Source organism: Chlamydotis macqueenii, chromosome 1 (assembly GCF_036417535.1).
Source record: "Chlamydotis macqueenii isolate bChlMac1 chromosome 1, bChlMac1.mat, whole genome shotgun sequence".
NCBI lineage: Eukaryota > Metazoa > Chordata > Aves > Otidiformes > Otididae > Chlamydotis > Chlamydotis macqueenii.
The window spans coordinates 83473215-83545303 of record NC_141556.1 but is presented as its reverse complement, the minus strand read 5'-3'; the positions used below and the strand labels follow the sequence as shown (position 1 = coordinate 83545303).

The 72089-nt window shown below is 41.6% G+C and overlaps 3 protein-coding genes across 3 annotated transcripts in view; 2 read left to right on the top strand and 1 right to left on the bottom strand.

Annotated features, from left to right (window-relative positions):
• Window positions 1-35342: 35342 nt before the first annotated feature.
• Window positions 35343-42277, top strand: LOC104486120 (killer cell lectin-like receptor subfamily F member 1). Its single transcript, XM_010128700.2, has 6 exons — window positions 35343-35406; window positions 38324-38422; window positions 39788-39919; window positions 40504-40655; window positions 41531-41646; window positions 42106-42277. Exons 1-6 carry the CDS (start codon window positions 35343-35345, stop codon window positions 42248-42250), a joined length of 708 nt encoding a protein of 235 aa, XP_010127002.2. The 3' UTR covers window positions 42251-42277.
• A 2615-nt stretch (window positions 42278-44892) lies between these two features.
• LOC147602180 (killer cell lectin-like receptor subfamily F member 1) lies at window positions 44893-64850 on the top strand. The gene is made up of 8 exons (XM_086763524.1): window positions 44893-44989; window positions 52765-52965; window positions 58942-59019; window positions 61044-61142; window positions 61910-62050; window positions 63073-63221; window positions 63935-64047; window positions 64718-64850. Exons 2-8 carry the CDS (start codon window positions 52884-52886, stop codon window positions 64848-64850), a joined length of 795 nt encoding a protein of 264 aa, XP_086619650.1. The 5' UTR covers window positions 44893-44989; window positions 52765-52883.
• A 3883-nt stretch (window positions 64851-68733) lies between these two features.
• The window catches only part of LOC104475793 (C-type lectin domain family 2 member B-like), a 7444-nt gene continuing 4088 nt past the window's right edge, over window positions 68734-72089 (bottom strand). Inside the window, exon 5 of the mRNA XM_086758542.1 lies at window positions 68734-70847. Coding sequence (XP_086614668.1) covers window positions 70733-70847 — 115 coding nt within the window. The 3' untranslated portion in view covers window positions 68734-70732. The remainder of the gene's footprint in view (window positions 70848-72089) is intronic.

Here is a 72089-nt window from a genome sequence, read left to right as displayed (position 1 = left end):
AATCCACTGGTTTAGGTTAAAAGAAAATTATTTTTTTCCCCTGAAATAGATAATAGTGGGTGGTTGTTCCTGCACTGTGGCAGAGTAGGGACCAGAGAACCTGTGGAAATCCTTTCTCAACCTTTTCTTTTTGTGATTCTTTAAATTATTTTTCCCCATGGTTTTGAACTCTTCACTATAGAAAATAAATTAATATTTTTTATATCGTTACATATATAAATCTCCATAGATATAAGCAACTGTATCTCTTTAAGTCTTCTACTTTTGAGCATAAGCTGATGAGCTGACTAGAGCTGAATAAGCGAAATAACAAACACTGAGAATAATTTAAAATAGTCACATTTTTTTAAGCAATCTCTGTGAGGTGGCAGATGCAAACTTAGTATGCCTCGGAAATAAATCTTGTGTTTTCAGGAGCGTGGAGGCCCTACCATCGTTTCCTTTAAGAAAGATATATTTTCCTAAAAGTGAAATAGGGAAATACTTTTATTATTGCTTCTGACCGATATATCTCTTAAGAATGCATTCAAAAGTACCAGAAAGTTTTTATTATTATTATTATTATTTATTAGATTGTCTACAACTTATTTCTTGTATCACACATGTACTTAGTGAAATGACTAAGACCAAGTATGATACTATACTGCAACACGTTCAGGTAAAATTCATTCTTTTCTTAGTAATCAGAGGCAAGAGAAGTGTTAATGCATGGACTTTTTTCTGTTTAGTTCTCTACTAGCTCCTGTTGATTTTTATTAAGAGCAACAACAGCCTGGATGCCGAGAGTATGTTTTGAACAGATTCCCAGTCTGCTTGGGACACGAGAAGCACAATACTGTTTCCTTCTGTAGTTATCAGAAGAAATCTTCAGGCAATACTGCCTGTGACAAATTATTTCAAACATTGTAAGATCTTCCTGAGTCTGAGTAGAGCTGTCTGCTTGTATTGCACAGCGTATATCATAAAAACGTACCAATGTCAAGGACATGAGACTGAGTTGAAATTAATAATCATCTGCCTTCCACCAAAAAGTAATGCAGTATTTTATACACAACTTATTAAAAAGCCTTGATTTTAAAGGTTTTATGATGCATTAAAAACCTCAGAACTGTTGTGAAATCCTACTAGAAGCAGTGGTACTTCAGACAAAGTTCCTAGGAAAATTCATTAATGAAATTTTGAATAGACAAACTGAAAGGTGTCTATTCAAATACAAACGCATCTACTGATGTGTCATTCTTCAGGAAACATCACAGCAGTTTATTCTTATTGTTGTTCTTATTCTTACTCTTATTCCATGCTGTCTTAGTTTGGATGTGGAAAGGCAAACTATTGAATTCTGATCCGTCCCTTGCTCAGCTCAGCTAAACTATCATTTGCAAGCTTGGATACCTTCTTTTTGATTGTATAATTTTGAACAAGTATGATTTGCATATTAAGGAATTAAAAGATATTAAAATTGTAATTCTACAATGAATAAAGCCCCTATTGTTTCAGGGGTTGCTGTCCTTGTGTTTCAATCAATTAAAGCCTGAATGGCTCCAATAGCTTAGAAGAAAGCACTTAGATAAGGATAAGTATTCTATAAATGCCAGGAAACATCAAAAGTGAACCTGTTGAGAAAGACAGGTGCTGCTACCTTACTCTGTAATTTCCTTCATTTGTTAATGCTGACCTAAACAGATATTTTCCTGTGGTATCCAGAAAACCTGCACAAAAGAGTTAAAAGACAATGAACCAACTGAGTGTCCTGCTTCTGGCTAGGATGGCATTAACATTCACCCAAGCTGGGAAAACTGGAGCTGGTGGCCTCCATGGCTGGGGCACACAGCTGGGATAGTTTACTAATTAGTCAACAGCTGGGGTAAGTTTACCTAAATTAGCCAAGGGGCTGTTCCACACCATGTGACATCACGCTCAGTATATAAGTGAGGAGGGTGGCAAGGGGAGACTCCTGCTACTTGGGAGGAAAGTGGGCATTGGGATTTTCTGTGAGCTATTGTACTGTATTGACTTTCCATCTCTGTTTTGTTTTCTTCTGTTATTTCTCTTAAATTTATTTTTTTTTTCTTCATCTCAACCCACTAGTTTTGCTGCTTTTTCTTTACCAATTCTCCTCCCTGTCCCACTGGAGGGTGGGGGGAGTGAGATACTGTGTAGCTTGGTCCTGAACGGGGCTAAACTGCAATACTGAGCAACCACTTTCTGTCCTTTGCTCTGAAGCCTGCCCTGAATATGACATCCTTGGTCTGAACAAGTCCTTTTGGGAGCCCAAGTCATGGGGCGGGGTGGGGGGGGGGTGGGGCGGTAAACTTTATCTGGCTGAATTGCACATTCATTCTGCTTTAGCTTTAAAAGACAGACAAAGCAAATTTGCCTTTCTGTGTTAGATAGCTTGGTACAACATTTTGTCTCCTGGGGAGCACGTGCTTTGTGAACCATAGCTACTGATCAGCATCCAGTTTTCAGCCAGGTAAATGCACACTGTGTGCAACCTTGTTCAGCTGTGCAGGGGCACCTGAACTGTACAAAGCCATTGTTGGGATCCATATATATTGCTTCATGGCCAGGGCAGGCAAGTACAAAGAAAGGAGAGGGAATATGCTCCCCATACCAATCTCCCCAAAAGCAGCTGGAGTGGCAGAGCTTCTCTTCTCCAAGTGTTCTCCCACAGATTGATTGGTGAATACTTAGGGAGTTTCAATCTGACTATGGTTTTCCACTGTGGACAGAATATCCACCAATTCACAGTATCTCCAGCTGTGAATTGGCCAACACTGGGCTGAGCAGCCATAGGCAGCTGGGGGGACCAGCAAGGGTCTCTGGTTTCTGATCATAATGGTTACTTTCTTTTTTATAGTGAATGGTGAGGATACATGGGATGCTATCTTGGCAGCTATGTCACAAGTGCAGCCCAGACTTCTTAGTGGTCACTTTGCACATCCAATATACCTGAAGTAACCCTTCTGCATCTTAACTGGAAGCAGCAAGTCCTTTATTGAGCCTTTCATGGTACCCCTTCCTGTAATCCTTCCCTGTCAGACTCTGAAGATCTGTTAGGTTCCTCTCACCTCCTCCTTGCTACTGGTGCTTAAGTCTCTTTTCTCTCCCTGCAGCCTGGCGGTCTGAAAAAGGAAGCAGAAGTGACTGGAAGCAGTTGCTAAAGGGGTTAGTGTGGAAATGGCTGTGCAGAAGCAGGGACCAGCCTGTCTGAGAGGAGAAGTGGACTCCAGTCAGCCTAACTCAGGGAATGACCATGAGGAGTATGCATCCCCCCTGCCTAAAGGCAGCTGCGTCACTGATGTCTCCTGCCTTGTGGAGATAATGTAGAGCATCCAAAGGTTAAAGAGCTGTCCTGGACCAACAGGCATCCAACCCAGCAGCTCTGCAGGTGGTACAGGCATGGCTGAAGCCAGGAGTGATTTTGTGGGGTAAAGGTCCATATTGCACATCTGTCTTGTGCACCCTGCTCTCTCCCTGCTTCTTTCTCCCTGGTAGGGGCTAAGGAGAAGCAGCAGCAAGGGAGAGAGATGCATTTTTTTTTGGGTAGTGTTTTGGCAGACTTCACACACAATGAGGTTGTGCATGTCCAAGCCGTGGTACCTCTCTGCTGGGTTAGACTTCCTGCAGCAAGCATGAAGCCAGTGGAAACACTTGTGTGTGCAGTTTGCAACTTGAGAGGTGCAGAAGCAGGTACTCATGCCTTGCCTGAGACAAAGTTATTCTAGGCATGGGGAAATACAACAGCATCTATGCCAGTGCAGACCTGGCCTTAACACGTGAAATCATAGGATAATGGTTTTTGCAGGAGCAAAAGATAAAACTTGGGAGGGGATGATGACATACCTTCAAATTTATGAAACTTGCGACCTAGTCCAGCTGAAATGGGGACTGACTTTATTTTAAGCTTGCTGTTGGAAGAGGCCACAGATTTGCAGGTCAGGAAATTTAGTTCCCACAAAAGTCTGCTCTTTCCCTGGAGTTCAGCATTGTGCAAAACTTCCAACGGCTGATTATTTCTCACCAGCTGGGTTTATTTGCCTGTACCAATCAATTATTTTGAATGAAAATAATAATTTTTCCATCAGAATTAGGGATAGCATTAATCCATTGGGAATTGACAGTGTTCACAGCATTTCCAAGAGTGGTAGGGAAGAACAGGGAAATCACAAGGGAATTTCATACTTTGGGATGTTCTGTTGAATTGGGAATCTACTTTTGAAAACACACGTAATTTGTTATAACAAATCTAATTACTACTGTATTAATTGATCACAGACAAGTATGTTGGATTCTGTGCAGATCACGCAGTGAAAAGTAATCTGCCTGCCGAAGAGCTTACTACACAAGAACTTTATAACCTAGAAGAGCAAGAAATAAAGTATGCATCCAGCCCCTTTCAGTTTTAACCAGAGTGGTTAAATAATCCAGGAAATGTACATAGCAATTCTATTTATCCAACTATTATTTTCAACTTCTGGTTTTGTGGGTTGCTACTCTGATTGAAAGCTTAAAAGGAAACTCCAGTCAGCAATTCATGTGTTGGAATGCATTACAAAATCACTTCTTGTATGACTCTTGCTATGTTCCTTGCCTAACTTCTCTTGGGAAACTCACAAGACTGGTGCAAGTTTTCCTTGCCAAAAAATAGCTTAAACAAAGGGGAAGTTCACATGGGTTTTCTTAAAGCTATTTCAATTAGGTATTGGTAATTAGCTCTAATTTAGCTGCCATGTGAGACTTTTAATGTGAACAGGGAAGGTGCAGTCAGTAGCCTGGCTCAGCCAAGTGTCCAGGTCAAGTCAGAAAATCAATGGATCCAGATTAACATGGGCACAGTCAGGCACCAGGGTGGATGGAGACAAGTGCATCCACAGCATAGCTCAGGCAGGGACTGACAGCCCAGGGTTGAGCCAAAGTGGGGTCTTGAGCCTATGGGCTGGGGCATGGGAGGAGGTCCCAGGTGAGTCTGGTCAGGGCTGTTAAGGCCAATTAATGCCCTCAGGGCCCTGGCAGCCATGCTATTCTGACCTTCTATTGAAGATGCTTCAATGGAAGAAGATGTAGCAGCGGCTGGAGCAAAGATCATGTCTTTGTTTCTGAATACTTGAGGGGTGACCCTTCAGAGTCAGGCTCAAGATGAATTCACAGATTGTGTCATGGTCCTACACAGAGTTTCTGAATTTCGCTGTCAAAAAACGTTCTGTGCCCACCTACCAACAGCAACTGAACATGCGTAAGGAAGCAGGTATCATAAGCTAAACAAAGCCATCTTGGACAAAACTAAAGCAGAGGAGCAAGCTCAACCGAAAACAGAGACCCAAAGCATCTGGGATGTATTTATTGGCATATTTAGAAGGCAATTTACAGAGACAGCAAAATGGACTTCTCACCCTGTCTGACACTTCATGTTGACTCTTTGAACTAGACTTTTGACATGTGGTGGGAAATAGGTCCCTACCCCAGCAATCTGAACCCTGTCTATGGTTCCTTACAAAGTGCTTCCCCATCTGTTCTTGTGCTTTCATGGGGAAGGAAGATATATGGAATACTGTGTTCCAGTTTTTCATCTCACCTATTTCTTTCCCTCCAAAGGAGTACATCTTCTGGATAAATACCAAGTGCACTTAAAGCAATTTGCAATTTTTTTCTTCCCATTTCTTTGAAGATCACTATGCCAGACTCTTTGTCTTCCCTGTGAGCTTCTCTGAGCTTAATGTGGCATTCTCTTTCCAGACTAGAACATTTTCCTAGCTTAGAAGGCATTTCTTCTGGTTCACATTTTTTAAGACAGTAACCACCCTTTGTAAGTCATGTATCTTGGGAAGTAGTAACTGTACAGGTATTTGCTGAACCTGAGAGGGACCAGACAGGAACCAACCACAGATTTTCCCGGTAAGCCTCCCATGTCCCACTGCCCATTTTCAGGGCATCATACCAAGAACTTAAAAAGGTTAATCCAAAGTGCTATGCTATTTAGCTCTACTGCATCTATCCCATGGACTATTAAACTATTCTTGCCCACAGAAGTCACTTGAGAAAATAGCTGTGCTGGAGACAATAAAAGCTTTTTATTCCCCTGCACAAGCAAACAGATAAACACCACAGTACCTCACTTTAAGCTGCCATAGAACCCTTTCCATGCTAGATATACATCTCTCCCCTTCTAAATCCAGTTGACTTTGTCAGCCCTCCCAAGACAACAGTTTTGTGTGATTCAGTCTGGGAGCTTTCCTGTTGCTGCCACATATTCAGGGAAGTTTTGGGTAGTAGCAGTTGTGTTTCCAGATCAGTTCAGAGAGACAGAGAAGAATGTTTGCCATCTGTCCCACTCTATATGCCCCTATATGCTACTGTCTTGTAGCAGTGCCATTTGCTACAAGACTTAGTCATTGTCTGCCGTCCTAGTTTATAAAGCTCCCATATATATCCTTGGACATTACATACAAATTGCATTTGAAAACCCCATGGAAAAAGAAGAAGAGGGAAGTCAAAACACCTTATGAAAATCTCACCCACTTACCACAAAGACAAACTGAAAGTTCTTAGACAAAGAATTACTGAGTTCCACAGAAAGCCGGAAGAAAACACATCATTTGGTTCACTATGAATTGCATTTTCAGTAAGAACTTCGTGTCCATCTAACAATGGTTTTAGTTGCCCTAAAAAATTATGTTATGTGATTGTGAAGAGTTCTCAGGGAAAGTATCCATTGCCATGTCCTTCAGCAGTTTCAACAATGAAACTGTATTTCCAAGAAGCAACTTCTGTTCTTTGCAACAGCTGTTGTATCATCGTTTCCTCTTGGTACTGCCACTTCTTAACCAATTACTTCTTTCTCATGGAGTCACTATAACTCCCTGTATTGCTTCTCCTGGAGAAGTCTGGATATGATCCTCGCCACAGCACCTCTTGCCCCTGTGGACTTCCTCAGCTGTTCCTCCTCCTATGAGAGCTTGTTTTGGGATTAAACTGACCAATGGTGCAAAGCCAATTCTTGCGTGAGGAGCATTTTCTGGTAGAGATGTAGGTTGAATCTATATGGACACAGTCTCCATCATTTGTTATATTGACATGAAATCTAAAAAGCCAAGAGAAAGAAAAAAAAATAGAGAAGAATTAATTTAGGTCTAAAAATTAGAAAACCTATTTCTTATTCTTTGTAAAAGTGGGTCTTAAAGACTGCAGAGAAGAAACTAGAGAATGATTTAAGAAGAGCCCTGCTCCTCATTGGGAGGATCAGAATTCACGTGCATGTGAAACACATGGTCACCATAGAGATGTACCATGTGTACTTGTACTTCACAGTCTACAATGTGTTGTGAGCATAAAAGGCACAATTTTCCAGAGCAGGAGAGAGAAGATCCCAGCAGGACCCATGGCAGCAGTACTGGAGAGTACAGAGTGGGGCCCAGCCACCTCTTCCCATCGATTTTGCTGAATCTCTGCAGAATACACAGGATATGGCTGCAAAGAAAGCCAGTCTCTGGGATACAAAATGGGCAAAAGCGATGCCTTCTGAGGCACAACCCCTCAGCTCAGTGACCTTACATTGCAGTCCTGAGCACCTCAGCTGGTCTCAGGAGGCCCCGTCTATCCTCGATGATTGTTGAACCCTGCTAGACAAACAGGGCAAGCTAATTCAAACAATTTATAATCTCCAACACTGATAATTCTTCCTAGTAAGGCAAATATTATCTATCTTATGTAGTGAGATTGCACAGAAACAAGTTACTGTAGGCATAACCTAACAGCCGCTATGCAACCACATGAAAAAGCAGACAACGATACCCCTTCCTCACTTCTCTGGGGACATCACTAGTTTTATTAGCATAGTATCAGCATTTTTACAGCCATATGACAGCCCTCATTTGATAAGATACATCAGTTTATTTACAATGGAGTAAGTAACACAGAATAACTTTTCTACTTGGACAAAAAAGATACTGACTCTCCTCCCATATAGTGTATTTGAAAGAAAACTCACAAGTTTGTGTCAAATTGTGTCTCCATTCACCCAGAATAATTTCTTTCCTTTCCTGCGCAGCCCAATCCAGAAGTCTGTTATGCGTATTCAATACATTATAAAGTTCTAGATAAAACATAAAATAAAATGACATACAGCTATTAGATTTTTTTATTGTTTATGATTATATAGCTTTCTGTATTAATACTGCACAGATATAAACTGCATCATAGAATATACAATGGTGGACTTTTTTTTTTTCCCACAGGTCACTGATGTTTTACTGCTATATTTAATTAGATGAAATAAAAAAGGAAGTCCTAGATCCATTACTAATAGTCAGTGAGGTCCCAGCTATTTAGTTGGGAGTCACATAGAGTGTTACTGACCATTCACCTATACCCTATCCCATCCCGTCATTAAAAACATCCACATGTCATTATACAGACCGTATCACATTACACACTAGTACAATAATTTCACTGTTATGACCAGAAGAATGATGTTTCAGTACAAGGACATGTATTTAGTGGGGACACAGTGCCTGACTCAGCACAGGTTGCCTTGACTCTTATGTCACCATAACTCCTTGAATGTCCATTATCTTGCATCTCTATCAAATTCAAGTCACACATTTAAAATGCCCCAACTTCCCAATTTTCACACGTTTATTCTTGACACTAATTGTATCATAAGTGTGTGACTTCGTTCTGTTTTTCTGCTCCTTATATTCCTGACTGTGAGTCAGTTGGGACTACCTAAACCCAAACTCCGGGACATTCAATGGCACACATGTAGTTTACCATCTGCAGTATGAATAAAATAAAGACTTTCTTGATTCTTTCTTTATCATCCTATAGTCGTCTCTGAAAACACAATTGCTATAGTGCTATTTTCTTTTTCTTTTGTTTTTGTCTGCTATACAGAACACCCTGAATTGGCACAACACTACAGAAGATTTAAAGAACCTAGTAAAAAGAAAAATGTTTTGAAAACAACAAAAACCACAGGCAGAACCTACTGCACGACCCAGGTATTTTCAATACCATGGGTCCCAGCATCGTATAACCACAGCCAGTCTTCGCCTTTTGTGGAAACATTGAAATTTGCAATTTTGCACAGAATTAACAACACATTTCTGTTCTTCAGTTGGTCACTAAACCATTTGCTATGCTAAAGAAAGCACCCTTTAGAAGAACTGTGTCCTGAAAGAGAATCAAGGAGATAAAACACACAGATGTGCATCAGTGGTCTGTAAACTCAAAATTAGTTTAGAGGTTATATTTGGTGTGGGGATTGCTGTTGACTGTACTTTTGGGTACCCAGGAGAGGAAATGAAAGTCAAGAGGGTGTGAGGGGAGAGGGAAAGCTAAACTGACTAGCTTAAAATGCACACATAAATTGTCAGTTTAAAAAAAACAACCACACCTTCTTTATTAATAATTAAGAGTCACAACTCCATATTTGCATTCTTTCAGGCTTTACTTTTAATTTATACATAGTTTGCTTTTAAATTTCTGAAATATCCTCTAAGGTAATAAGACAATTTCTACAGCAGATTTTAGTGAACAGACCAGGTTGTACTGAAAAAGTCTATAGGTTGTATTGACTCACAGCAAACACACAGTATGCTGGGTTTCAAGCTACACAAGGGAACAAGTGATGGAGTTACAGAAACTGTGATGGCAGCAGACATAACACTGAATTCAAGGCGCTGGACACCTTACCAGCTCTTCGTGACTGTCAATCACTGCAAGGCAAGCTCCATAGTCAGAGCAGGACTCCTGACTGAAATTCCAATCTGCCACGTCTCCTGAATGATAGTAACACTTCTTCTTGTAGTACAGCCAGTCATCAGGGCACGGCTCCGGCTGTGGTAATTTAGGTGGATCTTCTGTTCAAATGAAGACATGAAGAGAATATCACTCACTCATCATTACGTATTTGAAATACAACTGCCTACACATTTATATGTTCTGGACCTGCTTCCTCCAGCTTAAAAATAGCTGCAACTTGCACTGAATTAACAAGGAGATGAGTGAATATAATACAACTGAAGGATTGTGCTCAGTCTTGTTTTTTTCCATTTACACAGCTACGGTGTGTTCAGAAATCCCTGATTACATGCACACATGCTGGGCATGTGCCAGCAAACAGACTCCGGCACATGCCAGTGCAAAGCTCCAGCTACACCGGAGACACCACAGGCGAGAATGTCAGGACAGGTGGCCTTCTTTGACAAAGAGCGCAAACATAGACATGAGTTATCTACTGTGAAGTAGCTAAAATTTGACCCTCAACAGATTCTGGTTCAATGTACTCAGCTGTAAAAGTAAGTCTCCAGGCCAGAGCCAAGTCAAGTTAAGAAATCAGTACTGTCTCCCTAACTCTGCTTATGGCTTTATCGTTCCTCAGCATTTTCCCATGCTGCAGTATAATGAAATCCTGCAGAATTTTTTTTTTTTTAAAGGCAGTTGAATGCTACCACAAACAACTAAGGACAACTCAACACAATTTACTTTCATTTTCCTTTTCTGGATTCTAATCTCTCCGTAACAGTAGCCATGACAGTGTGTGTGGGAGAGTTGAAAACCGGTGGAGATACCTCTTACCCCTCAGCAATGAAGAGACAGCATATGAAAGAGAGACGTACTGAACTTCTCTTTTCACAGATAGATTTTTCAAATAAATGCACTCACTTGAGGTAATCCACATTAAGAGTAAAATCACGGCAACAGCAGCAATGACAGTTCCCGCAATTGTCTTCTGGAAAGAGAGATGTAAACACGTATCTGAGGAGAGAAAGAAATATTAATGCACGTCAGGGAATAAAGCACATGTAAGGAACTGAAGACTCAGGTAAAAAAAGAAAAAAAAAAAACCCACGGAGAGATAACATTAACTTAATTAAGGTTTCCCAGACACTTGCAACTACCCCTGAAACGACTGGGTACTGCAGAGCTGCAGTATTTTTAAAACTCGAAGGGATTTTCAAGGATATTAAATGGCCGAATCCCACAGCACTACTCGCACAGTACAGTCCCCCGAGTGCTCCGTGCCCACCTATTGCCCGGGGCGGGGGGAGCGACACGGGCGGTCCCTCGGTCCGGCCCAACCCACCCCACCCCATCGCACCCCACTCCTCGCTGGCACGGCCGCGGCCTCGTCGCAGCCCCCGTCCCCATCCCGTCCTGTCCCAACCGGCTCACCCGGCCACACTTCGCACCTCGGAGGAGCTGCCGCCCCTCCGAGCAGCCGCTCGCTCTTCGGCACCGGGCCCCTCGGCACCACCAGCCGGTGGGCCCGGGGGGGGCGGTCCCTGGGCAGCAGCAGGGCCAGCAGCGGGTCGGAGGAGAACCGCCGCCGCAGCCGCCGCAGCCGCCGCAGCTCATCCCGGCGCCAGGACGAGGAGAACAGGACCCCGCCGCCGCCTGCCTCCTCCGTCGCGGAAGCCAGCCGCTCCCTTTCGCTTTCGAGGTTCCGGGGGCCGAGGACAGCGCGGCGCGGAAGAGGGCCCTGGCGCCGGGACGGCGCCGGTGAGGGGCGAGTGGGGACCCCGCCATCCAGAGACCCGTCCCGTAGCGCCGGGAGAAGGTAGGTGGCTCTGGCCTCCGGCCCCTGTGCACCCCTCGCCAGAGCCAAAGCCGAGGGGCAGCTGGGACTGAAGGGGAGGAAGATGAGGACCGAAGGGGAGGAAGATGTGTGCTTATTTGAAGATTGGGGGGAGGGGGGCGGCCTGGATCTCCGTGCTTTACCTGTAGTTGTCTTGTGGTCTAGAACAGACAGAGTGTTTCCTCCAAAGGGAAAAAGTTCGTCGCAAAAAGTGAAATGTGGCTCAATGAAAAATTGCTGACCTTTAGGCTGCATGTTTTTCTTCAGTCTTTCAAACGTTCGTTGAAGTGCTTTTGCCAGCACCTGCCTGCAAGTGATGCCTTGTGTTACAGGGAGGGGTAGCTCCCTGGTACCCGCACTGTTCTGTCCCAGAAGCGACGGGTGCGAAATAGGCTTTTTCCCTAATATGGATGAAAAGGTTCATGAGAAACAACTCTGTGGCTGGAGGGCTTTTTCAGTACCCTAACAAAGTGTAGTGTGCTCGCTGGAGACAAGAGGCCCAGCTCGCGAGCAAATGTTCAAGGCCAGGTTGGATGAGGCTCTGAGCAACCTGATCTCGTTGAAGATGTCCCTGCTCCTTGCAGAGGGGGTTGGACTAGATGACCTTTGAAGGTCCCTTCCAACCCTAACCATTCTATGATTCTATACATTCATGTACCAAACAATGAATATCCAGGCACTAAAATGGACAAAGTGTTTTGGGGATGTGATCAGGGCAATGAAAAGAGTCTTTGAGGAAAGAGCACCTTATTGGAGAACGTAATTCCAAGCCTTAATGTCTTTCTGCTTTTGTAGAATGGACCAAGCGCAAGTGGAGTCTAATTCTTAGAAATATTTAAGCACCTAATTACTGTTTGGAATTTGTAGAGTTGAGGAGGCCTCTTAGGCATGTGCCAGTTAACATAAATAATAACAACAGTTGTGGAAGTAAAGATGTTGAAGCCATTTCTAAAGAGGAGTGCATTTTTTTTCCCTATTATGACCTCATTAAGATAAATGGATGTTTCTGCACTGACACAATAATGTTTATAGCTGCATATTCTTCTCTGGGTGACTTTAAATGTATGTAATTGAAAGTGGAATTTAAGAAAAACTGTGAGGAAAACATCACTCATTGGGTACAGGGTACAGTGAACTTTCCTCTACAGACCAGGTTCAGCCTCACCTGGGAAACTGCCCGAACTTTTTGCATGCAGACAAAACTTCTTTAAGCTACATAGTGGTGAAGTGGAAAGCTCTGATTTTTGTGGCCTTCCCCTCCTGCCTTGGTATGCCCCATCCCTTCCCTATTCACATTTTTCCTATCTGCACTGTCCTTCCCTTTCCCTTCATTACAGTCCTCATTGCCCATTGCCCCCCTCCCTGGGAAGGAGGATATGTGGGCCTCAGGTATGTTGTACAAGCTCCTGATTTTCTGTTTGTTTCCTCACATCTCTGTCCACTCTGCCCTCATCCCCTCAGGTTACAGACAATAGCTAAGGCAGCTTTGGGATTTCTACTATTTCCACTCAGAATCATAGAATAGTTTGGGATGGAAGGGACCTTTAAAGGCCATTTAGTCCACCCCCCCTGCAAGAAGCAGGGACATCTTCAACTAGATCAGGTTGCTCAGAGCCCCGGCCAACCTGGCCCTGAATTTTTCCAGGGATGGGGCATCAACCACCTCTCTGGGCACTGAGAGTGTTCCAGTGTTCCACCACCCTCAGTGTAAAAAATTTCTTCCTTATATCCGGTCTGAATCTGCTTCCTTCTATTTTAAAACCATTACCCCTCATTCTATCACAACAGGCCCTGCTAAAGAGTTTATCCTCATCTTTCTTATAAGCCCCCTTGAGGTACTGGAAGACCGCTATCAGGTCTCCCCAGAGCCTCCTCTTCTCCAGGCTGAACAGCCCCAACTCTCTCAGCCTTTCTTCATAGGAGAGGTGCTCCAGCCCTCCAATCATCTTTGTGGCCCTCCTCTGGACCCTCTCCAACTGGTCCATGTCCATCTTATGCTGGGGGCTCCAGAGCTGGACACAGTACTCCAGGTGGTGTCTCACCAGAGCAGAGTAGAGGGGGAGAATCATCTCCCTCGACCTGCTGGCCACGCTTCTTTTGATGCAGCCCAGGATGCGATTGGCTTTCTGGGCTACAAGCACACATTGTTGACTCATGTTGAGCTTCTTGTCCACCATCACTCCCAAGTCCTTCTCCTCAGGGCTGCCATTCTCTGCCCAGCCTGTATTTGTGCCTGGGATTGCCCTGACCCATGTGCAGGACCTTGCACTTGGCCTGGTTGAACTTCATGAGGTTTGCACAGGCCCACCTCTCCAACCTGTCAAGGTTCCTCTGGATGACATCCCTTCCCTCTAGCATGTGGACCACACTGCATAGCTTGGTGTCACTGGCAAACTTGCTGAGGGTGCACTCTATCCCACTGTCCATGTTGCCAACAAAGATGTTAAACAGGACTGGTTGCAGTACCAACCTCTGAGGAATGCCCATTTATAGATAGTAGGGGAAGCACTCATTAAACATAGCTTCTTTCTTTGTTTCCCAGCTGTAGATGGAGTCTGAAGATGAATGGGAGGCTGAGACCGTCCGGATGGCACAAGCAGTTGTTGGGAACCTAGACTCCACTAATGCTGAACAAGATGCCAGACAAGAAGTGGCAGCTAGTTCGTGGGTGCGGAGGATGGGGAGACACTGTAAAGAGTCATTCTTGCAGTCAAAATGTAAGATTCTTTTCCTTTGGTGTTATGTAAGACACGTTCCTGCAGGAAGTCTGGAGTCTATCTCTAAATCTAGGTCCCCTGGCTTGGACAAGACAAAACCTGGGAGTTTACTTCTAGGCAAAGTTGTAGTCACAAACATGAAGATAACTATTGTGTTTGATACAAGTGTGAACTGTTTACGTTTGGTCCTTTTGTGTGACAATGGGCACTTTTCCATGTGTTAGTTTGCCTGTATTAAATACCCTTGGATAAGATGTAGGAGGTGAAGTCAAACCTCATCAGAGAAAATAGTCTGTGTCTTTGCAACAGATGAGCTTGCACATCTGCACTGAAATTTGTGTGTAAATGACAGCTTGTGACAAAGAGAAACTACATTTGGTTCAAGACTGCAGCCAAACTCTGAAGTTCGACCTTTAATGTTTGAATTGCATGAGAACATTCTCCTGTTTTCCAGACATCGCTGTAGCTTGATTGGAGTTAGTGATGACGTATGAGTTCTCGTCCTCCAGAGGTTATTGCTAAGGGGTTTGCAAAACACAGAGGAGATGATAAACCTGGGACTGGAAGGCTTAAATTTGCTACAAAGGGCTCTGCACATCTGTGGAAAACTTTAGGGTGTATACAGATTTTTAAAAATGCAAATTAGGTGATAGTTGGCCATTTTATTGAACTGTCCAGTTACATCAATGTCAATTCAGGGTGCCGCGTTTGGCTTCAGTAGTGCTTTGTATTTACATACTTGGAGCTTAAATGAAAGGCTATCCTGCTACTGTCTTAGTGCTGAAATACAATCTGAGCCGAAGTGCTCATATATACAAAACTATTAATGGTCTTCTTTTTCACAGTCTGTTATCTATGCATGTCTTTTGGATTTGTGCTGGTGGTCATCATCATATTGGGTAAGCTTTTGGAACATTTTCCATTTGATATATGTTTCCTCTGACTATTGGGCTCCAGGATCACGGCAGTCAAGCGCACCAACATTAGTACTCTGTAGTGCCTGCAGAGGCACAAAACCTGTGTAACTTCCATCACTATTTCAGTTGGTTTGATGTTGATATAAGGTTGAATAACCTCCAGGCAGAACTTAAAAGGAGAGAGAATTCTCCCTACAGATAAAATCCAGATGATTCAGCTGTAAACTTTTTTTTTTTCTTTTTGCTGCATCCTTATTACTCTTAAGAGTGTAGTTTCTTGCTTGGCCGTGCATGTGGTGTATGCATGACTTGTCTGTGCTTGTCCTCAGCAACTTACCTGAATATACCAGCTAGTGCTCTAAGTCAGCATTGCATCTCCAGGCATAGACTCCAAGCTTGTTTTGTGGGCTGCTCATGTATCTGGTCTTGAGGGCTCCTTTATTGTCATACCCGGAAGACAACTATGTAATACAACTAGCTTATCTTATCACAAATACTCTTTGGGGATCATTCTGCCTTTTTGGTTTTAAAAATCTGTTTGTGTTGAGTGATGTGTTTTTAAGAAGAAGTCAGCCCTACCTCCCACTGGCACAGCGGAGGCCAGATGTGCTCCTGCTGTCCTATGCAGAACTCTTCTATAGGAGCAAAGGCTGTGCTGCCTGCAGTATTACCTGACATATCTGAGTCATTGGGTGTATGTGTATCTCAATGGAACCTCTGCAGCCCTGTCTGCACAGGGAGCTCATGAACCTCTGCATTAAATATATCTTCGGTCCACCTCCTGCAGAAGCCTGAGTAGTAAGGTCCTCTGCATATACATGGAAACGAATGGAGGGTGATAGTGAGATCTGTCCCTGTTGATTTTCCTTTGCTTTGTTAGGCTTTTACTTAAATTGAAGCAGTCACGTTTTCTTGCGGTGCGGAGGGGTGAGGGCAGTGCTCACAGGTGACTTCCTAAGGGGTCTCCAATTATATATAGCAAAGAGAGTAGCTGATTAGAAAGGAAAAGAGACCAGGCGTGGCAACAGCAGGCTGCAGAGTCTTGGAGATCAGTTCACTTTCTGCAAGCCCCTCTACTCACATAATGGCCAGTTACTTTCATTTCAGTATTAGCCATCTTCAAGCTTAAGCAGCAGATATATGCACTTTGGATGCAGGAGGTTTGGATTTGATCCCAGCAGGATGACCCAGGAAATACACTTTACACACTGGGTGAGCCTGGGTGTGTTACAAAGGACACCATGCTGCACAGAAAAGGTCACTGTAACCATTCAGTAACAATCAGGACAGATTATTTTTGTTAGGACAATATAAACCAAAGTAAATACAAATTAATTATCTTCATCGCAAGCAATTAAACTTGACACTGAAACGAAATATGCCAGTGAGTCGTATCACCCTCACAGATCTACTGTGACAGAAAGAAGATGAAGAGAGGGCAACAAAATGTGCTGGGGAACGACTCCAATGAATCATTCTCCAAACCATGATCTCCAAATAATAATATTTTTTACCTCTTCATTAACAGACAGATTTCTTTAGCATCATATCAACACCTGATTTACTTACCTTCACAGAGGTTTATCAAACACTTAAAGGTCTGATACAAAATCAGTGACTTGTCTTCCTGAAATATCTCACCAGTTGTAGATATTCAAGCAACTTCATTACTTAAAATGAATTTGTTCAAGAAATTCACAGTATGAGATTTATTACCCTATTACTGGATTTTAAATATGCCAAGTATAAATAATCAATTGTCAATGTCTCTAATTCTCTAAAATTCGGGAGTGTTTTCCAAACCCTTCTTATCTTCTGCTGATTGTAATAATTGGGCTGTAGTCCACAACTCTCACATTTCTCAGTTGAAGACAGTGCCTGAAAGGCAGGGAGGGTCAGGACCCTTGCCCTTCCTTTGGCTTCTCCTATGGCAACTAGTGTGACATTGCCTTTCAATGTCTTAATGCAGATGAATGCTAAGATTTTACCAGGTAGAAATTTTGTTCTCTCTTTTCCTTTGTAGTTGTAAAACCTGAGACATTTCACCACGGAAAATTTCTTCCTGAACAGTGCCCCAGCGGCTGGATAGGTTTCAAAAAGAAATGCTATTTCATCTCAGAGGAGGAAAAAAACTGGACATCTAGTCAGACCTTCTGCATTAAGAATCAATCCCAGCTAGTCGTTTTTGAAAACCAGGAGGAAATGGTAATGGGAAAAATTCCCAGCAACAAAATGGAATACTTCTGTATCTCTCTTTCCTTGTCAAAGCTTGCTCTTCCCCCCCCCCCGCCCCGCACTACTTACCCTTTAAATCTTTACAAAATAAGTAAGTTGTGTGAATTCAGGTGGTGGGAAGTACCTGCTTTGTCACTGTATGTAGCTGACTGGCCAGCTGCAGCAGGTGCACCAGCAGTACCAGCTGCCCCACAGTGCTTTGGTACTTGGATTTGACTTGAATGGCTATGAAAAGCTCTTTGTTGTGAATCAGTTTGCCTTGTTTTACTTTTCTGTCTTGTAGACCTTCATCTTCAAAGTAGGTACAGACAAAGTACAGACAAAGAAAGGGATACTTTGGTTGCTATAAGAAACCAAGCATTTAAAACCATTTGTCAGCATAGTGGAAATTATCCATCTTTATCTGCTTTGCATCTGTTTTTAGATATACCTTAGTGCCTCTTACAGATGAATGCTTATACCAGTGGTGGGAATATACCCCCACTGAAGCTGGTTTGGACATTTTCTCATGCTAAGAAGTTTGTTAAAACACTTTGATTTGCCTGTATTACGGCCCAGTTGCACTGAGCTGGTGAACACTAGTGACACCTTACTACTGCATGCTACTAAAACTGTAATATACTTTTACAGATCTGCTGTCTTTTGAGTATTGTCAGTGAGAAACTAGTTTCATAAAAAAACTCATTTTAGATAGACTGACATCTGAGCTTTCTTGTTACTGTGATCGTTGAATAGAGGACAAAAGGCTGCTTTTCCAGTTGGCTGGTACAATTAGTGGTGTAGCAGATATTGAAATGGAGGAAACCTCGGTGAAATTAAACAGATTAAGTCACATTTGAATTTTACTGGAGCCAATAAATATTTTTACAGCGACAAGAATTTCAACAATGAGAAGGATACAGAGCCTAGTTCTTACTTCATGTATGAGTCCCTTACGGATTGTCGTCTCTCATTTTATCCCATCATTGGACCCATTTCTTTGCCAATAATTCCAACCATACTTGCCAGCTTGTCCGCTCCCCAGAAGCCCCTTCTGCATTGCTGCTCTGTGAGTGATCACCTCTTTCAGATTTGCAGATGCCTCTGTTCCTGATTTGTCTATAATCTTCACTTCTAATTCAGTGCCTGTGATACTCAGCTGGTAATTGCCTAGGCAGAAATTGGTGTTATTTAAACTACTGCTTAAAAACTTTATACCTACAAAGTGTAAACACAACTTATGAAAGAAAAGCACAGAAATGCTGACATTGGCCTACTGGGTCAGATTAGTGCTCTGTGGTGTGCGTTATCTGGTCTCCAGCACTGGATAGCATGAGCCATACCAGAAGATGTCACAGCAAGAACTGTAAAAATGACATTGGGACCATATGGAGACAGTGTCTTCTAAACTGTATTGAATTGAAGTTGCTAGGGGAGAGTGGAGGAGTATAAGGTTCATTCTTTCCATATCCATTACAGTCCATGCTGACAGCTAATTTTTATATGATTTTTACGTTTGCTGAGTCTAAAGATAGCTTGTTGCAGGGAGTTCTGTAATATTATCCGATATAAGTGCTGTTTCTGTTATCTTCCATCATTCTTTGCTGTGTTTGAACACAGGTTGTTGCAAACTTCTGGATCAGTTATCTGTCTTTTTTTTATCTGTACATCCACAGATAAAAAGTTTAAATTTAAATCACTTAAATAATAATTGAGAAGGGGAGGAGTTCCCATATGCCTATCTGAAATGCAGGAAACACCTATATGTACCAGCCTATTTAGAGCAAGCTGCATATGTAGAGATTGATAAGCGTATATAGACAGACACAACCAATAGATGGTGTTTGGGTATTTTTGTGTGTAATGAACAATAATAGTTTTCAAGGGTATAGAATTGAATAACTTCACTGAAGTTTATGATACTATAAGGGTCAATTCAAAGGCAGAATTAGGCTCTCATCTCTCAATGAAATGCTTGTGAAAGTGTTCTAGATGACAGAATGATGAGCTAGTCCTCCTCAAAAGTCACAGGAGGAATTTGCTTCTCATTTTGAAAGCTCATGTTGACAAAAATACTTTTTTTTTTTTTTTTTATCGCATTCTTTAGCTAAGCTTTTGAAAATAGATGACTCCTGGATTGGATTGTGCAAGAAAGGTGAAAGCTTCTACTGGGAGAATGATGTTGCCTTGCAGGTGAACTTGTAAGTTCCTTGTGATTGTCTAACATGTACTTAAGCAATTGTACAATTAGGGTTTACAGCACAATGTTATTTCTATTAGAATTCTTTTTCTTTTCCCGAACTCTTTGCAGTTATTACTGATCTAACTCCAATAGCATCAATGTAGAGAAGTCCCTGATTCAAGAAGGATTTTTTGGTAGCTCAGCACCTGAATATAATATTATTGATTATCCCTGTTTACCTTAGTTTATATATATTTTTCACTACATAGTAGAGACATTTCAGTCTTTTTTCAGATCTTCAGAATTCTTGGTTTTCTATGTGATCCTTTGTGCTCGTCTTCCTGAAATACACAATAGCTAGTAAATGCGCATGCATTTTTTAGGGATGAAAGAGAATGAAATGACAAGTATGAGGGAATAATAATCTTCAGATGGATTAAGCAGCTTGGTAAGAAAAACAATATCTGCTTAGTGAGTTTGTTGCAACCTGCAGACAACCTAGATTTTCCTCCTGTTTATTTTAGAAAATGTGTGAGCTACAACAGCTCTGCATCAGGTCCATGAAACAGGAGTTCCCCTTGTTTTACTCTCCAGAGCATTTATGACCTTAGTAATTCTAGGCAGGCTGTCTTTTGGCTCTCCTGTTACATGATACCTGGTATGGACGATTTGTAGAAATAGAGACTCATGCAACACTGCATGAGCTAAAGAGGCTTCTCTAATATGGTTTATACTGACTTTGCTTTTAGCAGCTGAAACTGCATCATAAGGGGCCAAAGTCAGCTCAAAACTACTTCAGCAGAAGTTTTATTTTACAGCAGGCTAAAATATTTGGCTCAGTAGTAGAAATTATTTACTAATCACTGTTTTCTTCCTGTTTTTTTTTTTCAGGTTCCAGATACGGAATCACTCTGAGTGTGTCTACTTGGATGCCTTCACTATTTCTACATCAGCATGCTCTTTGCCCAGGCGTTGGTTCTGTGTCCGGTCGCCCTAAAGGGATACCTTAGATCTTCATTTGATATTGACAGTTAAGACATATCCGTTGTACAGTCACTTTGGATAGATGGCAGGCGTGCTGTGGCCGTGCTGTTTTGGACCATCTGGAAGCCTAAATCTGAGAGAAGAGGTTTTATCTCAGCTTCCAAGATGTGCTTCTAGGTCTTCTGTCCTAGGACAGAAGAGGAATATGCTTAGTCCAGTTTACAGATCACCTGCAATGGAGTCTAGCAGTGCTGGTTGATCAAGCTGAAGGTTCAGTAAAATTCCTGCTAATCTTTTGATAAATAAATATCTCTTTGGTGTTCACATTCCTCTCAGCATGTGGCCTTAGGGATACACAGCAGCCAGACACACCAGCCAGCCAGCACACCTACTGAAATAGTTAAATCAGGGCTCTTTGGTTTCTCAAAAAAATGCCCTGTGCTCTTTGCTGAATTATTGACTAGTGACTGACTATTTCAGTACATTTCCCTATCTGCCAGTCTTCTGACCTCACCTTGAGCCCCGATTTGTCCCTCTTGCCTCCTTTTATTTCTGCCCTGACCTATTAATCTTCTACTTTTTGATTAAACTTTTGTTCTTTTAAGTAAAGAGATATACTCAGTTTGCACTGTGGCCAGTGTGTGGCCATCACTGTTATCAGCACTTCCTATGACTGGAGAGATGGAAAGTTCAGTACTTCTCAAATTAAGGGGTTCCTGCAATTCACAAAGTCTTTCCTACTCCACCTGATTTTCATGTGGGCTTTCATATTAATGTTTACTGAGTTTGTTCCTGCTAAAATTTGAGCTTGTTCAAAAAAAGCAGAAGGTACCTCCCACCTCAGCACAGCAGGATTATTTGTGGCCAGTTGCATTATTTGCACATCTAGTGCTCAGTAATGTGAGGAAAAGGGCGTGTTTAGGGTTTTTTTGCACCCTCTGTTTTGTCTGTGCAAAAAATCTCCTGCCACTGGAAAGAGACTGTGGCATTTACTGATCACAAAGTGCAGGAAAAAAATGTCCTGAGCAGACAGCTGTGGCAGACAGGGACATGAGAGCTGCAACCGTTTCCTGGTGCCCCTCTGCTGAAGCTTCCCAGGCATCATCAGCACACCCTCTCAGCTGTTCCATTCCTGAGGTGGGTGCGAGGGGTTTACATTAGCTTCTCACAATTCTGCTGTGTTACAGAAATCTCCGGCAGACAGGTAGAGAAGATAGCTGTGGGCAGTAACTTGCCTGAGCAAGATATGTTGGAATTTCTGTTGGAGCCTTCAGCTGTCTGGTTACTGAAAGGACATCAGCAGAGGGCTGTGCATTTCTCTACCACTTGCATCTTACCTGCTAATGATGATAGAGTCATAGAATCATTTAGATTTAAAAAGATCCTTAAGATCATCAGGTCCAACTGTAAATGATGTAGCAGCCTAGTGAGAAATTCCTGTAAAATGACCAATATATACGTGGTGCTAGAGGTGACAGACTGTCACTGAATTACTTTTTGGGATGCTGTCCCACAGATGCCAGCTTCACACCCACGTGCTTCCACAGCCAACTGCATTAAGGTTATCCATGGTGTGAGTAAAGTCAGAACTCATACTCTACATTTCCAAAGCTGTGCAGGTCATTATGACCTATGTAAATAATTTATTTTGATACAAAGAAAATACTAAGAGGAATGTAATGAGTCTCAAGGACTTGCAATGTGGAAAGCTCCCTTACTGAGTTCCTAGGAAGGGACTGTGAGAGGAGGAAGAGGTGTGAGACAATTTGGGGCTCTTAGCTGCTGTAACTTGGACATGTTCTCTGGGATTCTGAAACAAAAAGTTAACCATGAACTGCCTTGAATAAATTACACTTGAGTGCAACTACAGATTTTGTTTGGTGTTTGTCTAGGCTGAACTAAGCCATTTTGTATTGCCAAAGGTCTTCCACATGTTGGCAGTTTTCAGGGATCATTTTTATTGTTAAAGGTTTGACTTGAGCCTTCAGGCAGCACAAGCCACTGGTATGCCAGTCAGTGATACTTGCACACACTCTCCTTCAGTTTGTTCTTCTGAAAGTAATGTTCAGGATCAGGTGCTGACGACACATAATACATGTACACAGAAAGCTGCAAGGGGAGGAAATTACCCAAGAGTGACATGCTCACACAAGCCTACGTTAAACAAACAAACATTGCAATAACTGGTTCAAACATTTTCAAACAGAGATGGGAAGGCCTAAATATCTAGTTTTGCATGATTCCTTGAAGTTCATTTCATTATTCATTACAATTTTTCTTATAGTTCATTGTTAAGTTGCATAAGAACTCATTAAACAGATCCTTCCCTTCTTGCAAATATCCCAGTTTCAGCTATTTTCCAGCCATGCATGATAAACCTAAAAAATAGAAGACCCTTCAGAAAGACATCAGTCTCAAAGCCAGCAGTCATTCAAATTAAGCCTTTAGTCTCCAAATAATTTTGATTCAGAGGTCACTGGACATCAAGATCCTATTCTTTTTGCCCACATTTGAATTTTGCCTCTCCAAAATTATATATCCTCTTCTTTTTGGACACAGGGGAATCTCTCCAAGATGCATGCACTCTGCAGCATCTTTAAGTAGCAGGTACAGTACTATGCTGTCACTAGAAAGAGTAGTACCACAGTGGGAGTATATGAGTCCAGAGTGATTGAAAGAAAAGCCACCTCCAACAGTTACAGATAGATGAAATGAGAGCGTGATCCTCAGAAAAATCATAGAATCATAGAATGGTTAGGGTTGGAAGGGACCTTCAAAGGTCATCTAGTCCAACCCCCCTGCAAGGAGCAGGGACATCTTCAACTAGATCAGGTTGCTCAGAGCCTCATCCAGCCTGGCCTTGAATGTTTCCAGGGATGGGGCCTCCACCACCATTCTGGGCAACCTGTTCCAGTGTTCTATAACTCGCATCGTAAAAAATTTTTTCCTAAGTTCTAATCTAAATCTACCCCCCTCTATTTTAAAACCATTACCTCTCGTCCTATTGCAACAGGCCCTACTAAACAGCCTTTCCCCATCTTTCTTGTAGGCCCCCTTGAGGTACTGGAAGACCGCCATAAGGTCTCCCCGGAGCCTCCTCTTCTCCAGGCTGAACAGCCCCAACTCTCTCAGCCTGTCCTCATAAGAGAGGTGCTCCAGCCCTTTTATCATCTTCGTGGCCCTCCTCTGGACTTTCTCCAACTGGTCCATGTCCTTCTTGTGTTGGGGGCTCCAGAACTGGACACAGTACTCCAGGTGGGGTCTCACCAGGGCAGAGTAGAGGGGGAGAATCACCTCCCTCGACCTGCTGGCCACGTTCCTCTTGATGCAGCCCAGGATGCGGTTGGCCTTCTGGGCCACAAGGGCGCATTGCCTGCTCATGTTAAGCTTCTCATCCACCAGCACTCCCAAGTCCTTCTCCTCAGGACTGCTCTCAATCCATTCCCCGCCCAGCCTGTATTTGTGCCTGGGATTGCCATGACCCAGGTGCAGGACCTTGCACTTGGCCTGGTTGAACTTCATGAGGTTGGCACAGGCCCACCTCTCCAGCCTGTCAAGGTCCTTCTGGATGGCATCCCTCCCTTCCAGTGTGTCGACAGCACCACACAACTTGGTGTCGTTGGCAAACTTGCTGAGGGTGCACTCTATCCCACTGTCCATGTTGCCGACAAAGATGTTGAACAGGGCCGGGCCCAGCACGGACCCCTGAGGGACGCCAGCCGTGACCGGTCTCCACATGGTCATTGAGCCGTTGACCACCACTCTCTGAGTGCGGCCATCCAGCCAACCGGCACTTCCAAGAATACCAATTTTGCAGGTTACAGAGGCTCACTGAATTGAGTTTCTTTCAATCAGATTCAAAGTTGATGTGCTGCTGAAACAGGAAAGAAATGCTTCTGTCCCCAGAACAAGGGCATTTTCACCATGTGAATTATAAATTCTCAGTGTCAAATGAAAGTAAAGCCACTTCCAGAAAAGTATTAATACCTGAACTGGGGAAGAAAACACTGAGAGATGACAACTTAAACATCTAAGGATCCTAAATTGTATTTTGTTCCTATATTCTGAACCCTGTATATCCTATATTCCACCTTAACATTTGTACCCTATCTATATTCTAAATTTCTGTTCCTGAGCTTTCTGTAGTCTGCCTCATCAGAACCTCAGGACCAGCAAGTGTAAATGCAGAAAAGTGAACTGCTTCTGGAAAACAGGAAGTAACTTTTTGTATTTTGGGGATGAGAGGAGAGGTTAGCAATAGGAGTGGTGGGAAGAGGGAATGAAAAGCACTGGTTGATGCAGTCTGGTCCAAACAACTAAAAAGTCAGAACTAGACTGCAGTAGCAGCTACTTTCTCTTTGGAGAAGATAAAGAACCACTGTTAGGTATTTCCTTCCATCACCAGGTAAAAGAAGGGATGGGAACAGGAATAGAGGCCATATGGCTATAGCCTTTACATTCAGATATAGGCTGGTTCAAAGGACTTGCAGGTGGAATACCATTGTTGACTCACCGCAGTTATAAGCTAAAATTAGTAAGGAAAACAGAGCAGATATGAGGAAAAGGTAATGAATGGTGAAGTTTAATTTTATCTGTATGCTGAGAATGGATGGGAAGCTGATAAATACAGTTGTCTCAATTTTCTTCTGTCATTAGATGGGCTTGATTTTATTTTGATTAATAAAAGGACATATCAGTGATTTTCCCATAATCCACTCTCCTGACAAATCCCATTAGGGTCAAGGAGGGTGAAGCCATGAAGATGAATGTCCCGTACAATCCATAGGCATGGAGCTGAGACTGCTGAAAAGAGATTGCCTTAATCAATGAGATTGAAGTGATGTATGCAGGCACCTCCATGAAACCATCAGTGTCATGCTGTGGTTCACTAGGCTCTGAAGTGTGAGGAACAGCAGGGACACCCTGACCAGGAAAAAGGGACAAAGGAGTCAGGAGGAGGCAGAGTTACGGAAAACAGAGGAATGGGAACAGTGTGGGACATACTATGGAGTGTAACAATAGATTTTGCACTGCTAGAGGGTGAGTAGCAGCTGCCCTGCCTAGCCACCTAAATGTTGAGATGCTGCAAGGCAAAACTAATCCCAGGTATTTTAGTGTGACATACTTCAATCCTTAGAGGGTCTGCCTTCGCATTACAGCTGTAGAGGACGCATAGACATAAAAATTAGACTACATGCCTACTTTTCTGGCACTTCTAATGTTGAGATAGAAGTAACTGTTGTGTGATGGACTCCCACTTTCTGAAGAACAGTCCTATCTCCCTGAAATCCTGGTAGCAATCACTACATTTAGTTTATCAGGCAACTGCTTATGTCACATGCAATAATCCTGTTTCTGCTAGCACTAACTGAAAACTTTCTAGGAATCGACTAGACCTAGAGGTTTTAGGGTTCAGAAACTGCAGTACCTGGCAATGCTGCACACAGCTTCTGAGGTTTGAGGTTCTTAAACCTGAACAGGGTGAACATCACAGCCCTCCCGGCAAGGCAGGTCTCCAGGACTCACAGCCCCTGTCGTTCAGAGAGGGGACAATGACATGGTGAAGAAGAAACTGTCTCATGCATGACACCACAGCAGCCAGGCAGCTAAGCTGTCTTGTTGCATTACACATTTATGTGGTGGCTGCTGGGGCAGGGCTGTGACAAATGCAGCTGCAGGAGTTTTTCCCCCTGTATCAGGGCTGAGGACCATTTGCACCCACAGAGACCTTTCTTCCTTCCCTCGTTGACCCTAATACCCCTGCGGGGTCCCTGGAGGAACCTCTGACAGTCCTTTGAGGGGGACATAAGATTTATTGCAGGAGTTTTTCCCCCTGTATCAGGGCTGAGGACCATTTGCACCCACAGAGACCTTTCTTCCTTCCCTCGTTGACCCTAATACCCCTGCGGGGTCCCTGGAGGAACCTCTGACAGTCCTTTGAGGGGGACATAAGATTTTTTGCAGGAGCAAACGCCCGTGTGGGAATTATGCCTGGGGTCTGATTCTCCAACTTCCTATCCCCTTTGTAGGGATTCTTGCTGTAACAAAGAGAGTACCAACTGCAAATAAATTACAGGTTAAAGAACTTGTGCTGACCGTGACATGGTAGGTGCTGCAAATGGAAAGCTTGAGCATAGAGAAGAGTGATTTATCAAGACCGTAGACATTTCTAACCCCAGCTCCCAAGGCTTCACCTCTGACTTTGTACCAATGCATCTGCCAGCGAGCTCTGATACAGCTGGAAGGCAGTGGATGTGACAGGCAGTGCTCATCTCAGCCCTGGCAAGAAGAGAACGGAAACTGCCCATAGGTAGACAGTACCTCTGCTTCCTGCAGCAACCCTTCTCATATTACTCAGAGACTTAAAGGTTGCTGAAACCACAGTGGTATTTGCTGGTAGCTCAAATCAGGTCATCTAAAAGCCTCTGCAGATGCTATTTGCACTGCTTTTCTTAAAAGCATCCACTAGTAAAGAGGAAGGCTACTAAATATGGAACTATTTCCCACGAAGAAACAGCTTTACAAGGATTTTCTTAGGAAACATATCTCATTACTCCAGGCTGCTTTGCAGAAGGCAAAATTAAGATGGAAACTGTAAAAGCAATCCAAAGGCAGAGTTAGGGGCTTTATAGAAAAAGAGAGTGTCAGCCTCCAGCTTCTTCTGACATAATGAGATTTGCTTGTGATCATAGTGCTAGCAGATGAGAATGGTTTTAAACTTGTGAACACAAGGCCACAAAAGCATCTCTAACTTGATAAGAACTGCTCCAGGAACTAGTAATTTGAAACATTTGCAAAATTTGTTTGCTCTTGTTTTTCTTCTGATTATATGAGAGCATATACATTCTATTAAGGAACCTTTACTGTCCTTTGATCTGTATCATAAAATCTCTGGGTAGCTTCCTGCTTCTTTACACAGTGTCAATGCCACTTACAGGAATTTTGATCTTCATTTACATGAAACATGTTTTGAAGTGGAATTTTGAGAAATGTGGTTTTACTACATGTTGCACTGTAACAATGTTCACAACACCATTAAAATATTTACAAATATAAATGTTATTATGTTGCAGGGTTAAATGAGTTAATTTTCCCAACACATCTGAGTGACAGCAAACCACTCAGATCTGCTAAAAACATAGATGTTTTTAGTCATTTAAAGGTATTTCTCAGACATAAAGCCCAAACATTGCAAAAAGTTTCCACCAATTGTGTAATAAGAAAGTCTGAGTTCTTATGGTTCAGGATTTTCGTAGCATTTTTACAGTTTATTTGAGACATCACTGACCTAACAGAATATTATAGCATCTATTATAAAGCCATCTCATGCCTTTATAGCTATAAGAACAAAATAGAAATAGGATATCAAAAGGATTTAGTCAAAGTAACAGCGGAGCTTGTGATCATTAGTTCCCAACTCTTCCCAGCATTGCTGAATACCTACAGTTCCTACTGATCTGAGACAGCTGTAGAAGGCCACCAACGTAAGCACTGTGGCAGAGCTTTCCTCAGTTTCTCTACACTGACTATCTGTGCTGCTTCCTTGCTCAAGCCAAAGACATTGTGGAGCACCCCAGCCACTACAGACGAGAAAATATCAGCTGTGCCTTTTACTTCAGGGCTCAGATGAGTGCCCTGTTCATAGTTGCACCTTTGTGTCTTCCCTGTCTTTCCTATCACATGAAATGTCATCTCAAACACACTTCCCAGAAAGACCCTAAGGTAAAATAATCTGACCCTAAATAATCTGCCACAGAGCAGAACTGGGATATGTAGGCAGCCTGAAGCTAGACCTGCAGCCGGTTTGCTCATATGCTGAGGCTTCTTCTCTCTGCAGGCTGCTGAACTGTTCAAAACACCACATGTGATGTGCAAGGCTGCCTCTCATCAAAAACATCAAGAACAGAGGGACATCTGACTGTGGCCTCAACCCCCAGCATCACATCAGGAATCTCACCTCCCCAGCTGGAAAGAAATACAGAGATTTAACAGTCTGCAGTCAGTGTTTAGGAGAGCGAAGCGCGTAACTTACCAGAAGTCACATCCCATCACTGATATGATGCTCCAGACCTCTACGTAAACATAGGAACAGTGCATCTGCACGTTGTGATAACTGTTGCCAAAACCAGAAGAAACACTTTACTTTTCAAAGAAATCTGCGCTGTAGGATGGTAGGCTCAAAACAACACTACTGAGACTGGTTTTGTCTTACAGGAGGCCTGACACAATGTTGTTTCCACCAAGAGCAATTAAGTGAGGCATAAATTCAGTATAGGCAATATATTTTCAGAGAACTGACAACTTATGCATGCTGCCAGTGGTGCTGTAAAGCAAAAAAAAAAAAAAAAATCTTATTATAAATGTCCTTTTTATTTTCCTTAAGTAAAATTAGTCAGATCTAGATGTACTTATCATCCATCCTCACGTATTTCTTAATATAATAGCTGAATTTCAGACCAGATGTAAACATTATAAGCCCATGAACAAACACACAAATTACATTTATAATGGAAAATGACTGTAAATCTCAGCAAAGGATTTGTGAATTCCTGCGTGAAGAAATGTTATACAAGTTAACCACAGTATCAGCAATGCTGGGGAACTCACTTGTGTTTGTTGTGGTGGTGGTAATACGAAAAGACAACACACTTGTCTGAGACTTCAGCTAACGACTAAAGCTAATTGAATTGGAAGGGGAAAAGGGCAATTTTGGAAGTGTCCACAGAAAGCTCCCTTTCTAAAATATTTAGTTCCCAACCAGCTCTATTAGCCATATTTCTGAATAGTTTTGCATAGGAGCAATCTCTTAGGTCCTAACTCAGTAAGATAATTAAATACAAAGCATTATACAGCAAACTTGTTAAATAGCAAGCCTTGGGCTTGCTGAGAATTTCTGTGCTGGGAAAATTCCTCTTTCAATTAAATGTCAATATGTTGTAGTAACATTTTAGTGTGTGACCAAATATCATTGATTGACCGTAAGCATTTCTATTCTATCATTTGTGATAATTTTAATAATAAATGAATGAGCATTTTAATTGCAGGCTGAGGTCACTGCTACTAGCTGCCTATAGTAGAGGCTGACATGCAGACAGATCAGAGCTGACAGTGCTCCCGGGAAGGATCTCTCATATTTTCATAAAGAAGTTGTATAGAAGGGGAGAGAGCTTGAAAGGTTTGCTTCTCTTACAAAAAAAAAAAAACAACAACCCAAACTATGTAAGTGTACAAAAGCATAATACTAGCCAGAGTTGAGAAATTTGCACCCAGAAGATTAGAAAATTTAGAATTAAGCTTACCCTCAGAGTCTTAATGCTAGAAGTTTCCCCTTTGTCCTGAGCAGTGACTTCAGTTTACCCTCAGAGTCTTTTGGGTGTATTTATACTTTTATGTAATTACACACTGCTTTCTGCACACTGAACAAGTAGTGCAGGAAACATTTCCTTCCTTAATTTTTTTTCTGAAAACTACAATTGGATCTATTAACTTACTACACAGAAATACTCTACTGGTAATTATAAATAGTAAATTCTGAGCTACTATCAACCTAATCATTAAAACCTCATTAATATTTATTTTTTGATAATACAAAAACCTAAACAAATAGTAAGAACCTTACATCTAATCAGCCTAAGTCTATTTACAACATAACAGATACTGCAGTTTAGCCCTGCTCGGGACCAAGCTATGCAGTCTCTCTCTCACTCCCCCCACCCTCCGAGAGAGAATAGGGGGAGATAATATAAGAAAAACGGCTCGAGGTCTCAGATAAGGACAAAGAGAAAATCCTTAAAGTTACCATTATGGGCAAAACAGATTCACCCTGGGGAAAACGATTTGTTTATTATTAAAACCAAAGCAGGATAATGTGGAAGAGAACAAAACAATTTCCTTCCACCCCTCCCTCTTCCTGGGCTTAACTCATTTCAATTATTTCTGTGTCCTTCCCCCTGCCTCCCAGAGGGGCACAGTGGGGAATGGGGGTTACGGTCAGTTCATCACATGTCACTTTACACCGCTCCTTCCTCCTCGGGGGAAAAACTCCTCACATTCCTCCCCTGCTCCAGCGTGGGGTCCCTCTCACGGATTACAGTCCTTGATGAACTGCTCTGGCGGAGGTCATCTCTTCCACAGGGCGCAGTCCCTCCGGAACGGCTGTCCCAGTGCAGGCCCTCCACGGGCCACAGCCTCCTTTGGGCATCCGCCTGCCCCAGTGTGGGGTCCTCCATGGGCTGCAGGTGCATCTCTGCTCCTCCGTGGGCCTCCATGGGCTGCAGGGGGACAGCCTGCCTATACTAGAGGCTGGTCTTCATGGTCATCACCAGCCCATGGTCTTAACCATGGGCTGCAGGGGAATCTCAGCCAGGAGCAGCATTACTCCTCCCCCTCCTTCTTCACTGACCTTGGCATCTGCAGCCGTTCCTCTCACAAGAAAAATTCTTCACAACAGGCAGGCAGACGCCTCTCAGGATCTTTTCACATCTCATTCACATCTCATCTCCTCTCCACTTCTTGCAGCCAGGCTGGGCTGAGTTGGGCCCAGTTGGCCACCTGGCGGGAGGCCAGAGGGTGAGGTCTGCAAGGCCCACTCGGCCCACTCTTCCCCCCTCTGCTCCAGCTCAGCTTCTTCACATATTCTTTTCTTTTCTTTTTTTTTTTTTTTCATTTTTATTTTTCTCCTTTTTAAATATGTTCTTACAGAGGCATTATCAGGGAACATTCTGCTAACAATTGCCTGGGCCCTGGCCAGCAGTGGGTCCACCCTAGGCACAGCCAAGTACACTGTCCAAAGGGGAAACTGCTGGGGTTTTGGGTGGGTTTTCTTCTGGTATAAAGTTCAGATTTATGGACTAGAAGTACTCCAGATCTGCTTTGAGACTCTTAAAAACTAGACTCACCTTCTGACACCAAGAAATTCCTAAGCAAGTTGTATATCACTCTCAGCAGCTTGGCTGTCTGTTTTCTGAGTTCCTTTAGAAGTCTTGGATGAATAGCATCTGACTGCAGCCATTTGGGCCCATTAATTCTGCCAATTTGTTTCAAAACCTCTTGCATTGACCTTCTGAATTAAGATACAGCCTCTCATGTGTCACCCATGAAGAAGATTCTAGTATGGGAACCTCACCAAGTTCCTCCATTGCAAATACACAAGCAAAAAAAGCACTGTTTTTTTTTTTTCCCTGCTACTCTGTGCCATTATCTATAGGACGATTATCTATTATCTTACAGACCTTTTGGCAGGTTCCCTGCTCCTGAAGAAGGGGAGTTTTGTTATTTTTATGTTTCTTGCAAGCTGCTCCTCAATCTCTTTCTTGTTTTCCTACATTGTGTTTTCATATTCAACTTTATAGAACCTATAGTCCTCTCCTTTTGCTTTATTTCAACACCTATCTTTTTGTAGGTTGGCTTCTTGCTGTGCATAGGGGTTTTTTTTTCCTCATTGTTTCGCTCTGCCAGCATCCTCTGGATCTATCATCTCAGTAGAAGGAATATAAATATCCTTCCAAAATAACAAAAAATACCCAAGTATTTTTTACTTGGATCCGCAACACCATGTTGCCATGAAAGGATGCTTGTTTGCCTTTCCCAGAACTCAATTTAAAAGCTCTTGTTTTCAGTTAGAAGCATATATTGGACTTCACAAAAGAAAATGAAATGATATAGCATTTTATATATGTGTGTAAATAAGTGGCTTTGAAGTTTTCTTTCTGCTGAAATAAAATGTGAAGCATGAAGTCCGTTTGAGAAACAAGAAGCAGGATGAAAGAAAGATGAACCCAATTCTCTGAGTCTGCAGAAATAAGAGGAACTAGATTTGTGATCTTATAAAATACTATGCACATCAACTCAAAAATTTTCATGTGGACACTCATGTTTAAATATAAGCATGCCTATGTTTCCCTGGATTACTCCCTCCCCTGGCTTGGTGTTTGTGGCCAAGTGGCATGCTTTATCCTTCTGTTGAGACAGTGATCTACATTTTCTAGGCTTGTGACTAACTCTTATGTTCTTCCCTGGAACATTGGTATCAAGTTCTACTGCCAAACTGCAACAACCTTGAGTTTAACTTATTTAATAAATAGCTCTGTGTTTTTTTTCCTGCAGCCTCTGCCGCAGCTAGAAGACACTGCCTAAAAATATCTTACTGCTTGACTTTCCTCTAGAACTTTCCCAAAGTTGCCCTCCCCTAGTGTGTAACAAAAATCTCGGTAATAGCTTAGCAGATATTGCTTTGAGATCACACCCATCATGCACAGTATTATTGTTTTAGCCTTCTTGTGTCATCTGTGCTCCTGCATTTTCCTTCTGTATCCATCTTTTTGGCATATCTTTTTGTAGCTAATAAGCTTTGACACAGTAAAATCACCATCTTGACATACATTTGTATGGTACTCACTGTTCCAGGACAGCGTTACTGCAGTACACAAAATTAATAATGCCATTCTTGGTAGAATGATATCAAAAACCCAGATCCTTGAAAATACTTTAACAAGAAGAGCTGCTCACAGATTAATGTTTTGCTGCTACATAGGCTTTAATATGCATGCTAATTGGCTGTATAATTTTTTTATATGTGCTGCATATATGCATCAATTGCTTGGTTAGTCTGGGTGAGTGAGTGGGGTGTCACTCCTTTTAGCCTGAAAGACTCTTTTTCCTTCCCTTGAGTGTGTTTTCTGCAATCTTTATGTGTAGATACATGAATATATTTTCACTTCTACTCCAAACTTTTAAAAAATAATTTGAGATTGTAAAGGGGATTTAGTACAAGTGAAACAAAAGACTTCAATATTCAAACAGTTTTTCTATGAGATACATGACTTTTTAAAACTTATTTGTTCCTATGCAGGAGGATAATCCACCTAGGAATCCATTTCTGTCATTATTCCCATGGGTGATCTCTTGCTAATCTTTTTAAGAGCTTCCCGAGACAACCACAGTATCCTTTGATTTACTAGAGCTTTACACAGCTGAGCAAATATACAAGAAAGAGAGAGAGAAAAAAAATATAGACTGATAAGATAATTATGGTGGGTTGAGCTTGGCTGGCTGCCAGATGCCCACCCAGCCACTCTCTCATTCCCACTCCTGAACAGGACGGGGGAGAAAATAAGATGAAAAAGCTTGCGGGTCACGATAAAGGCAGAGGGTTTACCTACCAGTTACCACCATGGGCAAAACAGGCTAAATTTGGGGAAAGTTAATTATTTATCACAAATTAAAATACATTTGGAAAGTGAGAAATGAAGGCAAAACATTAAAACACTTCCCTCTTGCTCTGTCTTCCCAGACAGCGGCTGGTAACACTGCAAGGGTGTGTCTGAGCTGGGTACCGGAAAGTTATTTAGCATTGTAGTGCTGCACCTACTACCACCTTGTAGAAACATAATATATTTGTTGGTCACTCAGCACCTTTTGTTTCATACTGATCTATCAGCCTCAAGTAGTATGTTTGTGTTTGAAAGACTTCTCTGGTGATCACTTTTTTTTTTTTTTTTGCAGTATGTGATTGTACTGCACATAGCTTAACCCTGGCTTTCACGTACTAACCACAATATAAAAGCTGAGGTTTCCAAGCTTAAATGACCATTCCTAATAATCAGAGAGGTTTTGTTTAAGAAATCAGTGAATAATTTCTGTCTTGTCCTCTGGATGCACTTATATTCCTCCAAACTGAGATAAGTGTTTAGATACTAGTATTTAATTGCATACTACAGCTGATGATATGATGGTCTATGTCCCCGGATGTATCTCCCCTAGGCACTATATGGACACATTAAAGGTGAAGCCAGGATGTAGTCCTGACCCAAAGAAAATCTTGGTGAAACCTGGTGAATTTGACAGCAGACAGAAATCATTATAGTAATTTCAGAGAAAAAAAAACTTTCACCTTTCTACTGAGTCCTCAATTTTCAGAAAGAAATATTCCAGACTAGCACTTAAAAGATCATCAAGAACTTGCTAGAACCCCCAACTTCTTTTTTTTTTTTTTTTTTTTTTGGAAAAGACCTTGCATGGCAACTTAAAAGTAAAAACTCTTTGCTGTTACAAAAAGCCCAGGCTTGTTCTTTTGAAGTACAACAGAAACATTGCAAACTATAAGGTTTGAACAGATCTGCTTCAGTAGTTCTATGCCACACAAGTCTCCATTTAAAAGCATTAAGTTGCTCAAATCTGTGAACTCTGTGGCTCAAGTGGAGAGGTACAAAGCAGAACCAAGGATAAATACATGTATTTAAATACCCTTTCCAGCTATTTAATTAGACATATGCACGCAATCTTCTTTTGGTAAAGTGAGAGTGATTCCCAGCATTTGATAAAGAACACAGAAGTTGACACAGCTGATATTAATGTAAGATAAATGAGAAAAGTCCATCAATCCAGTGAAATGGGCTTGATGGGCTCATATCTGTTATCTGATGTGCAGCAGGGTGTGTGCATTGAAAGACTGCATTTGAGAACTGTGATAGTGCACTGGAGGAAATGCAGTGTTAGAAGTATCTGTCAGAAGGGTCTGGAGTTAGAGAAAGACGAAGTGAAAAAGAAGAGAAAAAGAGTTCACTTGTCTGTGTAGTTTATACTGTTATTTTTCATCATCCTGCTACTGCATGGCTTCAGCTAAAAGCACAAATGGTCATCTGCTGTCCCCTTCCTGTTTATCATACTCATTTGAAGCATTTCCCGTAACCTAGTTTGACATTAACAGTCAAACAGTCTTCAATAGGAAGAAGTGATAAAAAGACCTTGAGATGGAGAATGAAGAGGGTTACACAGAACTTCATTTCAAAGCAAGGAAGAAAAGGTCCAGTGCAGGTGAGCATATAAGCATTTATGGTATGCCTTCAGGCTTGATCTGTAAATAACAAATCTCCTATCTGAATTATCATAAAAACCCACAAATCTAATGAAATTTTAGTTGGTGTTACTAAAGTTACTGATGATATATGGCGGTATACAGAGAAATATGATAGTAGATAAAATGCAGTACTCCACGGGGCTTGGAATACTGGTGCTGCCAGTCCCAGTACAAAATGGAGACTAGGAGATACAGGCTTAGGAAGAAAACATGAGGCAGTAGTTGTCGGCAAGTTTGGCACTGATTAATGGCTCATTAGCCATTTAAGTTTTCTACAGGGTTTTGTTTTGTTGTTTGTTTTTTTTTTTTTGTTTTCAGGAATTACATCTAAGAAGAATTTAACAGTAATTTAAATGAAAACTGTAAGACAGTAACTTACTGTCCAGTAAGTTTTTTTGACAACTTCTGAGGATTTTGTCAAAAGCATCAGGAGCAGGAAGGGAGAAAGTACAAAGATATGTGCTGGAAGGCTTTCAAGCTCAGCCTTGCTAACCTTTATTTCTTTTAAGTGTCCTGGGGAAGAACTTCTCAGATCATATATATCAAGTTCTTAGTGCAATTAGACATTCAGTTTCCAAACAGTTAGTTAGCTATGATGATCAGTTCCTGAGAAATCCTGGCTGCACGCTTATGTAAGAACAATTTTTAATAGAAAAAAAGCAAGAGACCACTTCAGTTACTCAGTATGGCAGGATAAATTGTGTGCAATTTTATTGACATAAATGATGCTAGTTTGTCTATTATTACCACAGTTTATCTGACAGCCTGTTATCAACTGCACCATTTCAATGGTCTTTAAAATATTTGTCAAAGTGCATAAAAACATTGCTGTAATGAAGTAGATTGAATGTTTCCATTTAAAAGAAGCGCAAAGCATGTGTGGCACATATACAGAATAGTATGTGACCACAAACACACAGAGAGACAAAGCTTGGTTTAAGGTGCTCTATCTTCATCATTTGCCTGCATGATTGGGTAGCATGACCCAACAGGGCAGCAGAAAGACTTCAGGTAAGTGAGTGAAGAGGACAGTGTTAGACCATCCACTGCAAGATGAGTCTCTACTTGTAGTGAAAGGTCTGTGAGCTAGCTTTAGACCAGACACAGACTAGTCATGGTGGCATGACAGACATACGGAATAGAGAAGTGTATTCACTGGAGTGGTTAGAAGTGGTTGCAATGCCCCATTGGCATGATCTAGTGCAATATCCGTGCCTGTTCATGTAGTACAGAGGGAAGACCACAATGCAGAGCTCCCCTTCCCCCTTGCAGCCCCTGTCTTGAGAAGCTGGGCAAACACTGAGGTGTCAGCCCATGCTGCTTTGTCAGCTCTGCGGTATTGCTGCTACCAGAGCTCATCCTGGGTAGCTGAGCGCTAATCTGAGTGTTTACACAAGTCGCTGTTACTGTTTTGCCTGCAGTCTAGCCATTGTGCAAATCATGGCAGAGTTAAGATTAGACCCCAGCTATCCTAATTGCAGTTTTCATGTAAAAATCACTGCATAGTACCCAAAGGAAGAAGAAAAATGCACGTAGATGCTTAACCACAATCTGTTGCATAGCTAGCGAAAAGTACTGCATTCTGTTTACATATTTGCCATCTAAATAGGGTGGCAGTATGAAAACAGTGGGGATTAGCTGTTTGAATATTAAAGGATGACTAGTCACAGATACAGCATTTCCCAAGTAAAAATCATGGAATGGATAAATGAGGAAAAGAGATGTTTGACTTCTGTGCAAAAGGATTATAGCTAGACATGAGATATAAAGTGAAAGTGTTATTGTTATTCATGTAGCACAAAGTTCAAGTCATTTCATGATTTGAAATACAACTCCATCCATTACATTTTTGAAATAATCGTGTAGAAGCAGAGAACTTTTCAAACAGCTTTTTCACATCTGGTCTGGACAACCAGCATTTAAAATGCAATGGCTTTTAAAGGATACTTTCATGGGATACTTCCTGATCTTATTTACCAGTTAGAGAACAAGTTCTCTGCAAGGTATAGTTGGCACCCTGTATTATCTTCCAAGAATGGCCATTTCCATGAAACACAAAATTATCCTTCTGTCATTCTCTGACTTTATTCCTGAGTCCTAACTCATGGAAGGTTCGCATGTAAAATCTTTCTTCCCATGAAGTTAATTTTGGTCAAAGAGAACAATGTATTATGCCTTGCTCTTTCTAGAACATTCACAAAGTACTTCCTGAAAACACTAGTCTTGTTAGAAAACTAGGAAGAAAAATTAATATATTTTCTGCATAGCTGGGCAACTTCTAACTGTTCTCCTCCCTGCTCCAAGGAATCCTTTGAGGTATCATAGAACATCCTTATAACATAGAACAGCCTCAGTTATTTTAAAGAGCTTTGCTGTATTGCAGCCTACATTAACTATATCACTACCCCTTCGAAGAGCATGCTGACAACCTGCTGGAAAGGGTCCAGCAGAGGGCTCCTGAGATAGTTGAGGGAGCTGGAGAAGTGACACAGGAGGAGAGGCTGAGACAGGTGGCTTTGTGCAGCCTACAGAGAGACAGCCAAAGGGAATCTTACCTTTCTCTTTAATGTTTGTTAAGTGCTTGCTGTGACATCTAACAGTCTTCTTGATATCTGCAACTGACATCCCCCTGCTATGAAGAAGTAGAAACTATTCAGAAGCCACTCAAAATCTCAAATTAACTGTCAAACAGTGGAGACAGCACGAACCACCTGGTATGCAGGAGGCAACCAGAAGGGAAAAAGCAACTGTGATAAAGCACACAGCAAAGTGACAGTGATGGACATTTTGTCTGAAGGTTGTCTAGAGAAACCAAGATTTATGCCCTGAGTAGTAATTCATGCTCTGTTTGTAAAACCCTTTTATTTCTTGCAGAACTTCACTCTGATTCTTCAGGCTTGCGGTATCTTGCTGCTCTCTCAGGATTTCTGAATGTTGTATTTCTGGGAGCTGTGATCACGTTAATTCAGCAATGTAAGTGACCAAGTGAAATGTTTTGCTTTAATTGATAGTATCAATCCTTAACTTAAACAAGTTTTGCAAACAAACTGTATTGACAAGGTGACAAGACCACTTATGCATTCTACTACTGTGTTTCTGATGAAGGTGGGAGGGAGTGACCGGCATTTGGGGGCTGTAGATCTGCAGAAGGTCAGTGGCTTTCAGAGGACTGTTGCATGTTCAGGGTGTATATAGAGGGCTGGAGTTTTTCTCACTTTCCAGTCCCCCAATTGGAGAGTCCCTCTTATTCCTTTCCAAAACTGAACAATCCAGCAAGGTTTCTAGCCAACGAATCCATCCATCAATCCATCAGTTTGGACAAACTCTAGTAAAGAAACAGAACTCACTCCATGTATATAGTACAACTGGAACCCCTGCTGTGTCCTCCTTCCCTCATCCTCACAGCCAGTCTTCAGCTCCTGATGCCCAGCTTTGCTTACCTTAAGTCTCAGCTAGTCCTCCCTGGCATGTACAATCAGAATGTGAGCTGGACTTCAGGGATGGGTGAGATAGGAGGCTGGAAGATGGTATACACAGTTGAAAAAGACCTCTCTAAGCAGAAATAAAAATGTATGCCTCTTTATAAAAGTTTATAAAAGTGGCCTTTGCATTGTCCACAGAATTTGTGCATAAGCACTGAGCCTCTGCCAGCATTGATCGTGTGCATACAGAGCTTACCTAGCCAACACAAATGTGTGCCATTATCCCCAAGCATCTAAACATAGAGATCAGAGAGAAATGCTTGCAGTTGTCCTGGTCAATCAACTCAAACAAGTTTTTAGGTTTCCATCAACAAGCATCTGAATACTGATCAAGTGGTCTAATTTTAATTTCCTCCTTTAGCAAATCTTGGTCTGGTAGTCCCAATATTCAGCCTGCTTCTGGACATAAAAATCATTTTTCACATAAAAATCACTTGAGAACACAGGAGAAATTCAGAAGCACTTCTGGGTATGAGTATCCTGCAGAGTCAGCTGTTCTCCCTTTCTCTGAATACAAGTCCTGCCCTCTCACATCAACCTGAAATAAGCTCAATACAAATTTCAGGAACTGGAAAATCAAAAGCCTAACCCTGTTTTTTGAAAGACAACTGTTGCATACCATGTTGTCAAAAGTGTGATGATAACAGACTCTACACCATCTTTGTGAAGTTAGTTGGCTCATGTATTTGTTTATGATTTGGATGCTCACCTCTCCACCTACCATTTACAGGAAAGCTGGAATGACATTCTGAGTTTCCACTTAAAACTCCTATTATTATCCATGGAAAATTACTATGGGGTTTCTATCCAGTTCACTTGTGAGCTTTACACTGAAATGTTGGAGATTCTTGTCCAGGTGACTTGCTATCAAGTGATGTGTGGAAGCCCAGAAAAAATCTTTCTGAAAGTGTTAGTATCTTTGAGGAAGATCTTCATGACAACAGCTTACTGACTACATTAAAGAAAAGCTTATGCGTACATACAAATGGTAAGGAAATAAAGTCTTGCTCATAATAGCATAAATGGTTTGAAGCTCATGAAAAGTTTAATATAAACACCTGCACAAAGGAATTGACCTTCAGGTACCAGAATAAGCATGTTTCTATTGATAAAGATGTATAAAGTGAGCTATTTCAGAGTTCCACCCTTGAAAATTTTGGTTTAAGCCAAAAATAGAAACAAAGCAGTGTACTGAAGGTCTTTATTATTTCTTCATGATGCCATTGAGTTGTACTACTGTCAGTGATTTCAGCAGAGCTGGGATTTATCCATGGCTTTTACCCCAATTATTATGTAAAATATTTAGTACAATTATCTAGAGTTCTGAAATATTTGAAGGCACAGAGTGATCCCTAATCAAAGAATGACTATTCTTATTACCACTGTAAAACAGGGACAATGTGCTTTCTTAAAATGAGCTATACCATCACAATTTTTGCCTTACCCCTGGTTTAAAGCTTCTTTATTCTCATATTCAAAAGCCACAGAAAAAGCAGGAGCCAATAATAATGATATCAGTTGTAAAAAAAATTAAAAAGTTACAAAAATCCCTTCACCCCAAACTCTTCACAGACTCCAGATGTGAACTCTGCCCCGCTGGCTGGAAGCTGTATTACGGGAGATGTTATTTCTACTCAGACACTCATGACACCTGGGAGAATAGTAGAAAGTATTGCTCAGGAAAAAAATCTGAGCTCCTGATTATAGAGGATGAGACTGAAATGGTAAGCTTGTATGGCACTCTGTGGTTTAAATATTCTTTTTATTTATACCTTGTGAATCCACATATCAAAGTATAGCTTTTCATGTATTTTTAGAAGCCATTTCTAATCCAGATCGCTCTGATGACTGGCTTCTGCATGTTAAGAAACATTTGTATCAAACAGAAGACCAATAGCTTGCATTTCATTTAAATAGATGCAATGATTTGCCTAGAGATTATCTCCCACAAGAAGCAGCTGGTGTTTGAAGGATTCTTGCATGTTTTATTCCAAATCAAACCTGTTCGGAACTCAGCTGTCATAAAGGCTGTTGCCTTTCTTTACAGGATGGAACTGTTTCTCTGTACTTTGTACATTTTAAAATGTCAGTACCAGGTCTGTGGCAATAGAAAAAACAGTTACATGGACCAAACCCTAACCTGTAGCATGTCTCTTTTGAGCTCCTGATTTTCCTTAAAGGTGACCAGGTTCAGACAGTCACTTCCAGACCACTCAGGAGGGTGAGCTGGCAAAATGATCACCTCCCTTCCTTGTAGAAGGGAAAAAGAGGAGATAGCTTCAGCTCCTGTAATTTGGATCAGCCTGATCCTTTATCTAAAACATGCTAGTGGAATGGGCCTGAGGCCAGCAAGGAGCCAACGGTTAGCTCCTTGGTTGCTCCATTACCATCGTTAGCCACAGTACTGGGTGTAGATGAGAATCTGAACTAATTTCCATGTGTGTTTTTTTTCCTTCTTAATTTCTTGGAAACATTCTCTGGAATCTTTGGACATGAAAGCCTTGCTGTTTTAAAAATATTAATTACCACTTACATTACTGGTGCTGGAGTTTTATGAAGTGTCATTGTTATGACAGTTTAAAGACATACCTCTCTCTAGGATTTCTTGAATAAACTGAAGGATAAAGACATTGGCTTTGTTTGGACTGGATTAAGCTTTGATGAGGAGGAAGGAAGATGGGTATGGCTCAATGATCCCAAACATCCAGGGCACAGGTAAGTTCATTCTGGAGGGAATCTGTGCTGGTTTCCATGACATGTTCTCCACTCACTGTGTCCGGGCTGTTCAGCCATTAAACCACGAGAAAGTAGTAAGATATCAAGGGCCATACTCCAGTTAGGCAGCTTAGCCTATTCTGATTTTTCTCAGTGTTGAATTCTGATCAAACGATGCAGTTGAAATGTGAAATTCCTTGACAACTCTCTGACAAGGAACTAATTTTATTAGGAGATGCCTGTGCTGTGTAACCTTTTTACTTCCAGCTGCATAACAAGTAGGGAAACAGAAAAAGGGTGAAGCTTACTAAACTAATAGAACCTGTCTGTATGTCACAGAATCAAAAGAATGACAGCATAAAGACAAAAAAAATCTAATCTTTGTGGTTTCACTCTTTGCATATGCAAGCAATTTTTTTTCAATAGTCTTCATATCTGTGTGCTGTTTGGCTCTTGCAGTTTTACAATAAAAGGAAGGAAGAAAGAAGAAAAATGTGCTGCCTATAAGTTGACAAAAATGCATGCTGATAACTGCCACTCCCTATATAAGTGGATTTGCAAGATGAGTGCAGTGCTTCTGGGTATCGAAAATACTGTAAAGTGAAAGTGAATGGGATCTTTGAAGAAGGTTAACACCACTTTACAGTGAGTAGGGTATCTGATGTAAAATTAAGGGGAAATTGTTGTCTGGAATTGTGGTGAATCAATGCATTGTGATTCTATTTGTGATTAAAGTCTGATTTCAAGTTTGTGTGTCTCTTCAGGACGAAGGTATAAAATCTATGTGTGTTTGTGCATGCTGATGCACTGCCCCTTACAGCTATTAAAATAAGCAGCTTACTAACTTTAAGTAGCTTATAGAGTCTAAGAGTTGTGTAAACCACAGGTAAAATGAGGGGTTTTCTACCAGCCTAGCTACTAGATCATACAGCAAGCAAAAGGTTACTATTGCTACTTACTTCAGGTGAAGAGGTGATAATCAGTGCTATACACTTAGATGAGCCCGCAGATCTCATTGCTGGAGGTCCAATATGGGAAGACAGCATAGCTTGACGCAAGAGAAAGTCAAGATCCAGTGGTTTTTTTTTTTTTTTAAATTAATTTCATACATGCCATTCAGTGTTACAGAATTTGGCACTTCAAAAACCCATAACTACCTCTTCAATTTGGGTGCGAGATTTAATTGCCTGTTATGATGTCTTTGTTCTATTAGCAAGCTAGAAATGGCAAAATCATATTTATGGGGCTGAATGGCTATAAGCCTTCCTTTGGTTAGTCCACTTCACAGACACTTTTTACAAGTCAAAGATGAATGTTGCAACTGTTCTACATCTCAAGGCTACTGATCAGGACGAGGCAGCAGATCTCAGAGTGTTTGCTCTTTTCTGTCTGATCTGACCTCGAGATAACATGTACAGGTCTGAGACTAAGCTATAGTTCTTCATTGTTATGTATAACTGTAACATACTAAACCTTTGATTTTTATAGCTAAGAAAAACCAATATAATAATTAAAATGATGACTCTAGGATGTAAAGCCAAGTTCCAAACTCTTCTACTTGAGGAAGATAGCTCCGAGAAGTGCTTCCAGCAGGACTGGTACACTGCATTTTGGACTGTGGTAGCAACATGTGTTACTTGGTGATGTGCTTGGTGTGACTCCTCCCTTTGTGGCTTTTGTACCACATGTCAAACTTCAGATGTAAGAGTGGAATTCTCTAACATTTCCAGCCATTGTTGAAAATTGCTTGGCAATTCCTACAGGCATTGAGCCTAACATAGCATACAATTGCAATGGTTCCTGTGAGCTGAGTGTGGCTTCTGTAGCGATGATGTAAGTAAAAAACCAGCAGAAATTACTTTACATACAAATTTATTATCAGATCAGTTATACACAGTGACACTAGACAGTGTCAGCCTTCTAGTTTGTAGTAAACTGTTAGTCTGTTAGCTTGCTAGGTTTGTTCCTCTGCAAATTTTTACATGGTGTTTTTGTAGGGAACTAATCTTGCTGTTCTGGTTTTGTTTAGTGAGGGGGGGCCTAAGGTGGTAGCTTCTGTAGGAAACTGCTAGAAGTCGCTCCCCTTTGTTCAGTGGACTCTGCCGGGCCTAGGCCGGACCCACTGCTGGCCAAGGCTGAGCCAATTGGTAGCAGAATGTTCTATGATAATGCCTCTGTGATAAAGTATTTAAGAAGGGGAAAACAGAAAAAAAAAAAAAAGGAGAAAATGTGAAGCAGCTGAGCCGGGGCAGAGAGGGGGAGGCATGAGCCTTGTGGGCCTTGCAGGCCTCACCCTCTGGCCTCTCGCCAGGCAGCCGACTGGGCCCAACTCAGCCCAGCCTGGCTGCAAGAAGTGGAGAGGAGATGAGATGTGAATGAGATGTGAAAAGATCCTGAGAGGCGTCTGCCTGCCTGTTGTGAAGAATTTTTCTTGTGAGAGGAACGGCTGCAGATGCCAAGGTCAGTGAAGGAGTGGGAGGAGTAATGCAGCTTCTGGCCAAGATTCCCCTGCAGCCTGTGGTGATGACCATGGTGGAGCAGGTTGTCCCCCTGCAGTACATGGAGTTCCACGGAGGAGCACAGATCCACCTGCAGCCTGTGGAGGACCCCACGCCGGGGCAGGAGGAGGCCTGAAGGAGCCTGTGGCCCATGGAAGGCCTGCCCTGGGGCAGCCACCAGTCCCCACCCACTGCAGGGACTGCACCCTGTGGAAGAGATGACCCACGCCGGAGCAGTTTCACGAAGGACTGTGGCCCGTGCAAGGGACCCCACGCTGGAGCAGGGGAGGAATGAGAGGAGTTCTTCCCCTGATGATGAAGCAGTGGCATAAAACAACTTGTGATGAACTGACCGCGTCCCCCATTCCCTCTTCCCCTCTGTGCCGCACGGGGTGGGAAGGTAGTAGAGATAATGTTAAGCCTGGGAAGAGGGAAGGGTGAGGGGAGGTTATCTTGTTCCCTGTCTCATTCTCCTGCTAGTTTTAGAAATAAATGAATAGTTTTCCCCAAGTCGAGTCTGTTTTGCCCGTAACGGTTAACTTTAAGGATTTCTCCCTGTCCTTATCTCAAACCTCGAGCTGCTTTTCGTATATCATCTCCCCCTATTCTCTTCGAGGGTGGGGGAGTGAGAGAGAGACTGTGTAGTCTGGTCCTGATCGGGGCTGAACTACGACACTTGCACAGAAAACCAACCAAGATTCAGGCTTTACTGCTGAAACTTCTCCAGCGGCTGAGGTCAGCCTCTCCTGCCTGTTCTGTGCCATCCCAGGTGGTACGCTGTAGTTCTGCTGACTGACTCCCTGCGACTGAGAACTGGACCACTACCTCATATTGCGTATGGTAAGGTAATGTATTATATTCCTCTTCTTCAAGGCATTTTGATCACCACTTATATTCTGGGGTTTAAGTTGTTTCCTTTTGTTAGACAAAAATATATTTACTTAAACCTTATACAGCATATTATGAAAAATATAAAAGGCATGGTCTGCTTAATGGATTCCTAGCAAATCCTTACTAAAAACTTCTATTAAGACTGAAGCATAGTGCCCAGTTCCCACTGGGAACAAATCCCTTAGCTTCATGTAAGTTGGTCCTGGGATGAATAAGCACTGGTGCTCTACAGAGCTGTAACTGAAAGAATTAACTTTTGAATCTTGAAATTATATGTTCAGGAAAAATTAATTCATTATTTTGTTTCTACCTCCTGGAGAAAAATGTAAAGATGTTGCATACTTGTAATTGTAAAGAAATAACGGTAGAGAGCACTGAAAGTTTTGTGGAAGAAAGTGCCCATTGTACTCTCATTCCTTCCATAAACTGGGCTGAAAAACAAGTAGTAAGTAAGAGCTGGAGAGCCCCAAAAGGGATCTCCTGGTCTGATGTTAGCCATATGCCTCTGTACTCCTTTAAACTTCCACAGCACAAAAAGAAATTTTTAAAAATTACAGAATCATAAAAAAAAAACCCCATGAAATTAATCGGGGAAGAAGGGACCTCTGGAAGTCTCTAGTCCAATCTCCTGCTCATAGCTGGGCTAACTTCAAAGCTTGGTGATGTCACTCAGGACAGTTGTCTTGTCCCTGTGGGTTTTAGCCAAGGCCAGAGATCACACAGCCGCTCTGGCCACCTGTTCCAGTGCTGCACCACTCCCATGAAGGAAGAAATTTTTCCTTCCGCAGCACTGCAGCTTGTGCCCATTGCCTATTTTGCACATTTGAGAAGAGTCTGGCTCCCCTCCCCCTGCGTACTCCCCTCTCCATTAAGTGGTGGACAGTAGCAAACTGGACTCTCTTCCCCTTAATATTCCCTTCTCCAGGCTGTCTGGACCCTGATTCTGGCATGCCCTCATCACATCAGTGGCTCTCCACTGGCTTTGTGCCAGACTTTCAACATCTCTCTTGTAATAGGATGCTGAAAAGGAGACACAGTACTCCAGATGTGGCTTCATGACTCCGTTGAACAAAGTGAAATAAGCACTTGATAGCTATAATCTTTCTTGCTAGTGCAGCCCTTATGCGGGTAGCTTTCCATGCCATAGGGGCTCACTGCTTATTTATTGCTCAGCATGTTTTACTGCATAGAATATGGTGCTTGTTTTCTGTGTTCACATATCCACTGACAGGCATTTTCTGTATTCTGGTACTTGTTCTAGGATTAATACTGTTATATACATGTGTTATATATGTATACATACTTATACACAGTTTCTAAAACACTAATAGCCCATTTCCTGGTTTGCTGGTGCAGAGCTATCCTATCATGATGAGATCTTGGTCAGATCTCATTTCAGTTCCCGATCTCTGCCCTAACAATTGCAGCACATCCAGAGATACTTCCAAAGGGAGAAATGCTCATCTGTTGTATCTTTGAATTTTCCATTGTAAACAGATTCTGTCTTGGTAGCTAATGGAGAGAGAGGCAGTTCCAGGGGGCTCCTTATCTTAGACGCCAACTTAAAACGTGGTAAATCTCCTCCTGGACTGCCTAGCTACTTTCACTTAACTGCAGGGGACATTAAGATGGTTACTCTAACAGAGGCTTAACTCTGCTAGCCTTCTGTGAGATGCAAGGTCTTGGTCATTGCTGCAGTCTAGGGCAGGTTAACATATATAGCACTGACACAGTACGTATATTTTGTTTCAACAATGCTGTTACTGCTTGATAGTGCTTAGATGCACAACAACCCCATGCAACACTACAGGCTTGGGGAGGAGGGGCTGGAAAGCTGCCCAGGGGAAAGGGAGCTGAGGGTGCTGATTGACAACCGGCTGAACATGAGCCAGCAGTGTGCCCAGGTGGCCAAGAAGGCCAACAGCATTCTAGCTTGCATCAGGAACAGTGTGGCCAGCAGGAGCAGGGAAGTGATTGTGTCCCTGTACTCAGCATTGGTAAGGCCACACCTCAAGTACTGTGTGCAATTTTGGGCCCCTAAGTACAAGAAGGACGTTGAGTTGCTGGAGTGGATCCAGAGAAGGGCAATGAAGATGGTGAAGGGTCTGGAGAAAAACTCTTATGAGGAGCAGCTGAGGGAACTGGGATTATTTAGTCTGGAGAAGAGGAGGCTGAGGGGAGACCTCATTGCTCTCTACAACTACTTTAAAGGAGGTTGTAGGGAGGCTGGTGTTGGTCTCTTCTCCCAAATAACTTGTGATAGGACAAGAGGAAATGGCCTCAAGTTGCAACAGGGGAGGTTTAGGTTGGATATTAGGAAGCACTTCTTTACTGAAAGAGTGATCAGGCACTGGAACAGGCTGCCCAAGGAAGTGGTGGAGTTGCCATCCCTGGAGATGTTCAAAGAACGTGTAGATGTGGCACTCCAGGACATGGTTTGGTAGGCATGGTGGTGTTAGGTTGATGGTTGGACTTGATGATCTTGGAGGTCTCTTGCAACCTTAAGGATTCTATGATGTGCCCCTATCATCTGCAGATATTAGGAATATTAATTTAAATGTAGCTCAGTGGCAAATCTAAAATGTTTGTAAAGCTGCACAATGGACATTACTTCCAATATCTTCTGGAAGAATTGTAAGCTTTGCATTATTAGACACCTGTGGGCCATTCAATCCACACAATTTATAGATGATTAAGTTTTTACAACAGCTTTGCTTCTAATTTCATAAGCAGACAGAAGATTATTGTCAAAAAGCACTGTGACAGTAAATAAATATGTTAGTGGCCAAGGAATGTCTAACTCTACATGTTATTATGCAGTTATAGAAAGAGCTCTGGAATATATGGGAAGAAGGAAACTGATGTATCTGGATTCAGGTCTTACAATTTATGAAGCGACAACCTGCAAATACCAGATGCATCCGTATCAGCCTGGCCTACTAAACAGAGTGTGGTGCTGAGGGGCAGAAGAGCTGAGCAGTCTTCCAGCCTTGCCCCTGGACTGCCAGGTGAGCTTCTGCAAGTCTTTTTACTTTTACACTTCCACGTGAGTCCTGGGAATAGGGACATGCCCTTGTTTGCTAAGTGCTCTCAGACCCACAGGTTAAAATGCTGCTCAAAAGGTAACACTTGCTCATACATGAGGGTAAGACACAGGAGCTCTACTAGACCTGAAGGAAGGCAGGCTATGTCTGCATGTCTGAATAGAGCACATCGCAGCAGACCCAACAGGTAGATTTCAACCTGTAAGTCCACATGGTGCAGTGCTGCACTGTGCTGTAGGGACATATCCAGCACACTGCATTAGAGTATATTTGCATTGAACCAGGACATGTTCACTCAACCACAGCGCTGTGGTCATGTCGAGGTGATCTGCAACTGTACCAGCACCTCTGCTATGTCTCACCTTGCAGCGACATCCTCTGTTGCCCAAAGCACTAGATGCTGTTGTGTAGATGTGTGGTCTGCAGAGAGATGCACCACGTTGTCTCCCCACCAGCCATTCAAGTCACAGATCTGGGGATTCCAGAAGAGCAGAATGTACCTTATAACATCACAAAGCACATGCTACCTATGGAAGAGTTCCCAGCAGGCTCACTGCTTTAATGCTTTGAAGGAAAACTAGCTCAGTCATGTGAGAGTGCAGGAAGGGAGAGAAGGCAATATGGCAGTGTGCTGGAAGGGGTGTCCCCTAGCTCTTTCCTGACATGCCATCACAAAACTGCTCAGAAGACTGAGCACATTTCCCAACCCACATGTTCGCCTCACCGCTGCTTAGCATTGAAAAATGCGTCCAAAGGAATACATGGCATTCAGAATAAATAATTTGCACAGTAACATCTTTGTGAATGAACCTGAAGTTTAAAGCGAGTTGACATGCCCCTAAAATGCTGCATAGGAAATAAACCCATTCCATAGGCTTCTAACCCTGTCTGCCTCCCAACTACTCCAAGTCCCAGCTGCTGAACATGAAGCTACTGGCATGGCAATATGCAGCTTGCAAGCTGCTGGTTCACTGACCTCTTTCCCCTCACCATTTTTTTTCCTTTTCCTTTTTCTTGTTAAATTAATGGTGTTTCTCTGTTAGATGACATCCTTTTTGCTGCAGTGTGGGATAAGTACACAAATAGATATACAGACTTTCATTTACGGCAGGAAGCGTCTTTGGTTGTAGCTCTAACCCTGATCACGTCTTCTGGGTGCCGCTCTTGCACCACATTGTACATACAGGCTCTGCTGTGACACAGGGTTTAGAATCAAAACCCAGTACTCATAGGATTCACTCAATTTAGCTTGGAAGTCTCTGTGTTGCAGCTCAGCTCAGTTCACTTTCAGGAAGTGGAAAGGTCCACTTGTTGTTAAAGCAGCAGTTCAAGTTCTCCAAAACATGCACTACGAGGCAGCTGGAGCCCTGGGCTGAGCTGCCTGTTCTGTGGCTGGAGCTGCTGATTCTGCTTGGCAGCCCACATTGCTGTTTTCAGTCTGCTTTTACCTTCACATGCAACAAAGGACACACTGTCACACCCACAAGAAGGGGTGTCATATGCAGTTGTTATCACATTTACTCTATGCATGACTGGAACTGGTAAGTGTGCTAGCACCTGAGCATTACTAAACAACATTACTCAGGCATGGTAGTTAGAAGTGGAGAAGGTGTCTGTGCAATCAGGAGCATATGTCAAAATCGGGAAGAATGTGAGTTCACATGCATTTGCCTATCTCAACAGAGCCTCTGAAGCTCCGGATTGCCAAACTCTACATCATGTGCTGAGGAATCCTAGAGAACAACCCCCACCATCTTTCCCTGGGGCAGTAGATGCTGCAAGAAGGTCTCAACTTCCAGATATCTCCATGCTCTGGCAAACAGTCTGAAAACCCAAGGCTAACAAATCACTCTTCCACTTCCCTGACATATGGCTGACTAATACACAGCAAGCTGGCCGTTTGCTGGCCTCACCAGCATTTGTGTTCTGTAAGCTAAGAATATTAACCAGGTGGCTGGGAGGAAAGAAGAGGGTGAGACAAGGCTTTACCTGGTGAAGTCAAAGACACAAGGTGATGGTAGATCCTGGGAGAAGTTAGGCCACATGGATGCACAATCCAGATTACAGCTTGTGAAGAAGCATTAGCTTATCTGCAGGATTCTGTTAGATAACCTACAACAAGAGGGTTATGGAGAAGCTGGAGAGGCACAGCGAGAGGATAAGAAATCATGGGTACAAGTTGCAGCCCAGAGATTGTGACCAGGCAGAAGGAAAAAAAAAAATCTTCCTTCATGAGAGTGGTGCAGCACTGCAATTGTCTGTGGAGATTTCTAAAACCTGCCTGGACAAAGCCCCAAGTAACCTGTGGAATTAGCCCTGCTTTGAGCAGGGCTCAGACTAGAGGCCTCCAGAGGCCTCTTCTTCCCCAGATGACTCCATGATCCTGCAATATGAAGGCTGGCAATGCTGCTTAGCCCTGGAGACCTGACTAGTTTATCTGAGTGAACTGCCATCCTCAGACACATGGGCAGGAAAGAGGGGGCTTTCTATCATCTTTATGAGCAGTAAGGAATTTTCCTACCAAACATCTCTTGGTTCTGTGATGGTCTTTTCCCACAACAACCTGGAATTTTTCTTCTGGAAGCGCTATTAGCACTGAGAGATCAGTGCATCAGACTTGGTGACCCACATCTAAGTATTTATAAATAAAGCTAGAATTTTAAATGGAGACAAAGAAAATAATGAAAATACTTACAGAGCTAAAATTATTAACACTAAAGAAAATACTTATAAAATGGAAAATCTGTAGCAGTGCAATATCCATTTTTAAAGTACAAAATAATCATAGTTTTCCACTAGGATGGAAAGAATTTAAAAAAAAAATGCCTTGCTAAGGCTTCTACTCACCTATTCCTTCTAGAAATCAAAATTCATCTTCCTTTTCATTATAAATCCTAACAGTGAGCACAGTATGCGGACTTCAGTTCCAAATGAATGAGAACCATTTATGGCTATTTTGTAAGTTTCCTCTGGAAAGTAACTGTGTGCATTTACTGTTTTCTTCAGGCAAGTGAGAATCTGCTAGGTCACAAAGGATATAATTGCCTGGTCTGCACTGCACACTTACTGAGATTGTTCTTGTGTCTGAAAAAGTGGGTTTTTTTGAGGACAGGAGAGGAGAGACATGCTCCCTTAAAATAGAAACACTGTTTTTTTCCACTAGCTCAAAAAGACTCATGCTTGCACTGACTATACGTGATTACATCTTGATAGTTTTGAATCATGTAGGAGAGAGAGATGTGAGAAAAGACTGCTTAGGTGTATATGCAGCTATGGAAAGAGAGACTAAGAGTTCAAGTGAACTGTTTGGCCTTCTAGCTCTCCTTTATGGACTAAAGTTTTTGAAAAAAACAAATATGGAAAGTGGGTTTGCTTTGGGGTTGGATTTTTTGTTGGGTTTTATTTTCCATTTCAGACCCTAAATATCCTGCTGTAAAGGATGGTGAGAAGTTCAGGGGAAGCAATGGAAACTGGTTCAATCAGAGGACAAACTCTTTGTTTCACATTAGGACTAGTCTTACGACTGGTATGTAGGTTGCCATGAAACAAACCTTATCAGTATCCAGTTAACAGTATCCAGATCTGCATACTGATCACTTTGTGGCTGATGATAGAGCAACAATGATATGTTGCATATAAATTGTACCTGAGCGGCACTTATGAGTAATCTGTTCCATGACTACCAAAGGTTCATTTTTTTTCTCTAAACCTTTTTGTTTCTGCACTTAACACTGTTGCCAAGGTTGAAAGTTGGAAGGGAAATAATCAATAATATAAGATCACAAAAACAAACTTATCTTCATTTTAAGTGGGAATAAAGCACAAAACTAATAACATAGCTCTTAGCAGGAAATGTCAGAACTGTGCATGCACAGGACTTCATGTCTGTGTGTTCTGAAATTTATTTTTTAGGTTTTAGAAGGGCTTTAAGTTTCAATTAAAATCTGTGGGGCTTTCGGTTTGATGTTTTTGGGTTTTTTTTCTTTCCAAAATAGAAGACAAAGCCACTGTCATAAAAATATCCTGCAGCAAATGCATGGGTCATGAACAAGGAGTTAAAAGACAACTCAGGCTTTTTGCCTGTAGAGTTGTTGGGTCAAGCAGGGGATGGCTCAAGCAATTTAGGAACAGCAGGTCTGGTCTGCTAAAGTATTGACACATTCTTTTAAAAGGCATTGACCATATTTCTAATTTTATTTTGAGTTAAATTTAATCCATCATTAATATAATCTAAATTCTGTTTTTACACCATTATTGTACTTGGTGGATGGAGCAGGTTAGAATTTGAGTTACATTTTTATAGCTTTAACTGTAGTTGCCGTTACATTAGCCCCAAAACATCTTATACTGATATATATCTTGTTTATCTTCCTTTTAGGTGAATAGGTTATGTGAGATCATACACATGAGCATAATACATCCACAACACAGATCATACTGCTTTAGGTATTCTCATGAGAACCAGCAGAGGCTTTGCACCTGTGTAAGTCCATTTTTGGGTGTTCCTTAGAAACATAGCACTGCTTTGGAAAAAAAAAATAATAAAAATAAGGTTTTTTAATCTTCATTTTCTCCTATATTCTGAAGGGCAAGAGATCACACAATAAGAGACAGAATGGTGGCTGAAAATAGGCTTTGAAGCTGTATTGAAAGAAGTAACTTCCTTCCTTTTATCTGTTTCTCAGCGTTCCTCAGAGCCATAGCACGGCGTATGTATACTTTTGGAGGCAGGCAAAGCTAATACAGGATGCGACCCAGTATATTAAACCAGTTATTTCCATAACTCAGAGGGACTTGCTCATCAATGGCAGGTGATATCACATACGCAGACGTGGCAATGCTACCCAGGGAAAGACCACATATTCCTTCTCAGACACCAGTTCCAGGTAAAACTTCTAATCAGCTCTTGGATGTACACTGTTTTCTCTCGTGCTCTCTCTCTCTGTTTCATTTTAAAAATTGTGACTGAATAATACTAGAAGAATGCTATAAAATGCTGCATGCAGAAGTCATGGGAAGGGTGAAAAGTTGCAAATGCTGGAAGAGTTACTCATTGGATCCAAAGCAGCAAAGATACTCTTAAGATAGTATTGTTACAGAATAGTGTCTTGGTTCTGGCCCAGTGTTTCATGTAACAGAATGAGAAACAAAAATTGTTAATTTTTGAATAATAAGCATAATCTAATTTTTATTTGAACAATATGATCAAAAACCTGTTAAAATATGCTCCATCAAGTTATGACCTAGTCCAAAAATCAGATCAATGTGTTTTATGATATCTTCATGGAAAAAGAGTAGTAAATTAATTAGTAAATCAGAAAATCAGTGGCAGTTGAAAGTGCAGTCACTGTCACTGAAGGAAGTACTGAATGACTCCTAAAACCCTTCTGCTCTTCCTCTTTAATCTTCCAGTAGTGATTTTTCCAGAACCACATTATCAATCAGTGATCACTTCATGTATTTCTATCAAAAGACAAAAGTTTAAGTCAATATTCAGAGTAAAGAGATGATTTAAACCATATTTTTTAAAAAAATAAATAAAATTTCCACTACTTGGAAAAACTATAATCCATTCATGAAAACATTTTGTCAAAATTCTGGGTCACAGTTAATATGAATAACAGCTTCTCAATATGAGCACATAGGAAATGCTTGTGGTCAGAGTAAGATGATTTTTTTATGCTTTCAAAGTTCATTAGTAATTAATGTATTTAATTACTTAAGGAAACAACATTGTGTAATGAGCATTTTTAGAAGACGTTCTACTTACAATGTAGATTAATAGTGATGATGGTGCTTTGAATGCATGTACTTAAATGATTAAAAACCCGATTTTAAAATATTTTTTAAAAAATTCTAAAAAATAAAAATGAGTTATCTTTATTATTTAGCTAACAAAAAATACTACCTTACACTGTATGTTCATGCATCCATGGATGTTGTTTGTACTACTGTAACCTGTACAACACTAAGCACGGAGGCTTCATCTAGAATTTTACTGTCTTTCTAAGGTGATATAATTTATTTGCAAAGGGAGCCAGGCATCAAATCTTGTTTTGAACACATCCAAAAATGTCCCTTGGGCATGCTATCTAAAGAAAAAGCTTGAATTTGAACAGCCCAGGCTTTAATTTCCAGTGAAGGATCTCGTTAACATCTAGATAGTTCTTGTTAAACATTTATCTAATAGATTTTAGCACTCAGTATTTTCTCAGATGAAGTTACTGGGCACGGTAATAAAGTAATTTCTCAGTGTCCTTTTGCCTTTAAATCTTTCACTCCAGTTATCTTTCCAAAGAACCCTAATGATTTTTGTGGATCTTTCTTTGTTCATTCTCCAATGTTTCCATCTCCTTTAAAAAATACGGGCGCCAGAGATGCACTCATTCTTACTACAAGTCTCAGCTATGCTGTCTCAGTTATACAGAGACAAAAATCTCTTAAATAATCTTTTGTTCACTGTTTATAACTCCCTATATCACCTTCCCCTGCCCTTATACCTGGTTATACTCAAACATATTTTGTTTGACTGGGCTTGAACTTATGGGGCTGTCATTATGGCTGTCTTATTGTTTTGTTAGCCTTTCTGTTATTTTCAGATTTTATTAGTGATTATTTTTCTACTTTGACAGAAATGGAAAAAGCACCAAATAGTATTAAGCAATACTGGACCTCATATCAGTATAGAACATGATAGAAATATCTCCCTGATGTCGAGTATTTCTATCTTCACGATTAACATATAGTAACATGAGTTTTATTGCTATTAAAATAGACAGTAATTTGAGCCGTATTATAATGCTTGAAAAAGTCAAATGAAGAATTTCAGTTGTTTGTTCCTTCCTTGAAGTTTTAATGCTTTGACCAAAATTCACACATACTCATTAAGCTGATAAGTGTTCTTTTATTACAATAAATTCTTCAATAAGAAAAGAGTCACTTTTACCATAGGAAAAATGGTAGAAAATGCAATTTTTCCACAGAATTAGTTGTGTAATTTTAAAAAACTTGGCAGGAAATTCAGGAACAAATCCTGAAATGTGACAGGCATGTTGAGCAATGGTCACAAAACAGACTCAAGCTCAGTGTATGTATAGCAATGATTAGTGGTAAGGTTCCCCACTGCATAGCTGACCCCCACTAAGATGCCCTGCATTTCTTTACAGCTAATGGAGGACAGTCTGGGATCCTAGCTTGGTGAGCCCGAAGTAGCTAATAGGATAGAGCAATGACGCAAGGTGATGCTTAGTCAGACGTTTCCGGGAGTCAGATCCTACCCTGCAAGCTAGAAGGAGCACTCTCCTACATGGGCTCAAGGCTTCTTCAAACAGGATAGCTTCTGTGTACCAAACACACTTACAACATGTACCCCTTGTTATCACATCCTATATGAAGAGGTTTCAATGCTTCCTCCAGTTTGGAGCAGGAATTCGAAGCTGATTCTCAAAGTGAGGGTTTCTGCTCCAAGGACTCTCTGTGGCAAGCATCACAAGCTCTCCCTTTGGCACTATCCTGACTCTGTGATGCATTGAAATGTCCACTGGAAGATATCTACATCCTTCTCTGTCGGATTTTATGCTGGTCTTGCAGCATAAAAGATGACAGGGATGTCTGACTATCCTCAAATAGTCAGACTGTAGAAAGATAAATGGATAGGCATGTGGGAAAGCACTGCATGGTTAAAACTCCGACCATGGAGGACGGAGAGCTGGGTTTAATCACCACTGCAAATTTGGTAGATGAATGCTTTGAGCGGCAGATTCCTAGACTTTAGGTGAGACTTCAAATCACTACTATGGGAAAGTGGAACAGGCCCACCTCCTCCTGGCTGTGTTTTGTGCAAGTTTCATACCATTAGATGCAAGTTAGTGGAATAGATACTAAAAAAACTCCAAGAGTGGGGGGCATAGCTAATTTGTCCTGCTAAACTATAGCTGCTGTCAAGATTTGGTGCACATGAAAGATAAACATGCAGGGAGCTGAACTTCTGCCAAGGTTCTGTAGTAGCTGAGTAGGTGTTTTAAATATGCAAAATTTGGATTTAAGAGTGAAAGTCCTTTTACAGATCCAATGCCCACCTCTTTTTTTTTTTTTAGCTTTTCATTATCCATGAGAATGGGATTTGGTATGGTCAAATTATGCAGAGTTTCTTGGTGTTCTCCCAAATACTGTTCTTATCTCAAGGTCTTATCTAAGTATTTTATAAGGATACAGAAAAACTTATAAAAATCACTGTTGGCATAGTTGCAAAGAATGTATAAGTTTGCAGTCTAACGATAAGGAAAGCTCAGTCATTGAAAACTATTGGGATAAGCTTGATAGACTGGACAAACTGTGTTAAATAATGGTTAACACAATGTAGCAATTAAAAAATTACTGCAGCTGTAATTTTGTGAGGCTGCAACCAGAAAAGTGATTATAATGGATTTGTTGTGATCTTGTTCCAACTGGAAAGTCAATACCAGATTGTTACACACTCAGTTGGACTTCAGCTGTCACTCAGGTGCTCTGAATAACAAGGACAAGGTTATTCTTGGATGTTCCAGCAAGGCATGTTGAAGAGGAGTTAGTAGATGGTACTATCTGTGGACATGCTTTGGTGGGCTAGCAGGTGCTATTACAGTGTATGTGCTTCTAACCAGGTGTTCAAAAGTAGAGAAGCGTTCCAAAAATACAAGCAAGGGTAAATACAGCCTGGAAATCCATTATCTAATGAAAGACTCAGACAATTATCACCTCCTAGTTTACTCAAGACTACTTTGAGAGTCACCCAATTATGGCTCATAAATGACTACATACAAGACCTTTCCTCTGGCAGAAAAACAAACCAAGCAGAGTTCACCCCATGGTCAAGCTAGCCTACAAGTAGTTGTAGGCTGCTATTAGTTTGCTCCTTAGCTTCTTGCTCCCCTCCTTATCCTTCTCGGCCCCTCCAGGTCCTCACCATCTTCTTACCCACCCTCTGCTGGACCCTCTCTGGATTCTCACAGTCCCCTCTGAACAGGGTGGTCCACATCCGGGCGCCATGTTCCAGGTGCGGCTGCAGCAGCAGCAAGTGGAGCAGCACAGAAGCTTCCCTTGCTCTGCAGGCCAGGGCTCTCCTAATGCAGCTCCGTGGGCTGCTCGCACAAGCTGTGATGTTGAGGGTGCATCGTGGGCTTACATTCAACCTGATGTCCAGTTCATTGCAAGAACCCAATGGCTGTAAAACCTGACTCTTTGGAGTGAATGACCTGCCAGAAGCACTCCCTAACTGCACATTCACCTAGTAAAAGCTTCCAGTAAACACAGATGTCTTTCTACACTTGAGAATTTGCATATAGAAATGAAGTGAACTCTCAGTTTTAGTAAGTGACAGAGATCTCCACCTAGTACCAGAGCTCCTTGTTGCTGAAGTAGGTAAGGCTGTGTAAGCATCTGGCAAAATTAAGGTTACATGGTATTTTAAAACTACTTGCTGACTTCTGAGGACTTCACATTCAAATGATCATGCACCAATAGACACTGTAATAGAAGTAATTCTTTAAAAAATATATTCAGTTTGCATGGATAATAGTTTTTTTTTATATACAGTCTGAGGTATTCTTTAAAGTAATAGATCTTTATTTGAGAGATAAAATATTTAGTAATAGTAGTAGATTTTCTAAACTATGTATTTTAGAAGTGTCTCCATTTATGCATTTGAAAGTGTAAAAGTTCTGACTTTTCTTCTCTGAAAAATACTTACATTCTAAGAAGAAAAATGTTTATGAGCATTTCTTTTTGAGAACAGTTACTTATCTATACAGTTAAATATAATTTACAAATTTTCTGTAGTTCATTGAACTAATAAACTGTAATAAAGCAAACAGCAAAGTGTATTAGGTCATGTTCTCTAATGCACAAAACACCTTACCAGTACGAATAAATCTTATTTGCTAAGCAGGTCCTCAGTGTTTTTCTTACTCTAAAAGCTCTCCACATTTACTGTGATTCCTGTATCAAATGCTACCTCATTTTAGCCTAATAAGACGCTCTTCTTCTGCCAAATTGCTTACTTCTTTTTAAAAGCTCCAGTGATCACAAACTAAGGCTGTAGCACAGAAGCTCATTCTTGATTCAGAATGACAAAATCTAACCATGTATGGAAAGCAGATCAGTCTAACAAAGGTCCAAATATCTTCCATAAAACTAGCCAGAAGCTCTACAGAATACCCAGATAACATAAAGTTGAAAATGTGTTTAACAAAGGATGTGTGTGCATGTAACTCACACCATGCTATTTTAAAACAACTGTTATGTTTTGTTTTATTTTGGCTGGCAATGTGCATCTGGAAAGGGATGTTGTCAACTATCAGGTCCATTCCTCTGCTATTACAGGCATCACATAATGTCCTGACATAAATATTCACAAGTCAGGAATGCCCCAAAGAATCACCTTGCTGCAGAAACATTTCTCTGAGTGGCAGTTTTTTCTTCCGGATCTTCCTCCTCCACAAAGTAATCACAGCTCTGGTGGCCCTTAAGCCCCTATGATACCTCCTGAGATGTCTTAGTAACAAATGGGATGTTTGCTATGGATAGTACCCAGGTCTTACCCATCCTTCAGTCTGTCTGTTTGCCTCCTGGTCCAGCCACACGGGACCTAAAGTAGTTCAAGAAAGGTTATGGAGGAGGCTTTTAGTTACTTCCTGACAGCATCAGGAAATGCTAAGTCATCATCTTGCCTGTTATTTCTTAAAAAAAATTAAAAAGCTGAACTAGCAGCTCTGGAAACACACACCCCTTTTTATATAAACTCAGTCTTCTATGTAATTCTTTATTGTTTCTCCACTTAATGGCTTGCACAACCACAAATGTCAGCATTTCCCTACTCCTTACAGGAAACATGATCACATATGCCGAGCTGCGCATGAAGCCAAAACCCAAAGGGAGCAGCAGATCAGAGACTTCCGCTTCTGGTAGTGTGCTATTTTTTTTTGGTTGTTGGTTACTAATTATAGATTTAGATTTTCCTCTTACCTAACAGTAAAACTTGTTATCAAGAGTCTTTACATACAATCTGTCAATACAGAATGGATTTATCATCTCATATGTTTTTTGATTGCTTTATACACTTACCTTGTAAAAATAATATTAAAAGAGATTTTAAAAATAATTTTTTAAAATGCATTTGTGCCCTACATTGAAAATTTAGCAAAGGAAAGTAAAATTCCACATTTTTTTAGGAATCCTCCTGTAAGTGTCTCTGAAGGAATAGTCACAGGGACACAATTGGCTTTGAAAGAGGCATAATACCCAGGTCTCTATTTGCAGTTTGTGCAGATGATTGCCACCCTCTCTGTACTGAAGGGCATGCGCCAGACAAAGTCAGGCCCACAGAACTCTGTGAGCTCAAAGGGAACATTACAAAATACACCTCAGGCAGCCAGAGGACAGGGCAGTTGCTCATCTCATACAGGCAAGATCAGGAAAACAGCAGTTATAAAAGCATAACTCTGTGCCTTGTGGGAACGGCACTTTGACCCCAAATTTCCTTCAGTCCTGCCTCTTCCTGAGTGTTTCACTCTCACGAGCTGACAAAAATGATTAGAAGGCTGGAGCACCTCTTGTGTGAGGACAGGATGAGAGAGTTGGGGCTGTTCAGCCTGGAGAAGAGAAGGCTCCAGGGAGACCTTATAGCGATCTTCCAGTACTTAAGGGGGGCTTAAAAGAAAGATGGGGAGAAACTCTTCAGCAGGGCCTGTTGTAATAGGACAAGGGGTAATGGATTTAAAACAGAAGGAAGCAGATTCAGACTGAACATCAGGAAACATTTTTTTACAATGAGGGTGGTAGAACACTGGAACAGGTTGCCCTGGAAGGTGGTGGATGCCCCATCCCTGGAAACATTCAAGGCCAGGCTGGATGAGGCTCTGAGCAACCTAATCTAGTTGGGGATGTCCCTGCTTCTTGCAGGGGGGTTGGACTAGATGACTTCTGAAGGTCCCTTCCAACTCAAACTATTCTATGATACCATGAATGCCAAACATTTCCACAGACGCTTCATCCGATGTACTTGGTGTCAGTATGGGATTTTTTGCCTTTTCTGTGCATTCAGGTAAGTTAGCTTTCAGCCACATGACAGGCACTTTAACACAGGAGAGTGTGACCAGAGATAAGGAACTGTCCTGGTTCTGGCCAGGACAGAGTTAATATTTACCTGAGCTGGGTGGAGAACTGAAGCTGGTAGCCCCTATGGCTGGGATAGTTAACTAATTAGCTAACAGCTGGGGTTAATTTACCCAAATTAGCCAAAGGGCTATTCCATCCCATCTGACATCATGCTCAGTATAGAAGTGAGGAGGGTGCTGAAGGGAGGCCCTGCTAGTTGGAAGAGACTGGATGTGGAGATCTGTTGTGAGCTATTATACTGTATTGGTGTTCCGTCACTCTCTTGTTTTCTTCTGTCATTACTGTTAAATTTACTTTTTTGTTCAATCTCAACCCGCGTGTTTGGTTTTTTTTTCCTGGTTTTCTTTTGTTTGTCAAATCTCCTCCTATTCTCTCGGAGAGTGGGGGGAGTGAGAGAGAGACTGCGTAGTCTGGTCCCCGTTGGGGCTGAACTACGACAGGAACACACCACAAACTATCCCTGATACTTTCCCTGAATGGCTCTGCAGGGTCTTGCAGGGTGTGAGTGGGCAGGTGGGAGAAGGCAACACTTGAAAAAATTAGCTCAAAGCAGAAAGGGAGAATTCTTAATGGAATGATTGAATATCACTTGCTTTATCTGTCAAAATGATCTTTCAATATCCCTTTCATGTATGCAAAATGGATGCAAATTTTTAATAAGTAATATATCCCCACATACTTCAAGCAGCAGACTGATTTTAGGCAGATGATTCCTCTGTTGTTTCCACGTAAGAAACTGGCATAAGTAAAGGCAGTGTTAATTTTAATAGTACAAAGACCTTACGCTGCTTTTCTTCCTGCCTCCCTCCAGGCTGCCAACATGGGCGCTCAGCCTGGTTCTACGTGGCGCTGCTCCTGGGAGTCCTTGTGCTTATTCTGCTGGGTGTCATAGCCCTGCTAGCCAAGCAATGTGAGTAGATCCTACCATCCGCTTAATCTCTTTGTTGCACATGTGGTTCAATCTCACAAGCAGAGTGATGCCAAAATAAAAATTTAGTTAGTGTAGCATTAAAGGTCAAATTATACACAAATACAGGAAAGTGAATGCTGCATTTCAAAGGGAACATTTGCTACCTATCATTTAACATATACAGCACAGACGAAGGGAAGTTGCTGCAGTCTACCTTGTCATCAGTGATGCTGAACAGCTATAGGAGCAGATTTCAAATCATTATGACAATCAAAACATTTGGCCTTCCTGACTTACAAGTTAAAAGCTGCATCCATGATGCTACTTTGAGACCATTTCACTGAATTACTTTGTAGGTTTGAACAAATAAAATAAAATAAAATTCAGACTTCAGATAATTTCATTTAATTAGACTTCCCTGGTACTGGTAATATCATTATCGACAGCATGCTCCGGTTATACAAGAAGTGTTCCAGAGAAGATATTCATTTCCTAAGCGAAAACAGTCTTGAAAAACTTCAGAAAATACATGTACCTCCCAATGCTCCCTAAAAGTTTACCAAAATATTGCGTATTCCTTATATATCCGACTATCAAAAATGACAAACTTATTTTCTTTTCCTATACTGTTCATATTATTCAGCAGCTACACTCGTATACACACACACACATCCTCACATTCACAGTATAACAGTGGATACAAAGACTACATTTCCTTGACTCTGTTGTTAACCATAATTTCTCGTTGTTTTTTTTTTTTATTCAAGCTTTGAAGGGCAGAGCAGGAAAATTGGAAAGTTTGCCCCAGTATGGCCCAAATAGCACTGGTGATCCCACTTCTTCAGAGAAAACTGTCTCGGCAGCGCTCCTGAAATGGCTCATGGAGGAACTATGTGAAGATGGACAGGGTGAGGAAGGCTAGACCTTTCACAGCATAGAGGATGTGTTGTGTGCACACTTTGGTTATCTCTGTTCCCATTTCTACAACACGCTGCAATTTATGGGAAAGCACTGGTACTACACAGGGAGCATGGTGTTCCTCCATAGAAGTGATGCTAGGATCTAAACTAAACATTGTAATTACAATAGTTTTGCTTCTCTTTTGACATAAACAGTTTCTGCTACTTTCTTTGCATTTTCCACCAGGGGCTACTGTCAGAAATGGCATGTATTATAGATCCTACCCTTGTTCTGGAGAACAGCTTCCAGACAATAATTGTTCACAAAGAGTGGGAAGGAATTTAGCTTTCCTATCCTTTTGCAAGGATTGGGCAGGGGAAGACCTTCCTGGTCTTTTCATTGTGGATCTCTTATTTGTTGGCAAATATTAATGCTTTTCTAAGGATTGATTGTAATGATGTTACTTTGAAACATCAGAGGAAGCCAAAACAGAAAATGTGGGGGACGTTCCTCCCAGATGCTCTGAATTAAATGGGAAGTAGACCTAGGAATAGCAGTGTTCCCTTTATTTAACACAGTTCCTTCTCCAGCTCCATGGACATAGTTTGAACATCATTTAAGCAGCTGTGCTTTCCAGTCACATCATGCGTCAAATCCACATACTCCACATCACGTCACATTGCAGGGTGTCTCCTCATAAAGAGCTTGCATGTGGGAGGAGGAGAAGTGTCTTTGCAGCCCTCTAGGTCCTCCTGGTGCTTTCCACCAGGCAAGTGCAAAGTGAGGTGGAGAGCCTGTTGATGTGCAGTGGGAGTGTAGAAGTGCATAGCACCATGGCAGGGGAGTAGGAAGCTTAGGAGAGGATTGGCACCAGAGCCTTCAAATCTCTCTCAACACCGAGCGAACACATGCTTGGGAGCAGGGACCAGCCACTTTTGGACCAGCCAGCCAAGCATATGAATATAAAATGCTACAAGGCAACTGGAACAAGTCATGGTATGAGCTAAGGGTTCTCTCTCTCCACTCACAGGAACATGTGAGCTGTGTCCTCCAGGGTGGCAACTACACAGGGGGAGATGTTACTACTTCTCTGAGGAGGCTGTAAGCTGGTATGACAGCCAGAGAAATTGTCTGGCCAGGAAATCCCAGCTTCTTGTCATTGAAGATGAAATTGAGATGGTGAGTCTTGCAGCAGCTCTAAAATTGCGTGACAGGCATCTGCCTTGTCCAAACATTTCACCAAGTGAACATGACACAGATGTCAAGTGTACATGCAGGCAAGCAAGAGCCCTATCAAGTACAGAGCATCTGACTCTCTACAGACAGGAGCTTGCTTTGGAGAGGGTCAACAGAGTAGAGCTGAAGAGGAGAAGCACAAGAGATGCAAGTGTGGAAGGCAGAGTTTTGACTGTGAGGAGGAAATGCGGGGGACTTCCCACTCATTTCCATTACTTGGTTCTGGGAAGAGAGGTCTGATTCAACCACTAAATGGAAATTCAGAGTCAAACCTTCTTATTTTCCTTTGGGAAAACGAACAGCAAAGTATTGCCAAATGGCTTTTCTGAGAAACTTCTTATTCCCTGAGGAACAGGTCTTTTATTTTGAAGACTAGGCTTTGCAACCTGGCTTATTGGGGTGAGGAGCATCACTGAGGTTTTTTTTTTTGACAACTGACAGGAAGCTAGTTAGCTTGACTGTCAGCCTGAATCAAAACTCTGTGGCTGGTCACATGTGTATTGGCCACTGTAGTGGGCTGCTTTGCCACAGCTGGATGCCTGCCCTTGCTCTTCATGTGAGGGACTACATGAAAAGCTGTGCGTGAAACAGGACAGTGACCTGAGCACAGCAGAAAAGCTCTGCTGTTGGGTAACATGCTTCTACTTGTTCCACAGGAATTTATAGACAGTAAAGAGAAAGATACCAAATATATCTGGATCGGGTTGAATGTTCAAGACATAGAGAAACAATGGAGTTCAGTTGAAGATCCCCGAGTGAAAGAAAACAGGTGATGATTTGTTGGGGGGGAGGGTGTCTTTGGCAATAGCAAAGGTATGGTATTCTGCATAGAAATACAACTCTGAATCCAACCTAATTTCCCAAAGCACACACCTAGTCCTGCAGCCTCAGGAACCTATTCTGGGTCTATTTCATGGCCAGTTCCAAGTTAACTGGTTCCTGCTGGACACTTTTGGAAACAGATTTGTTTTCTGCCTGCAAGACCAACCACAGTCACAGTTCATGTATGTATGAATGCAGGGGGACATTAATTCACACCTCCCCCACTGAAATCGCCGTCAACAAACAATCTCACTTTACAGACCATATGCTGAGTGCCTCCACTGAATGTGACACCTGTCACATAGCGTGGGTGCTGGGATCTGTGCAGCTGAAAGGTTCTTCCCCTCCCTCTTACCATTACAGTTCAGCACCACGGCTGTATGTGGAGGTTTTCTCACCTTTCTTACACTAATGTTACTGAGCATCCATCCCTCAGCAGCCAGCAGTCTCTGCTGTGGGTGCCCATCTCACATATGCATGGCTGTCAACGAACTGTGCTTCAGTGGGTTACTGAATGGGCGTCACCCAAACCTCTCACTCAGTATATTATCAATATTTGTATCCAGTACTGAATGTAAAGCTGACAATTCATTGCATTCTTTTTGTTCTCTCATCAGTAAAGCTATAAATAATATGGAGACTGACAAGAACTGTGCTGTTTACAGAAGAAAAAACATATTCCAAGCAGATAACTGCCAGACTTTAAAGAAGTGGATCTGTAAGAAGAAGGCAACTTTGTTGGTGCTCTGAGACAAATTGTCAGACAACAGGCAGGACTTTTTGTAAGAAGACCCATTTTACTGATATAACAACATATGATGTAAATAATTTTATGAGACTTGCACAGAGATTTGGATTTTGCTGTTCTGTGCTCCCTAAGACCTTGTCTGATGCAAACAGTGAACTCAGAAATTGACAGGTGTCAAGTGTGAAGGTCACGTGCAAGTCAGCATGAGTGCATTTGGGGGTACTGAGTCTTCCCATGGACAGATGTTGGCAGCAGCTGCCTCTAGTAAAGGGCAGAGGAGAAGAGGTACTCATGTGAAGATGAGCACTGTGCACTTCAATTGCGTGATGCGCAGGAAAGATAACACCTGTGGCGGCTGAAGAGTGTGTTGGAGCCCACTGCTGTCAGGCATATCCCTCAAGCAGCTGCTCTGAGCTGAGGCACTTTTTATCTGGGTTTCAATATTTTTGTGTTTTTTGAAGTTTGTGGGATTTTTTCCTTACAGTATAACTGAGACTTACAGAAGCCACTTGAGGGCTGGGAAAAATGCATTTATCAGACAGCATCTTATTCAGACCTGACCTGCACAGCTGCTGGCACAGATGCCAGACCAAGCATGAAGTGACTCGTAACACTTGTGCTTAATAAGCTGAAGGCTCCTATCTTCTGATGCTGAACCCTGGGATCTGAAAGCAAGCTCTTAACTAGGGAAGGGACTTGGACCATAAGACAACATTGCAGTGCAAGGACACAAAGATGATAGCCTGCCTTTCCACCTATATTTTTTCCCTTTACATTGTAAATTCTTTAATGTGGAACCATAGTTACTGCCTGGAAGGCATGATGATGAGGTACTGAAGCTAAAGGCTGGTGAAATTAATGTCTGTAAGTGCACTCAGTAAATACATGACTTGGGCATTCAAGTGTCGTGGATACACACTATTTCTGGATCTAGAATACAAAAATGCTAAGACCAGTCTGACTTAATGCCTTTATTAGATTCATGTATTTGAAAAAAAATAACAAATGTAATTAACTGATTTTTAAGAAATCAGACACATAATCTGTTTCAGCTTTTAAAAACACCTTAGTCTAATAAAGGCAATAACTCCTCTAGATCTGTAGCTAGCATGTTTCCAAAATCAGAGTGACCAAATGCAAGGTAAATGGTTGCACCATTGTTGAGATACTTCCAGTGACTTGTGTTGCAACAGTGAGGAAATCAAGTAATGTATAAACAGGGAAATAAAAAAGAATAACATAGGGGATAATGGAAGTGGAGATGTAATAATAATGTTCTCCTCCTGTTTGCAAATCATGTACCTGCTCTTGAGTATTTCCAGGGCCCTGAGTGCTCTAATAGGCTTTAGTGGTCCTCACCAGCCTCTCCTCCTGAGACTCTCTGGATCTTCAGCCTTTGACTGAGCTTTGCCAAAGATGCACCTGCCCCCAGCCCTGTTCCAATCCCTGGATGGGACATCTGACTCCAACCTACATAACAGGTTGGACAAGTCAGCTGGTAATCGAACCAATTTTTTTCTCTGAATAAAGTATTAGATGCAAAAGCTAATATTCAGAAAGCTCAAAAGCTACTCCCCTTTCTAAAGGATGAATCTCTAATCTCATATTCTCAGACTGCAGGGCAAAGCAGCTGAGGCACCCTCATACATACTGTTGTCTTGCAAAGGTGTAAAATCTACTCCTCTGTGCTTATAGACAGGGTTACTTAAGTAAATTTTCATTTTACCCACTATAATTCAATTCCAGGCAGGATCTCTTCAAATGCCCCTGAAGTTAACTCTACTATATTATGCTTTCCACAATAAGAAGCTGAATTCTTACCTCATTTCATAGAATTATGCAATAATTTATAGCAGAAAGGACCTCAAGGCTCTTTCAAGGCCAGTCAGGGGAGAATCTAAGCTCCCAGAGTTTTACTATAATTTTGTGTATTTTTATGCTAGCCATGTGGAGTTAGCTGTGTTTGGAGAAAACAAAACAAAACAAAACAACAGAACCTAACATTAAAATCCAAGGTGCTACTCTAACAAAAAAAATGCACACACTGGAATTAAAGTCCTTATTAGCAATCAGAGAGAGAAACAAGTCCAACGTGGCTTTGGAAACATAGAGCCTTTAGCTCATCTCTGCTATGGTACACATAGTTAAAGGCAGCTGCAGTTTTGCAGGTACATTGTCTCACACCTGCACTAGATGTTTAGTGCCCCTGTGGAGGGATGTGGACATGTAGCAACTTGTGATGAGTAACCAACAAAGCTGTGGAAGAAAACACTTGTGAACAATATGGTAACACCAGCAGACTGACATTCCTCCATCTATGGACACTTCTGGGTAACACTTCACTTAATTATGGGCAGAGATGCCAGGAAGGTAGTAGGGGTGTACAAGTGAGAGTTGAAAAGGTGTAGAGATCTTCAGTGCAAAGAGACACCAACCATGTGATGCAGTCCGGTGCGTTGCACAGGCACAGCACGACAGCTCTTTAGAAGGACTTTGGGGCTACAGAATAAAAGGTGAACCGTACCTTCGGAGTGGCTGACTTCCTTTCAAACAAAAAACCAACACAGATTTACCCTACAGAATGCAACATCAGCATTTGAAAAACTGCTGTTATTCTTATGTTAAAAATCAACAAAAGTACCCCAAACTCAGTGCGGCATGTATGTGGGGAAGAGGATTGTTTTTTATATTCTAGACAGAAGCAAAGGCAAGGAAAGAGCCTGAAACGAATAAGATACATCTATGCATATCTATCCATATCTATAATATATGTTTTTATATATATACTCATATAGATATATTCCCCAATGAGAAAATGTACCTTTAGGGTACTGAAAGGATACCCTTATCCATGTATTGAATACAAGCTCAATTGCTTTTTTTATTGCAGACATTTCTTGAGCCATGCTGAATTTAACAAGAAAAACTTAACTCCTGAGCTGTCTTCACTCAGATTGGTTGTTGTGTTTAGGTTTTAACAATATTCATGAAACATCTAGTATTTGAGCATTCTCGCTATTAGTAATGTAATTAAAAATGTTTTTGCAGGGCTTTACTGAAGCTTTTAACTTTATTTTAAGCAGTCACTAAATCTTGAGTAATTCCACCGATTTAAAAAAAAAGAGAAAAAAATGGTCATTGAAGCACTTCATTAAGCCCTGCTCTGAGTAAAGCATTTGCAGCCTGACCTTTCATTTCTTAGCCTGACAAATTCTGGATACTAAAGAAGATGCTAATTGCATCCATTAAGAGTCAGATTACAAGAGCTTTCATTATCACCTACTGTGCTCACAGTTCCTTCAAAATCTCCTTTAAAAACCAAAATTTCCCATTTTTGGACTCTATCCATAGATGGCACTGATGGGAAAAAAAGGTAAGAGCGACATTATTTTGTAGTTAAAGGAAACATTCACGTAAATCAGCTCATTAACAAAGGCTAAGACACAACATGGTACATGGACACGCCTTGTCCCTTTCAATTTCTACTAAATTTGTGAAATATATCTCTAGTATGCCTCTAATGCAAATACTTTGAAAATTATGCAAGAGTGAACTGTGGAAAATTCCACATTGCCCTCCAAAGTTATGGTCCTGTGTGTGTTTCACTATGCATATTTCAGCATTTCCAGACAAGTACCTCAGCATTTCAGTTAAATACTTTTGCTAAAAGTCTGACATATTTTGAAGCATGAAAATGTGTTAGATGTGTTAGAAAGTGAGATGCATTCTTTTTTTGGGTCAATTGCCTTATCTCATGTGAACTCCAACATTATTATTAAAGATCTTTTCATATTCAATCAGTTTGGTGATTTTTTTTCCCCAAATGGTGCCTGAGTTCAAAAATATTTTTAACGGCATAATATTAAGACACACAAACCACTGTAATTCAGAGGCTCTGTAAAGATATTTATTGAGTATCTTTTCAGGACTATTGCACATACCATATCCTTCAGAGCTAGTTAATTTAAAAACATTGTGGAATAACCCCCCACAACTACTTATGTATAAATTAACACATAGATTATTAGGCTACTCATACTGTAGAGTCCTGTTATTGTGCCTATGAAGAACACAAGCAATTAAAAAAAAAGTGTAGTTCAGCAAAATTAGTGATCATATATAAATAAACATCTTAAAGTCACAAGTTGTTAACGATATCCATCCTGCATGGTCCTGTTACAGTAAAGTCCTGTTGTCACAGAAAATAATAAGGGCACAAACAAGATACTGAACAAAAACTAGACAGCAATTAAATTTGCATAAAAACACAGTGAAGGCAAAAATAATTACAAATAGGACAAAAACCCCCAATGAATGAACATCACTCTAAAGAACCCGTCAAACATGGTGCAATTTTACAGTCTTAAAAAATGAGAAGACACACTTATCAATGTGGGTTATAGAACACTGGGACAGGTTGCCCAGAGAGGTGGTGGATGCCCATCCCTGGAAACGTTCAAGGCCAGGCTGGATGAGGCTCTGAGCAACCTGATCTAGTCGGGGATGTCCCTGCTCCTTGCAGGGGGGTTGGATTACATGACCTTTGAAGGCCCCTTCCAACCCAAACCATTCTATGATTCTCTCATCTTCCCTTCCCTGAAACTACAGTGCGCTCTAGTGGCTACTCCAAAACGGGCTCTACTAGCTCCTTCAAACCCTCTCTGTAGCACTCAGATCACACGAAAACCAATTTTCCTGATTTTATTCTGAGCAGGGAAGTATTTTTCTCTGCTATACATGCGAACTTCCCATCTCCCTTCTCTAGAAACCCTATAGGAACAGTTCCTCCAGGAACATAAGCTGCTTTGCCTTCTCTGAGTCAAATGTCACTTTTAATCTTCAGAGTACCTGCTAGACATGAGTGGACACAGTTCAGCAGAACTGTGTCTTAATTCTGTTCAGGCTAACAGCAATTCAACAGCACTGGGTGTTGCTGCTGAAAATAATACACACAGAGAGAACAAAACACTGATTGTCCATCCAGAAAACTACCACTTGCTCGGAAGCCTCATGCTACGATAGGCACAGGATATGAGGAAACTATGGAGAAATGTACTTTGCTGTTAATTCTCCTGTTCTCTACTCATGATTTTGCCTGTTTGCACTGCGGACTATCTCTAACTTCACAACATTAATGCCTGCAGCTTGCCTATTACTTTTTTCAGTTCAAACTCTTTATCCCCATCAGTGCAGATCCTCAGGTAACTAAATTATCTGTTCTGACTTTCTTTTGCTAAGATAAGTGCTGTGGGAAGGAGAACTGCAGGTACAGTGCAGCTCCATAAATCCCAATGATAATACTGTCAAGCTAATTTAATATGATTAATGTAAAGTAACAGTAACAAAACATTGAATGCAATGCAGAGTTGCACAAGATGCACTCCATCAAACTGGGAGAGCGAAATCCACAATGATCCTGTCTAAAACAACATCGCTCATTTCCGTATCCCCCTGTACCTGAGAGGCACTGGCAGACCTCCAGGAGGACCCACTTTACAACCATCCCTGCACACAGCTTGGCTGAGGGAAAAGCAGAACCGTTACCTCCAACTGCACACCAAAAAGTAAAAGAAAGAGCAGCTGCTTAGGATCCCACAAGAGAAGAGTTAATGGAAGAAATACGGATGACACAAATAAAAGAAACTACAGATTGAGTAGTAGCTAGAAAAATGGGGCAAAAATTATGCTGAAGCAAGCCATTTAAATGACCTTGTTAAAAAACCAGAAGCTTCCTCCATGGGTGGAGAATTCTGGCTACCAGAAAAGTCATTCACATCCAGGCAGGAACTGAGACACATTCCCAGGTCCCAAACTATAGACACAGGCTATGTAGACATTGTATAAGAGTGCTCTGTGTCAGGGGTGGTGGCTTTGTCCACCTTTATCATGCTAAGCTAGTACTCAAGCTACAGACCCACTTCCTAGTTAAATAACATCCAGAAGCTGAGACTCCTTTTGACTCAAGATAGGCACAGTTTCCAGAGCCTTTTACTTCAGTCCTGTAAAGGAGAATGAAAGACACTATTACTTTGACACCCAGAATCAAATAAGGCAATAGAGCAAAGGGAACTATGGGGATCACAGGTTTTCTTTGTACAAAGCCTGATTTACCACAGGAGGACGACAGCTTGTGCTTTGAAGAGAACATCACAAAGATTGTATTTTTAAAATGGGATCTGGCCCCCAGAATACAAAATCTAGGGCTTGCAGTGCTCCTGCATCTTCTCTGGTGGTCGCTTAACATGAAATAAACCGTTAGAGCGGAGACGGGAATTCAGGCTTGCCCTTCTCAAGGATGCTGTGCTATCAAGACTGACTCCACCTTTGACTTCCACATTCCTCTACACAGCTAAAATGTTCCAGCAGAAGCTGTGAAACAAATGTCTTTCTCATTTCCCTCTTCCTCAGAACCGAACATGGCGCTATGGTTAAGGGGATGGTGGAAAACAGGAAGCGAACCTCAGTTTCCACACCATAGGTGTCCCTATGTAACAAGTAGGGACAAGTGGGTCTCCTTCACCAACTGTGTTTTCAAACAAAGTGTTACAGTGTTCTGTGAATAGGTCAACCAAACTAGTACAGTCTCTGGAAAAGCCAAGGGACAAATCCTCACCAGTATTAACTTAACTCTAAGAGCAACTGAGCTTAGACTTCAAAGTGTTCACAGTTTGAAGCACGCACAGAGGCAGAAGTCTAAGAACGTAAAGAACTTCAACACTGAAAATGAAAGCATCAGTGGATGTTTATATCAAAGGCAGGGGATAAGGAAGAGTGGGAAGGACTGCAATTTTCAACTTGAGAGGCCTACGTGTTACTCGTATCTCACATTAAATGCATAAAGTCTTTATCAGATCAAGCCCTCAAGTCTTGGGGATGAACTAAATATAGTCACGCATCACTAGTGATGTCACAAACTTAAAAAGTAGAAAATTGAAATACTCTTAAGTTAATTTCATACTTGTGAAATCTCAGTGCTTATTACTGTCACTGGTAATTCTACCAACTTCTGGCAGCAGCTGCACCAGCATGAGAAGCAGCAGTCTCCAAGAAGATGGGACAATGGTTGGCGGGAGGAACTAACCAATGTTCTGACACTGGTGGGACAGGACATAGAGCCATGTTTGGCGACAGAACAAAGGGTCACATTTCCCTTCTTTTTTTGTAGGCACATGCCATAAGAAATATGTGTCCTAAATATCTTTGTTATAAATCTCATGTAAGTTATATGCAAGTTTGCAGTT

Coding starts and splice junctions, on each gene's coding strand:
- LOC104486120 (XM_010128700.2), top strand. CDS start 35,343: ATGGAGAATGAAGAGGGTTACACAGAACTTCATTTCAAAGCAAGGAAG. Junction 38,423..39,787: donor GATCACGTTAATTCAGCAAT/GTAAGTGACCAA, acceptor ATTCTTGTCCAG/GTGACTTGCTATCAAGTGAT. Junction 41,647..42,105: donor CCCAAACATCCAGGGCACAG/GTAAGTTCATTC, acceptor TGGCTCTTGCAG/TTTTACAATAAAAGGAAGGA.
- LOC147602180 (XM_086763524.1), top strand. CDS start 52,884: ATGGCAGGTGATATCACATACGCAGACGTGGCAATGCTACCCAGGGAA. Junction 61,143..61,909: donor AGCCCTGCTAGCCAAGCAAT/GTGAGTAGATCC, acceptor TTTTTATTCAAG/CTTTGAAGGGCAGAGCAGGA. Junction 62,051..63,072: donor ACTATGTGAAGATGGACAGG/GTGAGGAAGGCT, acceptor CTCCACTCACAG/GAACATGTGAGCTGTGTCCT.